Source organism: Oncorhynchus kisutch, linkage group LG25 (assembly GCF_002021735.2).
Source record: "Oncorhynchus kisutch isolate 150728-3 linkage group LG25, Okis_V2, whole genome shotgun sequence".
Lineage (NCBI taxonomy): Eukaryota > Metazoa > Chordata > Actinopteri > Salmoniformes > Salmonidae > Oncorhynchus > Oncorhynchus kisutch.
The window spans coordinates 42082531-42154619 of NC_034198.2; the positions used below are offsets into that span (position 1 = coordinate 42082531).

General features: G+C 44.5%; 2 protein-coding genes across 8 annotated transcripts in view; one reads left to right on the forward strand and one right to left on the reverse strand.

Annotated features, from left to right (window-relative positions):
- The window catches only part of LOC109881541 (kinesin-like protein KIF20B), a 79993-nt gene extending 61893 nt beyond the window's left edge, over nt 1-18100 (reverse strand). For 4 of the 7 annotated variants that reach the window (XM_031804871.1, XM_031804870.1, XM_031804869.1 and 1 more), the window contains exons 1-19: nt 17971-18100; nt 17410-17602; nt 17144-17263; nt 16756-16894; nt 16317-16501; nt 16154-16205; nt 15753-15962; nt 15465-15576; nt 15230-15301; nt 14962-15108; nt 14320-14752; nt 12234-12373; nt 11871-12015; nt 11474-11633; nt 11066-11127; nt 10770-10889; nt 7699-7852; nt 5315-7058; nt 4841-4979 (exon numbers count right to left, since the gene is read on the reverse strand). In XM_031804871.1, the coding sequence (XP_031660731.1) occupies nt 4841-4979; nt 5315-7058; nt 7699-7852; nt 10770-10889; nt 11066-11127; nt 11474-11633; nt 11871-12015; nt 12234-12373; nt 14320-14752; nt 14962-15108; nt 15230-15301; nt 15465-15576; nt 15753-15962; nt 16154-16205; nt 16317-16501; nt 16756-16894; nt 17144-17263; nt 17410-17601 (4326 nt within the window). In that variant the 5' untranslated portion in view covers nt 17602; nt 17971-18100. The remainder of the gene's footprint in view (nt 1-4840; nt 4980-5314; nt 7059-7698; nt 7853-10769; nt 10890-11065; nt 11128-11473; nt 11634-11870; nt 12016-12233; nt 12374-14319; nt 14753-14961; nt 15109-15229; nt 15302-15464; nt 15577-15752; nt 15963-16153; nt 16206-16316; nt 16502-16755; nt 16895-17143; nt 17264-17409; nt 17603-17970) is intronic. The other 3 variants (XM_031804872.1, XM_031804868.1, XM_031804867.1) reach the window with 3 other exon arrangements.
- An 11039-nt stretch (nt 18101-29139) lies between these two features.
- Nucleotides 29140-56023, forward strand: sft2d1 (SFT2 domain containing 1). The gene is made up of 8 exons (XM_020473665.2): nt 29140-29434; nt 30263-30349; nt 33545-33627; nt 44383-44464; nt 45046-45081; nt 45535-45593; nt 50927-50956; nt 55043-56023. The coding sequence occupies exons 1-8, from the start codon at nt 29369-29371 to the stop codon at nt 55080-55082; spliced, it is 483 nt and encodes a 160-aa protein (XP_020329254.2). The 5' UTR covers nt 29140-29368; the 3' UTR covers nt 55083-56023.
- Nucleotides 56024-72089: the final 16066 nt, after the last annotated feature.

A 72089-nucleotide genomic window follows, 5' to 3' on the forward strand; every position in this document is an offset into this window, starting at 1 on the left:
CCACCTCCCCACTCTAACCACTAGCCTACCCTGCACCTCCCCACTCTAACCACTAGGCTACCCTGCCACCTCCCCACTCTAACCACTAGGCTACCCTGCCACCTCCCCACTCTAACCACTAGGCTACCTGCCACCTCCCCACTCTAACCACTAGGCTACCCTGCCACCTCCCCACTCTACCACTAGGGCTACCCTTGCCACCTCCCACTCTAAACACTGGCACCTGCACTCCCACTCTAACCACAGGCTACCCTGCCACCTCCCACTCTAACCACTAGGCTACCCTGCCACCTCCCCACTCTAACCACTAGGCTACCCTGCCACTCCCCCTCTAACCACTAGGCTACCCTGCCACCTCCCCACTCTAACCACTAGGCTACCCTGCCACCTCCCCACTCTAACCACTAGGCTACTCTGCCCACCTCCCCACTCTAAACCACTAGGCTACCCTGCCACCTCCCCACTCTAACCACTAGGCTACCCTGCACCTCCCCACTCTAACCACTAGGCTACCCTGCACTCCCCACTCTAACCACTAGGCTACCCTGCCACCTCCCCACTCTAACCACTAGGCTACCCTGCCACCTCCCCACTCTAACCACTAGGCTACCCTGCACCTCCCCACTCTAACCACTAGGCTACCCTGCCACCTCCCCACTCTAACCACTAGGCTACCCTGCCACCTCCCCACTCTAACCACTAGGCTACCCTGCCACCTCCCCACTCTAACCACTAGGCTACCCTGCCACCTCCCCACTCTAACCACTAGGCTACCCTGCCACCTCCCCACTCTAACCACTAGGCTACCCTGCCACCTCCCCACTCTAACCACTAGGCTACCCTGCCACCTCCCCACTCTAACCACTAGGCTACCTGCCACCTCCCCACTCTAACCACTAGGCTACCCTGCCACCTCCCCACTCTAACCACTAGGGCTACCCTGCCACCTCCCCACTCTAACCACTAGGCTACCCTGCCACCTCCCCACTCTAACCACTAGGCTACCCTGCCACCTCCCCACTCTAACCACTAGGCTACCCTGCCACCTCCCCACTCTAACCACTAGGCTACCCTGCCACCTCCCCACTCTAACCACTAGGCTACCCTGCCACCTCCCCACTCTAACCACTAGGCTACCCTGCCACCTCCCCACTCTAACCACTAGGCTACCCTGCCACCTCCCCACTCTAACCACTAGGCTACCCTGCCACCTCCCCACTCTAACCACTAGGCTACCCTGCCACCTCCCCACTCTAACCACTAGGCTACCTGCCACCTCCCCACTCTAACCACTAGGCTACCCTGCCACCTCCCCACTCTAACCACTAGGCTACCCTGCCACCTCCCCACTCTAACCACTAGGCTACCCTGCCACCTCCCCACTCTAACCACTAGGCTACCCTGCCACCTCCCCACTCTAACCACTAGGCTACCCTGCCACCTCCCCACTCTAACCACTAGGCTACCCTGCCACCTCCCCACTCTAACCACTAGGCTACCCTGCACCTCCCCACTCTAACCACTAGGGCTACCCTGCCACTCCCCACTCTAACCACTAGGCTACCTGCCACTCCCCACTCTAACCACTAGGCTACCCTGCCACCTCCCCACTCTAACCACTAGGCTACCCTGCCACCTCCCACTCTAACCACTAGGCTACCCTGCCACCTCCCCACTCTAACCACTAGGCTACCCTGCCACCTCCCCACTCTAACCACTAGGCTACCCTGCCACCTCCCCACTCTAACCACTAGGCTACCCTGCCACCTCCCCACTCCTAACCACTAGGCTACCCTGCCACCTCCCACACTCTAACCACTAGGCTACCCTGCCACCTCCCCACTCTAACCACTAGGCTACCCTGCCACCTCCCCACTCTAACCACTAGGCTACCCTGCCACCTCCCCACTCTAACCACTAGGCTACCCTGCCACCTCCCCACTCTAACCACTAGGCTACCCTGCCACCTCCCCACTCTAACCACTAGGCTACCCTGCCACCTCCCCACTCTAACCACTAGGCTACCCTGCCACCTCCCCACTCTAACCACTAGGCTACCCTGCCACCTCCCCACTCTAACCACTAGGCTACCCTGCCACCTCCCCACTCTAACCACTAGGCTACCCTGCCACCTCCCCACTCTAACCACTAGGCTACCCTGCCACCTCCCCACTCTAACCACTAGGCTACCCTGCCACCTCCCCACTCTAACCACTAGGCTACCCTGCCACCTCCCCACTCTAACCACTAGGCTACCCTGCCACCTCCCCACTCTAACCACTAGGCTACCCCCTGCCACCTCCCCACTCTAACCACTAGGCTACCCTGCCACCTCCCCACTCTAACCACTAGGCTACCCTGCCACCTCCCCACTCTAACCACTAGGCTACCCTGCCACCTCCCCACTCTAACCACTAGGCTACCCTGCCACCTCCCCACTCTAACCACTAGGCTACCCTGCCACCTCCCCACTCTAACCACTAGGCTACCCTGCCACCTCCCCACTCTAACCACTAGGCTACCCTGCCACCTCCCCACTCTAACCACTAGGCTACCCTGCCACCTCCCACTCTAACCACTAGGCTACCCTGCCACCTCCCCACTAACCACTAGGCTACCCTGCCACCTCCCCACTCTAACCACTAGGCTACCCTGCCACCTCCCCCACTCTAACCACTAGGCTACCCTGCCACCTCCCCACTCTAACCACTAGGCTACCCTGCCACCTCCCCACTCTAACCACTAGGCTACCCTGCCACCTCCCCCACTCTAACCACTAGGCTACGCTGCCACCTCCCCACTCTAACCACTAGGCTACGCTGCCACCTCCCCACTCTAACCACTAGGCTACCCTGCCACCTCCCCACTCTAACCACTAGGCTACGCTGCCACCTCCCCACTCTAACCACTAGGCTACCCTGCCACCTCCCCACTCTAACCACTAGGCTACCCTGCCACCTCCCCACTCTAACCACTAGGCTACGCTGCCACCTCCCCACTCTAACCACTAGGCTACGCTGCCACCTCCCCACTCTAACCACTAGGCTACGCTGCCACCTCCCCACTCTAACCACTAGGCTACGCTGCCACCTCTACACTCTAACCACTAGGCTACGCTGCCACCTCCACACTCTAACCACTAGGCTACCCTGCCACCTCCCCACTCTAACCACTAGGCTACGCTGCCACCTCCACACTCTAACCACTAGGCTACGCTGCCACCTCCCCACTCTAACCACTAGGCTACCCTGCCACCTCCCCACTCTAACCACTAGGCTACGCTGCCACCTCCCCACTCTAACCACTAGGCTACGCTGCCACCTCCCCACTCTAACCACTAGGCTACGCTGCCACCTCCCCACTCTAACCACTAGGCTACCCTGCCACCTCCCCACTCTAACCACTAGGCTACCCTGCCACCTCCCAACTCTAACCACTAGGCTACGCTGCCACCTCCCCACTCTAACCACTAGGCTACGCTGCCACCTCCCCACTCTAACCACTAGGCTACCCTGCCACCTCCCCACTCTAACCACTAGGCTACGCTGCCACCTCCCCACTCTAACCACTAGGCTACCCTGCCACCTCCCCACTCTAACCACTAGGCTACGCTGCCGCCTCTACACTCTAACCACTAGGCTACGCTGCCGCCTCCCCACTCTAACCACTAGGCTACCCTGCCACCTCCCCACTCTAACCACTAGGCTACGCTGCCACCTCTACACTCTAACCACTAGGCTACCCTGCCACCTCCCCACTCTAACCACTAGGCTACGCTGCCACCTCCACACTCTAACCACTAGGCTACGCTGCCGCCTCCCCACTCTAACCACTAGGCTACCCTGCCACCTCTACACTCTAACCACTAGGCTACGCTGCCACCTCCCCACTCTAACCACTAGGCTACCCTGCCACCTCCCCACTCTAACCACTAGGCTACGCTGCCACCTCTACACTCTAACCACTAGGCTACGCTGCCGCCTCCCCACTCTAACCACTAGGCTACCCTGCCACCTCTACACTCTAACCACTAGGCTACGCTGCCACCTCCCCACTCTAACCACTAGGCTACGCTGCCACCTCTACACTCTAACCACTAGGCTACGCTGCCACCTCTACACTCTAACCACTAGGCTACGCTGCCACCTCCCCACTCTAACCACTAGGCTACCCTGCCACCTCCCCACTCTAACCACTAGGCTACCCTGCCACCTCCCCACTCTAACCACTAGGCTACCCTGCCACCTCCCCACTCTAACCACTAGGCTACCCTGCCACCTCCCCACTCTAACCACTAGGCTACCCTGCCACCTCCCCGCTCTAACCACTAGGCTACCCTGCCACCTCCCCGCTCTAACCACTAGGCTACGCTGCCACCTCCCCGCTCTAACCACTAGGCTACGCTGCCACCTCCCCGCTCTAACCACTAGGCTACGCTGCCGCCTCCCCGCTCTAACCACTAGGCTACGCTGCCGCCTCCCCGCTCTAACCACTAGGCTACGCTGCCGCCTCCCCGCTCTAACCACTAGGCTACGCTGCCGCCTCCCCGCTCTAACCACTAGGCTACGCTGCCACCTCCACACTCTAACCACTAGGCTACGCTGCCACCTCTACACTCTAACCACTAGGCTACGCTGCCACCTCTACACTCTAACCACTAGGCTACCCTGCCACCTCTACACTCTAACCACTAGGCTACGCTGCCACCTCTACACTCTAACCACTAGGCTACCCTGCCACCTCTACACTCTAACCACTAGGCTACCCTGCCACCTCTACACTCTAACCACTAGGCTACCCTGCCGCCACAATGAAAAATATAACTCTTTTCAGCCTTTACCTCCTTTTGAACTTGCAGTATCTGTTTTTTAGAGTCGGACAGCTTTTCTTTGAGATCAGAAACTTCATCGTCTTTCCTCTCAAGGTCCAGGCTCAAACTCTTCACTTTGTCCGAGTCAAGTTTAATGGTCTCCTTCAATCTGTGGTCACAAACACATGGGATTCATTTAAAAACACCGCTATATTAGAGAGAGAGGTTTAGCAGTCGGGATGAGCAGGGAAAATAAAGAAATCAAAACGACCCCTAAACCCGGTGCCCTGTACACCTTGTAGAGATCTGAGAAGACACGTGTAATCAATCTTGTAATAGCTGCACCTTGCCCTCTGATAGGCAGTACGGTGACAGTTCCACCTAGTCTACACCAATCATATCCTCTCAGATCTCCACACGTGCATAGGGTTTAGAGGATGATTTGGGATTGGCCCGTAGGCCTCCCCACTATTCAGAGTGAATGACGCCAGCAAGCCCACTAACCTGGTGATGTCCTGGGCTCTCTTCTTCAGCTCAGAGTCCTTCTGAGCGATGGCCTCTTCAGCCACGGCCAGCAGCTCCCTCCTCCTCTCCACCTCCCTCCTACGAGCCTCCTGCACCGCAGCGGTCTCCTCATCCTCCCACCTCTCCTGCGCCTCCCTCAGGCTCCTCTGCAGGCCCGACACCTCCGCCTCCTTGTTGAACAGTATCTTCTCCAACTCTGTCACTCTCTCCGTTTGGGACACGGTTACAGCCACCTCCCTCTCTGTTTGGCGGGTGCGCTCCTCTTCCTCCAGATAGGCCATCTTTCCCTTCAAGGTCGCAACCTCAACCTCCAGTTCAGAGTTTAGTTTCCTCAGCCCCTCTGCTACAGAGTTCTTGCTGTCAACGTGGGCCTCTTCTTTAGCCTCCATTTCCACCTTAAGCTGCTCCAAGGTCAGTTCCTGTTGGGCCAGTTTCTCCTTCAGCTCCCCCAACTCCTGTTCTATGATCTGCTGTTGGGCCAGTTTCTCCTTCAGCTCCCCCAACTCCTGTTCTGAGATCTGCTGTTGGGCCAGTTTCTCTTTCAGCTCCTGTTCTATGATCTGCTGTTGGGCCAGTTTCTCTTTCAGCTCCCCCAACTCCTGTTCTATGATCTGCTGTTGGGCCAGTTTCTCCTTCAGCTCCCCCAACTCCTGTTCTATGTTCTGCTGTTGCGCCAGTTTCTCCTTCAGCTCCCCCAACTCCTGTTCTATGATCTGCTGTTGGGCCAGTTTCTCCTTCAGCTCCCCCAACTCCTGTTCTGAGATCTGCTGTTGGGCCAGTTCCTCTTTCAGCTCCCCCAACTCCTGTTCTGAGATCTGCTGTTGGGCCAGTTTCTCTTTCAGCTCCTGTTCTATGATCTGCCGTTGGGCCAGTTTCTCTTTCAGCTCCTGTTCTATGATCTGCTGTTGGGCCAGTTTCTCCTTCAGCTCCCCCAACTCCTGTTCTATGATCTGCTGTTGGGCCAGTTTCTCTTTCAGCTCCTGTTCTATGATCTGCTGTTGGGCCAGTTTCTCTTTCAGCTCCTGTTCAATGATCTGCTGTTGGGCCAGTTTCTCTTTCAGCTCCTGTTCTATGATCTGCTGTTGGGCCAGTTTCTCTTTCAGCTCCTGTTCTATGATCTGCTGTTGGGCCAGTTTCTCTTTCAGCAAGAGCCTCTCCTCCAGGGCCTCTGAGCATTCCCTCTTCAGTTCCGCCATCTTGTCTCTGAGAAGCCTGCTGTCCCTTTGTACTCCCGACGCAGCTTGAGAGGCCACAACTTCCTGCCCTAGGCGTGCCACTTCCTGTTTCAGGGAGTCAATAAGGGCAGTTTTCTCTCTGAGCTCGTGGTCATGCGTGGCCTGTCGGTCCTCGGCAGCTTTTTCTGCTCTGGCCGTCTGCAGACTGACCTCCCTCTCCAGGGCCTGCAGCTTCCCAGTTAGATCCTGGGATTCCCCTCGGAGTGTGCTCATCTCCCACTGCAAGTCTCCCTGTTCCTGGAGTAGCCTGGCATTCTCCACCACCGCGGACAGGGCCTCCTCGTGAGCACGCGTCTGCGCCTCCAGCTCAGCTTTCAGCTCATGTTCCTCCATACAGGAGATATTGTTCTCCGGCACATTCCAGTCACCCTCTCCGTGTGCTACCTGATCAAGCTGCAGTGTGTCTACTAGTCGCGCCACTTCTGAGGATTTCACTTCCTGCTCCCAGCGCAATCTGTCCATCTCTTCCTCTTCCTCCCCATGGAATCCTAACAAAAGAACAGGACATTGATGAGTCATCTCTAAAAAAAATATATATACAAAAAAAAAGGCATTGCAAACCAAGTATATTATAATAGAATCGTCGGCAGTATGGTGGGATGTTAGTTTAGGTTAATGGGATGCTTAACAGTATATAACTGAATGAATCTGGTGTTCTGTCATTAAGCTTTAGCCAGTGGAATGGGATTAGGGCTAGAGGTTTGCTAAAACAGCAAAACAACAACTAGACACATTGCAATTTTGGTCAGCAATTGATAAATGAAAAATAAACATTTCTAAGCCCATCTTAGTGAAGATCATTTCTCAGAACATGGTGTCTCTAATGATGTGACACCTCAATAATACCTTCCATAGCTGGTACATATATATATATATATATATTATTTTAAATGTCTGAGTACAGAAAACCAAATAAAATCATGAATACGACAACCACTTTAAAAAAGTAGAAGCATTTATAATAGAAAACATAAGGAAGTCTGAGGCAGCATTATTTATTGAGCGCAGACAGCCGCCTTTTCGAGCGGATGTTTTTGCGACCTCCGGCATTACTCTCCCCCCCCCCTGCTCTCCCCCCAACAAACGGTGGGAGGGACATCCCGGCAGTGCTCGGAGCCGAACCCATACCTTTCTTGCTAGGGGGCTGTTCCTCCAGGTCCGGATGGAGGTCCACCAGCCGTTTACGGCTCTCTGTGCGAGAGCTGCTCTTCTCCCCTCCGGAACAAGTGCAGCTGCTCTTCAGACGCCGGAGCTCATCCTTGATGCTGTCGAATGTAGTCTTCTGACAAGGGAAACCCCCCCAACAGTGTTAAAACATCTAGCATGGCCTACTCAAGCTGGAATAAAAAAAATTAAAAGTCACGTTCTGGATATGAGCATTCATTTAAAAAAAAGGTGACATTTGGATGGGAAATTGGCACCAGTGAGCTATAAAAATGGGAGAGGTATTGCCAAATACAGAGTGTGACAGGGGTACTCAAAGTGGGGTCGGCTAGGTACCCGCAGGTGGTCAGATGTCAAAATATAATACATTGTTAAATGAATACTACTAAGAGATTAAACACAGTTTTGGACAACACATCCGTGGAATAAGTTAAGAGGTTATAATACAATATCATTCATTTACAATATATATTCTTAACCCTGAGTGACACAGGCCTGGGCAGCTCACAGGGATATTGGTATCCACAGTACATTTTTTAAACTCTGCCCCATGACAAAATGTGTCGTATTGCAATATTCTCTCAGATGCCAAGACATGGGCTTTTAAAATGTTGCTTCCCAGGGTCAGACTTGGTTCGTCCAGCCATGATGCACTGCAAAAAGTCATAGCAGAACTCATTTGCAATTATGTTCATCACTAACACAGAGAGGCTGCTGCCTACATACAAACTTGAAATCATTGGCCACTTCAATAAAATGGATCACTAGTCACTTTAATGTTTACATATCTTGCATTACTCATCTCACATGTACAGTTGAAGTCAGAATGTTGACATACACTTTGGTTGGAGTCATTCAATTGTTTTCAAACCACTCCACAAATTTCTTGTTAACAAACTATAGTTTTGGCAAGTCAGTTAGGACATCTACTCTGTGCATGACACGTAATTTTTCCAACAAATGTTTACAGACAGATTATTTCACTGTATCACAATTCCAGTAGGTCAGAAGTTTACATACACTAAGTTGACTGTGCCTTTAAACAGCTTGGAAAACTCCAGAAATGATGTCATGGCTTCAGAAGCTTCTGATAAATGATGTCAATTAGCCTGAGTCAATTGGAGGTGTACCTGTGGATGTATTTCAAGACCTACCTTCAAACTCAGTGCCTCTTTGCTTGACATCATGGGAAAATCAAAATAAATGGTAGACCTCCACAAGTCTGGTTCATCCTTGGGAGCAATTTCCAAATACCTGAAGGTACCACGTTCATCTGTACAAACAATAGTACGCAAGTATAAACACCATGGGACCACACAGCCGTCATACCGCTCAGGAAGGAGACGCGTTCTGTCTCCTAGAGATGAATGTACTTTTGTGTGAAAAGTGCAAATCAATCCCAGAACAACAGCAAAGGATCTTGTGAAGATGCTGGAGGAAACAGGTACAAAAGTATCTATATCCACAGTAAAACGAGTCCTTTTTCGGCATAACCTGAAAGGCCGCTCAGCAAGGAAGAAGAAACTGCTCCAAAACCGCCATTAAAAATCCAGACTACGGTTTGCAACTGTACATGGGGTCAAAGATCGTACATTTTGTACAAATGTCCTCTGGTCTGATGAAGCAAAAATAGAACTGTTTTCCATAATGACCATCGTTATGTTTGGAGGAAAAAGGGGGAGGCTTGCAAGCCGAAGAACACCATCCCAACTGTGAGGCACGGGGGTGGCAGCATCATGTTGTGGGGGTGCTTTGCTGCAGGAGAGACCGGTGCACTTCACAAAATAGATGGCATCATGAGGAAAGAAAATTATGTAGATATATTCAAGCAACATCTCAAGACATAAGTCAGGAAGTTATAGCTTGGTCGCAAATGGGTCTTCCAAATGGACAATGACCCCAAGCATACTTCCAAAGTTGTGGCAAAATGGCTTAAGGACAACAAAGTCAAGGTATTGGAGTGGCCATCACAAAGCCCTGACCTCAATCCCATAGATAATGTGTGGGCAGAACTGAAAGATTGTGTGCGAGCAAGGAGGTCTACAAGCCTGACTCAGTTACACCAGCTCTGTCAGGAGGAATGGGCCAAAGTTCACCCATATTATTGTGGGAAGCTTGTGGAAGGCTACCCGAAATGTTTGACCCAAGTTCAACAATTTAAAGGCAATGTTACCAAATACTAATTGAGTGTATGTAAACTTCTGACTCACTGGGAATGTGATGAAAGAAATAGAAGCTGAAATAAATCATTCTCCCTACTATTATTCAGACATTTCACATTCTTAAAATAAAGTGGTGATCCTAACTGACCTAAAACAGGGAATATTTACTAGGATTAAATGTCAGGAATGGTGAAAAACAGAGGTTTAAATGTATTTGGCTAAGGTGTATGTAAACTTCCAACTTCAACTGTACATTACATACCATCTATTGCATCTTGCCTCTGTCGCTCTGCATTACTCATCCATATATGTATATATTCTTACTCCATCCCTTTACTTAGATGTGTGTATTAGGTAGTTGTGGTGGAATTGTTAGATATTACTGCATTGTCGAAACTAGAAGCACAAGAATTGCGCCACACTCACAATAACATCTGCTAACCCTGTGACCAATAACATCTGCTAACCCTGTGACCAATAACATCTGCTAACCCTGTGACCAATAACATCTGCTAACCCTGTGACCAATAACATCTGCTAACCCTGTGACCAATAACATCTGCTAACCCTGTGACCAATAACATCTGCTAACCCTGTGACCAATAACATCTGCTAACCCTGTGACCAATAACATCTGCTAACCCTGTGACCAATAACATCTGCTAACCCTGTGACCAATAACATCTGCTAACCCTGTGACCAATAACATCTGCTAACCATGTGACCAATAACATCTGCTAACCATGTGCATGTGACCAATAACATTTGATGTGATGAATTTTCTATCACAAAAGCCCCCCCCCCCCAAAAAAAAGACTTGAGAATCACTGGACTATGAACAGGCTGATAGCTTGTCATTTAAAATGAACTTACATCCTTGATAGTGTCTTTGACCTGCTGGTCCACGGTGTTCCGAAGCGAGGAGATCATCTCATCCTTCTCATGACACACCTCCACGAGGTCGGAGAACTTCAGCTCCTGAGACTTTAGAGTCTACAAGAGAAAACACAAAAAAAGGTTTGTCAGTACGACTCTCAGTTAACACAGAACTAAACTGCAGCATCATGTGGTATACGTAGTCTGTCCACGATTGACTAGTTAGAATAAAAAAAATAAGTCACATTGCTGCCAAATACCCCCATCCAAAATAAGAATGCATTTGACAGTACCTTCCTAGCCTCGTCAAGCTGTTCGTTTGATTGCGGTGCTCGTCTGCAATCATTTTCCAGTTCTGAAAATCAACGGAAGACAACGGACTAATCAACCAGAAGGAAACCTAGCACGTTCCATCACAAAAACTGGAAAAAAATATAATAAAATCATGTAAACCGGTCTGCTTCTGTCATTGATGGATAAGTGAAAACTGCTGATTAACAGGTTATTGCTGACAGAGTTCTACTGAAAGGTGAATGTGACAGAGTGCATCAGTGGTTCATAATCCTGGTCCCGAGGACCCAAAAAGGGGTGCAACATCTTGGTTTTTAACATTACACACCCCTTTCAAAATCATCGTCAAGCCTCCGCTTAGTGGACTCCATTGTGTTGTGTTAAAATAAAACGACCGGCCAGTTGGTTACCATTGGTTTTGACAGGCAGCTGCTCTGAGAGGTTGGAGACGGTGTCACTACTTAGGTGGGCGACCACCAGACATGTCTTGCACGTCTCAGCCGCCATCTTTATGCCAGCCAGGTCACTGCACATGGAGTCAAACATGCCTCCCAACGACGAGCTGTCCTTCTACACGAGACAATACACATTTTTTAGTAATTCAGCAGAAGCTCTTATCCAGAGCGACTTACAGTACGTACATTCATCTTAAGATAGCTAGGTGAGACCACATGTCATAGTCGGTACGTGATTCCTCAATAGAGTAGTTATCAGCAAAGTCAGTGTCAGGTGGAGGAAGAGACAAGGCTATATACGATGGAGGTTGACACTGCTCGACGGCCAACGTGTCTAGTTTGGCCGTATTACCGTGGCTCGCTCTGCTCTGTCCAGTTCTTCATCGGTTCTTTCCAGCTCCTCTTGACTGGTGTTCTTGTTCACTAGATTCTTCAGGATCTCTAGACGCCTCTCCGCTCTCTCCTCGACAATCTCCTTCTCTTTGGCCAGACGTTCCCTTTAAAAAAGACAAAGAAATCAAGTTACTATAGCTACAGCTTGCTCAGTTTTATGCATGTAAAAACATTTACCTTTAAATCCCCCTTACTAATGTAAAGCTTTGAGTACCTCAGTTGATAAAAAAAGCAATATATCAATCAATCCAATCTATTATTATTTAAAAAACAGCCCTACAAAAATGACTACTTAAAACAAAATAGGCAGAGCAGAGCTCACTTGTAGTCGGTCTGCATTTCAGAGAAGAGCTCCGAGAAGTCCTTTGTGACCTCGTCACGGATCCGGGATTCCAGAGCCAGGTTTTCAGACCTCTCTTTCTGGAGCTGTTTCCGGAGCTCCTTCAACTGGAGGAGTTGGCTCTGAAAGGGTTAACAGACATTAAAATACTTACTTCACATTTCTCTCTTGTGGACAGACTTATATTTTTTTTACATTTTATTTGAAATAAAGCATCTGACCAAATTACACAAGAATTTAGTTCTGGGTGAACTTTACATTAAAAGGGACCAGAGTTTTGACAATGTGACCTGATCAGGCAAAACTCTGGTCCCTTTACGAGACTATTAGGCCTGAATCTTCCTCAAATTTCAGAACAATCAAATCAGGGCCTGGTAATGTAGGTGAATACTAAACAGAGTTTTGTAGTGATGGGGGAACAAATCAAATCTGGTTACATAATCGGATATTATTTTTGACAATATATTGTGTCTTTTTGACAATCTCGCTATTATTTTTGCGCTAGTTGGCTGTCCCTGCACAAAAACAATTTTTTTCCTTCATAGCTTGTGCTCCACTTTTTAAAAATAGGGAGCCAATTTGTTTTCAGCACTTATTTCCACAACGGATCAAAACTAGTCATCATGACTCGTCCCTCTGCAGCAGACATGTGGTGAGCAATATGTTCGGAACGCAAGAGAACAACAGTACCAAATCGCAATACATATTGAAATGGCACCTCAGTATGGTGACATTATGGTACGGTGAGGTCCCTCGGTATGGTGTAATGAGGCCCCTCAGTATGGTGTAATGAGGTGTGCTGTAATGAGGTCCCTCAGTATGGTGTAATGAGGCCCCTCAGTATGGTGTAATGAGGTGTGGTGTAATGAGGACCCCCCGTGTGGTGACAATATGGCACGGTGAGGTCCCTCGGTATGGTGCAATGAGGCCCCTCAGTATGGTGTAATGAGGCCCCTCAGTATGGTGTAATGAGGTGTGGTGTAATGAGGCCCCTCAGTATGGTGTAATGAGGTGTGGTGTAATGAGGCCCCCCCGTGTGGTGACAATATGGCACGGTGAGGTCCCTCAGTATGGTGTAATGAGGTCCCTCAGTATGGTGTAATGAGGTCCCTCAGTATGGTGTAATGAGGTCCCTCAGTATGGTGTAATGAGGTCCCTCAGTATGGTGTAATGAGGTCCCTCAGTATGGTGTAATGAGGCCCCTCAGTATGGTGTAATGAGGCCCCTCAGTATGGTGTAATGAGGCCCCTCAGTATGGTGTAATGAGGCCCCTCAGTATGGTGTAATGAGGCCCCTCAGTATGGTGTAATGAGGCCCCTCAGTATGGTGTAATGAGGCCCCTCAGTATGGTGTAATGAGGCCCCTCAGTATGGTGTAATGAGGCCCCTCAGTATGGTGTAATGAGGCCCCTCAGTATGGTGTAATGAGGCCCCTCAGTATGGTGTAATGAGGCCCCTCAGTATGGTGTAATGAGGCCCCTCAGTATGGTGTAATGAGGCCCCTCAGTATGGTGTAATGAGGCCCCTCAGTATGGTGTAATGAGGCCCCTCAGTATGGTGTAATGAGGTGTGGTGTAATGAGGCCCCTCAGTATGGTGTAATGAGGTGTGGTGTAATGAGGCCCCCCCGTGTGGTGACAATATGGCACGGTGAGGTCCCTCGGTATGGCGTAATGAGGCCCCTCCGTGTGGTGACAATATGGTACGGTGAGGTCCCTCGGTCTGGCGTAATGAGGCCCCTCCGTGTGGTGACAATATGGTACGGTGAGGTCCCTCGGTATGGTGCAATGAGGCCTGTTGTAATGAGATCCCTCAATATGGTGTAATGAGGTGTGGTGTAATGAGGTCCCTCAGTATGGTGTAATGAGGCCCCCCCGTGTGGTGACAATATGGTACGGTGAGGTCCCTCGGTCTGGCGTAATGAGGCCCCTCCGTGTGGTGACAATATGGTACGGTGAGGTCCCTCGGTATGGTGCAATGAGGCCTGTTGTAATGAGATCCCTCAATATGGTGTAATGGTGCCTGGGGTAATGAGGTCCCTGGCACTCCCTGACCTAGTAGCTGCCTTACCTCATAAGCATCTTTATCGATGAGAAACTTGTCATCGTCCACTTCTTTCATGGTCTCCTCAATCACGCTGTCCTCTGCCGTGTTCTCCTCTTCCATGCCATCAACATCCTCCTGTACATCCTCCAGACTGGTCTCCCAGCCAACCAGGGAGCTCCTTCTCCGCCGACCCAACAGATTCTTCCTGTCTGCTTGGTCGACGATCATGGACAGTTCCCGGGCCGACGTCTTGGTGGCGAGATGGGGGACGGTCTTGGATGTCAGCACCACCACCTTCTGAGCCACGGCGGAGAACTTGAGCACGTTGATCGTCTCGTCGTACATGGAGGCACACTGGTTGATGTTGACTACCATGCAGGCTTTGCCCCACCCACAGAAGAAGCCCTGCAGGTAGTGGGTGAGCTTGCTCTCCCTGAAAGGGATGTGCTGTGGCAGCCTAGCAAACAAGAGGCAGGTCAGAAAATAAATTGTATTTATTATGTTTGGACAGGGACGATGTACAACAAAAACAGTTCTCAGAGCACTGGGAAATGAGTTGAAGATTCAGCTAAAAGATTACATATAAACCCCCCCCCCCCCCCCCATTAGGCGTTCCTAATGTTTTGTAGACTCTATTACATATGTCAAATAGCAGACAAGGCTCACTTGGATTGCTGGCTTTGACGTAAGGCGTTGATACACTTGCCCAGCGTCATCAGCGATGTGTTGATGTTCCCTGCCTCTTTCAAACGCTCCCCTTTATTCTGCGTTTTAGCACACCGCTCAGACCCAGCCAGGTCACACAGGGACAACCTGAACAGAAAGACAAGAACAGCCTTGCCTTTAGACACCCACAAGTACTGCACGGGGCTCATATAAGATTTTTTTACTGTGCGCAAAAAAAAAAATGAATTGAAATATGCATTTCACTTACTCGCTGACAGAGTTAACGCGAGGAATCCGAGCATCTTCAATCCGCAGGATACGAACAGAAAATATGCTGTGGCTGAGCATAGGAACAGAACAAATTTATATATATTTTTTTATAAGAGCTCAGAGGTCAATCTACTCTACTGTGTGAACTTGGCTCACGCAAGTGAGTAACAGCCCAAAGAAACATTCAAATGAATAATTGAAAAAGGAAATGGACGTGCTTTAAATGCTCATACCTCCTGCTTGAGAGGAGGTTGAGCTTTGTGCTGGCAAAGCTCTGGTTCTTCTTTCCTAGCTTCATCACCTTGTAGGCTTCCTCCGCATTGTTCACTTGTACCCACTTCAGATCTGAAAAAAAAAAATCACACGCAGGAACATTTGGTCCTTTGCAGCTCAGTTGGTAGAGCATGGTGCTTCTCTAACAGGATTGTGGGTCCGATTCCCGGGATAGATATATAAAGAACTTGTTATACAGATATATATATATATATACATGTGTTTTACACCTCCAATGCATCTGTTACCTTTTACAAAGGAGTTGCCTTTGACATCCTGTGATAGCCGCAGCGTGGATCTCTTCAGGGCCCCGATCGGTACGGGCTCCAGCAAGTCGTGAATATTCTCGTTGTAGATTTCACAGAAGGACACCCAGACTGAGAACTTGGTGTGTGCGTCAACAACCAGACTGAAAGAGTCTTCAGTCACAGTCCTCTCAATGTCACTTAGTGTGGACCCTGTCAGAGAAACAAGTGGCGGGGTTAGCCTGTTTTACAAACCCTCTTGTTGGATAGAGGTCTATTGTGATGACAAACAACACACCAAACTACCAGAGAGAGAGAGAGAGAGCAACGTGACAATCATGTATAAATGCAGAACATGAACATGCATGGGGATGTAAGACCACATAAATGATGAATCTCCTTGCCTTGCAGGGTTGTCTTGCTTGTCTGGCTGGTGGAGCTTTTCGGGTTATCACTCTATGCGGGAAGAGCAATGATAGAATATAAATTATTAAACCCAAAGAAAAACTTGTTAAGTAATGCAATGGCTTAAATTTTTTTGGGGGGGTTAATAAATCAACCCTGTACCTCCTTGAGGAGCCTGAAGAGATTTCTCTTGTTAGTGGCCTCTTCACTCTGCTGGTCTTTAGTGAGCCTGATGAACTCTCTGCATCGCTGTGGCTTGATAGTTATCTGGTTGTAAACACGGCCCTCAATGCTGTTGAAGATGACATTCAAAGACCTTGGCAGGATCCCTGCGTTGGTCTCTGTACCTAAAAAAACAACAGGTGTTTAAGATTTGTTAATTTGTGAATCATGTCGTCTTCGTGTGTTTTTATGAGAGTTGGCCATAAAGAGCAAGGGGTTGAAGGGTCAACATATGATTTGACTTTAAAAAAGGTTTTGCGTTTCAGTGTTATTCAAACAGTGAATCTGTGCAACAGCTTAACTCAGGACAGCCCTTGTGTACAAGTAGGATGTTTAGGACAAAACAGCTGCAAGGCAAGAAAAGGCAAGAAAATCAAACCTAGAAATGTGAATGTCTTTCCAGCATTTGTGACTCCATATGTGAACACCAGAGAATTTCCACCTTCCAAAACATCCTTGACCAGACTTCTCACTGTGCCATCAAACATCTCCTTCTGAGAGGTTTCTGGCCCCAGCACCTGAGGACCAAAATAAATGAACAGTGTTGTTAGAAGATCCATCTTCTGTTCCTTATAAGGATTGTGGTTATTTATTTATTTTCAAGTGTGTTTTTGTTCTACTTTGTTAAAATGTGTTTTATACAGGGACAGTACACATTAAAATCAACATTACTGAAAATGTGTCAGATTTAGTTGGCAGGCAAAACACATATATATATATATATATATATAGTCCCTGGATGGCACTGACAGGCCCTGCTGAATGACCTGTGAGAACTGGAACCGTTGAGCTGTCTGAGGGACTGATTTGTCACTAAGCCTTGCTGAGAGGGAAGTCCTTGGAGCCTTGAGGAGCACCTTGTCCGGGGGCTCAATGGAAACGCAGTCCTTGAATTTGTATAGCAAAGGTCAACAAGTTAATGGTCAATTTAAAAACTTTTGGTCAACAGTTTTGGTCCAAGGCTCTTGTTACCTGGCGTGTGTGCTTCTTGTGAAAAAAACTATTTCAAGCCAGAACAGTGTGTTCAAATTACCTGCGATTCGCCATTTTCTCTTTCAATTGATGCGAACGGTCGAATGCGGAGGTACACCTGCAAGTGCTCGTTCTCTCCTAGGCACGACTCCTGTGAGTGAAACTCTGAGAAAAGATCTTTCCTCAGGTCGTCGACGTTAATTTCTCTCTCCTCTGCGTTTTCCAATGTGCTGTGACAACCTGATTCTATCATCCTGGTGTCATATGTGGTGGAGACAAAGAAACAGGGTGTTGAGCAAAAACACTGGCTATAGTTAGTTACCAACGGACATTAGCAACTCGCTAGCTAACAAATCACCTTCGACATTAATAAACCGTAAGCAGATCACAGCACTAAAACAGGCGGAGTAGAACGTGTTTTTTGTCGGCTTGAACGAAACAAATCGGTAACTACACTGACAGCTAGTTAACGTTGGCTAAATCACTATTGCCACGGCAACACAGCTAACTTAATCTTTTTTTTTTTTTACATAATGAAGAGACATGCAAACCACTAACTTACCCACATATATTCTAATCATTAGGGGTAAAAATGATATTAGCGTTTTTAATGTCTACTTACGTGACAGATCTTTTTTTTTGTTTCGCAACGAAATTCCGTCTTCTGTTGTCGTCCAAAACTGTCCCGGTCTCATTTTTAAATTCGACCAATCGGGAGACTGATCTCACTGATTTGTTTTTAACCGGAAGTGCTCATAGAAAACGCTGTCAAATATTGATTCTGTTTTTAACAAACCTTTGCATCTAGTGATTTTGTGTGATAGCTATGTATTTCTGAATATTATATTATCCATACGCCCACATTCCTATGATTGACTTCAATCTCTGCATGAACACGATATTTTTTAAATATAATTTTTTCATTTTAAGTCAATCTTGAATTGAGATCTAGGAAAGGGAAGGAGAAGAGAAAAAACAGTTAGGGAAGGGAGCAAGTGAAGAAGGAAAGGAAACTAGAATAGGAGGAAAGGAAAGGGTGTTAGAAAAAATTAGAGCTAGGAGCAAAGGGTAGGGTGGGGGGGAGGGATAAAAGAAAGGAGGCTAGATATTAAGATAAGAACAGGAGCTAGGAAGGCCAAGTGTAACAGATGTGAAATGGCTAGCTAAATAGCTTTTCAATCGGTGACGTCACTTGCTCTGAGACCTTGAAGTAGTAGTTCCCCTTGCTCTGCAAGAGCCGTGGCTTTTGTGGAGCGATGGGTAACGATGCTTTGTGGGTGACTGTTGTTGATGTGTGCAGAGGGTCCCTGGTTTGCACCCGGGTATGGGCGAGGGGACGGTCTAAAGTTATACTGTTACACAAGGATATGAGGAAATGGTTCTAGGAAAGCTAAGGAGAGGAGGAAAGGGAGCTAGGATTATGCAAAGCGAGATTACATGTATGTGGTAGTGATTCACCAAAGGTAGTGCTTTATGGAATCCTTGGGACGTCGCTAACTAACCCCTAAACCAGCTGGGCTCCAACCCTGTTCTTTGAAACCTACAGGACAGTAGCTCTTCACTCCAACACTCTACTACACCTGATTCTAATAATTAGCTGGTTGATAAGCTGAATCAGGTTAGTTACAACTGGGGTTGGAGTGAAAACATGCACGGTAGCACTCCAGGAACAGGGTTGGAGAGCCCTACCCTAGAGCAGGGGAATTCAACTCTTACCCTACGAGGCCCGGAGCCTGCTGGTTTTCTGTTTTACCTGATAATTCATTGCACCCACCTGGTGTCCCAGGTCTAAATCAGTCCCTAATTAGAGGGGAATCACCCACCTGGTGTCCCAGGTCTAAATCAGTCCCTAATTAGAGGGGAATCACCCACCTGGTGTCTCAGGTCTAAATCAGTCCCTAATTAGAGGGGAATCACCCACCTGGTGTCCCAGGTCAAAATCAGTCCCTGATTAGAGGGGAATCACCCACCTGGTGTCTCAGGTCTAAATCAGTCCCTGATTAGAGGGGAATCACCCACCTGGTGTCCCAGGTCAAAATCAGTCCCTGATTAGAGGGGAATCACCCACCTGGTGTCCCAGGTGAGCTTTGAGGTCCAGAGTTAAGTTTGAGGACCCTGGAGCGACTACCCCTAAAAAGCAACTTTTCATTTAGAAAATGGGCTATATGGAATCGATATGAGCGAGAAACATTTATTTTAGTGTTAAAATTTACTATAAAGTGTAAGTATTGTAATTTGTCAAATCAGTCTCGTCCTAAACGGACATTGGTGAGATGATAGGAAAAAATTATACATCACAGAATGAAGGGAAACATACACTAACTGTTTACCTTGGGTTTAATCCTGACCACATGCCCCCACAGCTGGCAGAACCCAAGAAATCATAAATTCAGTGCACAGCTGCATGCAACCAGATCATAATGCCCATCGGACAAACCCCAAAGCTCTCAGTATCGTGATGCAGACCTTTAGATGTTGTACCAATTGTCTCATTCAAAACTTTATCTGCAATGTTATATATTCCCCTTTGCGCGACTCAAGCGGTTTCCCCTATACAGCTGTTCCATTCTCTGTGTAGCCTGCTGCTGCAGGTAACAGCCAAAATAAAGGAAACACCAAGTGAAAGTGTCTTAGAGAGGAGGTCAGAGACCTGGCCGTGTGGTACCAGGACAACAACCTCTCCCTCAACGTGATCATGACCAAGGAGATGATTGTGGACTACAGGAAAAGGAGGACCGAGCACGCCCCCATTCTCATCGATGGGGCTGCTGTGGAGCAGGTTGAGAGCTTCAAGTTCCTTGGTGTGCACATCAACAACAAACTATCATGGTCCAAAAACACCAAGACAGTTGTGAAGAGGGCACGACAAAGCCTATTCCCCCTCAGGAGACTGAAAAGATTTGGCATGGGTCCTCAGATCCTCAAAAGGTTCTACAGCTGCACCATCGAGAGCATCCTGACTGGTTGTATCACTGCCTGGTATGGCAACTGCTCGGCCTCTGACCGCAAGGCACTACAGAGGGTAGTGCGAACGACCCAGTACATCACTAGGGCCAGGCTTCCTGCCATCCAGGACCTCTATACCAGGCGGTGTCAGAGGAAGGCCCTAAAAATGATCAAGACTCAATCCACCCTACTCATAGACTGTTCTCTTTGCAACCGCAAGGCAAGCGGTACCATAACGCCAAGTCTAGGTCCAAGAGGCTTCTAAACAGCTTCTACCCCCAAGCCATAAGACTCCTGAACACCTAATCAAATGGCTACCTAGACTATTTGCATTGCCCCCCCCCCCCCATTTTTACACCACTGCTACCCTCTGTTGTTATCATCATAGTTACTTTAATAACTCTACCTGCATGTACATATTACCTCAAATAACCGGTGCCCCCGCACATCGACTCTGTACCGGTACACCCCTTGTATATAGTCTCGCTATGGTTATTTTTACTGCTCTTTAATTACTTGTTTAACTTTTATTTCTTATTTTTACCATAATTGTTTTTTTAAACTGCATTGTTGGTTAAGTGTTTGTAAGTAAGCATTTCACTGTGAGGTCTACACCTGTTGTTTTCGGCGCATGTGACCAATACAATTTGATTGGATCTTAATTGAGGTGCCAGAAAAGTTTCAATGCGCTTTAGCATAGATTCTACAAGTGTCTGCAACTTCCTGTGTAGAAGCACGTCATGCTTTCAATATTGTATCACTCAGTTACCTACGTGCCCGTCATCCTGACCAGGGTCTTGACCTGACTGCAGTTCGGTGTCGTAACTGACTTCAGTGGGTAAATGCTCACCTTCGATGGCCACTGGCACACTGGAGAAGTGTGCTCTTCACGGATGAATCCCGGTTTTAACTGTACCGGCCTGATGGCAGACCATGTATATGTCGTTGTGTGGGTGAGCAGGTTTGCTGATGTCAACGTTGTGAACAGAGTGCCCCATGGTGGGGCTAGGGTATGGGCAGGCATAAGCTACGAACAACGAACACAATTGCATTTTATAGTTGGAAATTTGAGTACACAGAGATACTGTGATGTGATCCTGAGGTCCATTGTCGTGCCATTCATCCACCACCATCACCTCATGTTTCAGCATGATAATGCACGGCCCCATGTCGCAAGGATCTGTTCACAATTCCTGGAAGCTGAACATGTCCCAGTTCTTCCATGGCCTGCATACTCACCAGACATGTCACCCATTGAAAAAATATATATATTCTGGATCAACGTGTACGACATGGTGTTCCAGTTTCCCCCAAAGTCCAGCAACTTCACACAACCATTGAAAAGGAGTGGGACAACATTCCACAGTTAACAGCCTGTTCAACTTTATGCAATGGAGAAGTCGCGCTGCATGAGGCAACATTTTTAACATTTATTTTACCAGGTAAGTTGACTGAGAACACATTCTCATTTACAGCAACAACCTGGGGAATAGTTACAGGGGAGAGGAGGGGGAATGAATGAGCCAATTGTAAACTGGGGATTATTAGGTGACCGTGATGGTTTGAGGGCCAGATTGGGAATTTAGCCAGGACACCAGGGTTAACACCCCTACTCTTATGATAAGTGCCATGGGATCTTTAAAGACCTCAGAGAGTCAGGACACCCATTTAATGTCCCATCTGAAAGATGGCACCCTACACAGGGTAGTGTCCCCAATCACTACCTTGGGGTATTGGTATATTTTCTAGACCAGAGGAAAGAGTGCCTCCTACTGGCCCTCCAACACCACTCCCAGCAGCATCTGGTCTCCCATCCAGGAACTGACCAGGACCAACCCTGCTTAGCTTCAGAAGCAAGCCAGCAGTGGTATGCAGGGTGGTATACTGCTGGTATGCAGGGTGGTATGTTGCTGGTATGCAGGGTGGTATGTTGCTGGTATGCAGGGTGGTATGTTGCTGGTATGCAGGGTGGTATGTTGCTGGTATGCAGGGTGGTATGTTGCTGGTATGCAGGGTGGTATGTTGCTGGTATGCAGGGTGGTATGTTGCTGGTATGCAGGGTGGTATACTGCTGGTATGCAGGGTGGTATACTGCTGGTATGCAGGGTGGTATGTTGCTGGTATGCAGGGTGGTATGTTGATGGTATGCAGTGTGGTATGTTGCTGGTATGCAGGGTGGTATGTTGCTGGTATGCAGGGTGGTATGTTGCTGGTATGCAGGGTGGTATGTTGCTGGTATGCAGGGTGGTATGTTGCTGGTATGCAGGGTGGTATGCTGCTGGTTGCAGGGTGGTATGTTGCTGGTATGCAGGGTGGTATGTTGCTGGTATGCAGGGTGGTATGTTGCTGGTATGCAGGGTGGTATGTTGCTGGTATGCAGGGTGGTATGCTGCTGGTTGCAGGGTGGTATGCAGGGTGGTATGCTGCTGGCTAAATGGTGGTCACGCCCGACACTGATTGGTTTTCTGACGGCACGCACCTACCATTTTTTTATGTTGGTATCTCAATCAAATCAAATGTATTTATAAAGCCCCTTTATACATCAGCTGATGTCTCAAAGTGCTGCACAGAAACCCAGCCCCAAAAAAACAAAGAGCAAGCAATGCAGGTGTAGAAGCACGGTGGCTAGGAAAAACTCCCTAGAAAGGCCAATACCTAGGAAGCAGTGGTGGAACTCGTTTTCTACATGGGGTGGCCAGGGCTACTTCAGGGGCTCCATAGACCATGACAGAAAATGTGTGTGTAACCCTAACCTGGCATCTAAGGAGCATGAATGAATCCTTTGATTGCTGAACAGAGGTAGACGTGATAATTCACTGAACCTGGAGTTCTTCAACGTGCCAGATCGTGAGGTCCATAAGGGTTACTACACTAGAATTCAATGTGCCAGATAGTGAGGTCCATAAGGGTTACTACACTAGAATTCAATGTGAGGTCCATAAGGGTTACTACACTAGAATTCAATGTGCCAGATAGTGAGGTCCATTAGGGTTACTTCACTAGAATTCAATGTGACAGATAGTGAGGTCCATAAGGGTTACTCCACTATAATTCAATGTGAGGTCCATAAGGGTTACTACACTAGAATTCAATGTGCCAGATAGTGAGGTTTATAAGGGTTACTACACTAGAATTCAATGTGCCAGATAGTGAGATCCATAAGGGTTACTACACTAGAATTCAATGTGACAGATAGTGTGGTCCATAAGGGTTACTACACTAGAATTCAATGTGACAGATAGTGAGGTCCATAAGGGTTACTACACTAGAATTCAATGTGACAGATAGTGAGGTCCATAAGGGTTACTACACTAGAATTCAATGTGACAGATAGTGAGGTCCATAAGGGTTACTACACTAGAATTCAATGTGACAGATAGTGAGGTCCATAAGGGTTACTACACTAGAATTCAATGTGAGGTCCATAAGGGTTACTACACTAGAATTCAATGTGCCAGATAGTGAGACTTCTAACATTGATGAGTTGTTGTCAATAGCCCTTTTATGCTGATTCCAAGCATACATCGTGTCGTGTCTCTGACTTATTTAATGTGATGACAAGCTATTTTGTCAAATCGATTTGCCTAATATTTGATTGATTACATGATTGGAACGAAACCATTCAACAATTAACTCGTTAATAACCTGGGGCACCACGGAAGAGTTAGTTTATATAGAGCGGCTATCTCCCGAATCCACTCTTAAAATCTGAAGATCTTTTATATCAATAGCAGTCAATCAGTCATTCATTATTTTTTACCTTAATATCAGTTTCATCTGAAGGTCATAAAATTCTTGGTTATCTGCACGAACCCAGCCTTTACTATGAATCACCCATACACCAATTGGCTCAATTATTTATTTACTAACTAATTAAACAATTACAGAATATAAAATGCATAACATTATACAGTAAATACGGTCCCTAGTGGACTAAACAAAAACAGTTTGGTTATAACATGATAGATTTAGAGGGGGGGGGTTTGGAAGGAAGACTAAGGAATGGGTCTCTATCGGGCAGGGGAAGCTATTCTCACATAAATACATATGCCACTAACGATCACTCATTCTGAGAAAGGTAATGCATTGTATTTACGTGAAGCTTAGCGTCGATAGTTGAGCTGGTGGTGTGAGGCTCTGGTTTGCCCAGTCAAGGTTGCCATTGTCCTTTGTAGATTCTTCTGGGTCGTTGTGGCAGTGAGATGTACAGTTTTCTGCGTCGGTCAATGTTCTTACTAGGACTCACTTCTTTTTGAGTGATCAATAGTTCAGATTTCATACCATTTTACGCGTGGTGCAAGCTCTCACATTTTCTGGCCTGTACAGTTGAAATTAGAATTAGCCCTTTTTAAACGTGACTCCTCACTGTATTTGGAACTAAGGCTTTTATTCGAGAGTGGAAAAGGGGTTGGCTCATCATTTCCAACCAATGTCTATTCACTTGGGCGTGGCTATTGACTGGGCACTAGTTACCATAAAATGAAGCCATCATTATGTTTGGAGGAAAAATAGGGAGGCTTGCAAGCCGAAGAACACCATCCCAACCGTGAAGCACGGGGGTGGGCAGCATCCTGTTGTGGGGGTGCTTTGCTGCAGGAAGGACTGGTGCGCTTCACAAAATAGATGTGAGGAACCAAAAGCCCTATGATGCACGGAAAATTATGTGGATATATTGAAGCAACATCACAAGACATCAGTCAGTCAGGAAGTTAAAGCTTGGTTGCAAATGGGTCTTCCAAATGGACAATGACCCCAAGCATACTTCCAAAGTTGTGGCAAAATGGCTTAAGGACTGTCAGGACCCGGTTACCAACTCGGGTCTCCGGTGTGAGAAACAGTCACTTAGTAAACTGAGCCACTAATAGTGGGCAGAACCCAGAAGATGAGGCAGACAGAGCAGTACTACAGACGGTGATTTAATAAAGAGCAGTACGAGGTACGACCCACAGAGACGGTGATTTAATAAAGAGCAGTACGAGGTACGACCCACAGAGACGGTGATTTAATAAAGAGCAGTACGAGGTACGACCCACAGAGACGGTGATTTAATAAAGAGCAGTACGAGGTACGACCCACAGAGACGGTGATTTAATAAAGAGCAGTACGAGGTACGACCCACAGAGACGGTGATTTAATAAAGAGCAGTACGAGGTACGACCCACAGAGACGGTCATTTAATAAAGAGCAGTACGAGGTACGACCCACAGAGACGGTGATTTAATAAAGAGCAGTACGAGGTACGACCCACAGAGACGGTGATTTAATAAAGAGCAGTACGAGGTACGACCCACAGAGACGGTGATTTAATAAAGAGCAGTACGAGGTACGACCCACAGAGACGGTGATTTAATAAAGAGCAGTATGAGGTACGACCCACAGAGACGGTGATTTAATAAAGAGCAGTACGAGGTACGACCCACAGAGACTGTGATTTAATAAAGAAAAAAGGAAAAGATCTTCAGGCAAAAATATAAACCCACAACGTCACAAGTAAGAGAAAAAATGTATATCCTCCAAGACACAAGGAAAGAACAGCAGGAAAAAAACAAACCTCAAAAGAATAAGCAAATATAAACAAGAACAAAACCACCTCAAGAAAATCCAACTAGCGAAACTAAAGTTCACAGCATGGCTGGGTGCTAAAATACAAACACCGAGCAAAGAACTGAGGAACACTAAGGGTTTAAATACAATCAAGGGAAATGAGGCACAGGTGCAACTAATAACTAGAACAAGGGAAAAACAAAAGGGTCAAAAAAGCACAATGGGGGCATCTAGTGACCAAAACCTGAACAATCCTGGCCAAATCCTGACAAGGACAACAAAGTCAAGGTATTGGAATGGCCATCAGAAAACTCTGACCTCAATCCCATAGAAAATGTGTGGGCAAAACTGAAAAGGCTTGAGTGAGGCCTACAAACCTGACTCAGTTACACCAGCTCTGTCAGGAGGAATGGGCCAAAATTCACCCAACTTATTTTGGGAAGCTTGTGAAAGGCTACCTGAAACATTTGACCCAAGTTAAACAATTTAAAGGCAATGCTACCAAATACTAATTGAGTGTATGTAAACTTCTGACCCACTGGGAATGTGATGAAAGAAATAAAAGCTGAAATAAATCATTGTCTCTACTATTATGCTGACATTTCACATTCTTAAAATAAAGTGGTGATCTTAACTGACCTAAAACAGGGAATATTTACCAGGATTAAATGTCAGGAAAAACTGAGTTGTGAAAAACTGAAAATAAGCCACTACACAACAATAAACAACACATTAACTGCACTATATCGGTGACAAACGGTGCCCACAAACTGTTAGGGCCTACATAAAGCTGTCTCAACACCAGAGTCCTAAAAGCAGAGTCCCAACACTTTACCACTGCTACACCTGGCTATCAGCGGAGCTTGTGTGGCAACGAGAAAGTTAATTCAGCCTTTAAAAAAAAAACATAGCTGATATGGCTGACTTGCTTAAACGTGTGGTTTCTACTGACAATTGAGATGTACTAACTATGGCATAAGGGGACGACAAGCAGATAAGAGGCTATCCGTAATTTTGGTTAAGACATTAATGAGCGAGCTAGGATGGACGTAGTCAATAATACTATTTGTTCTGCACTTTTGTACAGAGACAGAATTTAGAACATGGGTCGTTCTTACAGTGTTCTGCCTGTACACCAAGTCAGAACTGTAGGATAACTAAAGGGGGCATATAAGCAGACAATGAAAGCTCTTACAATATTCAATGACTACATGTCTCTAAAACCAGGTTATAGACAACATGTGCACGACCGAGTCAGAACAGTAGGCAAAATTAATAGGTGAAAATAGACACATGGGCTATTAACATCTTACTACACAACATACACTTAGTATAACTTTCTTAGCTACAGTATACATATCTCCCTGGCATATTACATAATTTATGCAGCAGCCTACAATACATTTTCGGACTCACCTTGTGCTAAACTCGCTTGAACAGGAAGGAGGTGCGGCGGTCCCACATTGCCAAATTTTGTCATCAAAGTCTGGCATTCTCTGGATTTATGGTGCTTTCAAGACAACTGGGAACTCTTAGTAAATGGCCCTCAAGCTGTGGGTTTAATGACTTCAACACTTAGTAAATGGCCCTCAAGCTGCGGGTTTAATGACTTCAACACTTTGTAAATGGCCCTCAAGCTGTGGGTTTAATGATTTCAACACTTAGTAAATGACCCTCGTGCTGTGGGTTTAATGACTTCAACACTTAATAATGGCTCTTGTGCTGCTCCATATGGATAAAGCAGTGCTTCTCAAACTCAGTCCAAGGGGTGCATGTTTTGGTGTTTGTACTAAGTGGCGAGTGGCGCAGTGGTCTAAGGCACTGCGGCTCAGTCCAAGAGCTATCACTGCATCCACTGGTTCGAATCCAGGTTGCATTGGGAGTCCCATAGGGTGTCAGACAATTGGCCCAGTGTCGTCTGGTTTTGGCAGTCATTGTAAATAAGAAGTTGTTCTTAACCGATTTGCCTAGTTAAATTACATAAAACTACACAGTTGATAAATGATCAAAGCTTGATTATTTGAATCAGCTTTGTAGTGCTAGGGCAAAAACCAAGATGTGCAGCCCTAGGGGTCCAGAGGACTGAGTTTGGGAAACACTGGATTTGAGGCACATTTTGTGTGAATTCAAGGCTTTTGGATCTCAAGTCTAAACCTCCTGCACCTACTCATTGGGCTGGTGAGTGTTGAGCCAATATCTTCTCTATCTCCAGATGCATCTGGCAGTCGGTCCTCTTTTCTTGGTCAAATTAATTGTGGTAGAAAATTCCCATGACATTCTGATTCATAATGTAGCTTGATTGTGGCCATGGAACCTTTGGGCTGGCCAGCATAGTGCTCACCAAAATTATAATGACAAACACCAAAGCCCTACTTTCAGAGTTATACATTTTTGTAACTACTATATCCTATGGGAGCAGCCAGAACATTTTGGATACTGAAGTTGGAAAGGTGTTAACAAAAAAATAACAAAAAATATGACCTGTTTCCAATCTCATAAATTAGTGAGATTTACTACAAAAAAATACAAAATATACCACATTAGTACCCATTGTTGAAATTAGGACAGGGATTGGTGTGTTTTACTGAGCCCAACCCAACTGGAAATGGGCTTTAAGCTTCAAGTTCCAAAATCAAGTAATATCAGACTTTCTCTGCATCATTGATCATCAGCTCCCCTGAAAGGTGGTAGGTATACATTAAGAAAAGTAGGCCATTTGTCATGTCAATTCATGTAGTATCCTCGCCATTATGCCTTTTCTACATTTGCCTTTCAGTAAGCAGGAAAGGAGGTTTTTGTGAATTATGCCCACACCAATGAAAAGGCCTATTTTGTTTTATTGTATTGGCTGATGTAACCGGATTAAGTTAATGATGATCTGCTCAGATGCCATATTGTGTCCTCCAGCGGGAAAATTCTGAACCAGTGTCCTCCTCCAGCATTGACAAGATGAAAGGAAATTGGAATGATCAATAAGCACCTAAATGCTTCCATACACCTCTTCCTCTCTGCCTTAACCATAAATGGAAAACACTCTTTTTCGTAGCAAGTTAGGAGAATTTACGCCGAAGGATAGTACAGTTAATGTAGCAGGTTAGGAGACTGAGGTTAGGGTTAGCGAAAATTCTCTAATAACGTACTACGAAAATCACTATTCATCAAAGTGGCGTGAAAAAAAAAATATGTCCCGGTCCCGTAACTCTTTCCCTACGGATTTAAACGTCAACTTAAACAGGCAGACGTCAGAATTGGACGTCGCAACGATGCCACTTTCACGTTTCCGATTCACCACTGCCAGTCTTGGATCAGTGTAAAATGCAGAGGCCACTTTTCGTGACAGCATATAGACAATAAAACCAAGACTGGTAAGGCTCACTGCGGTAAAATAAGAACCGGTCTGTTTTGCTGGACGCGCTTCCTGTCAGGTGGTAACACATAGACACGCCCAATCGGGAAGTCTCCGGAAGTTAGTTAGCTATCTCATTTAGCTCCAAACAATATAATACACTTATACATATTTATTGTCAACGATGGACAAGCTTCGTAGTATGATAGGGGGACGAGAAGACAACGAGGAAGCAGGGCTCACGGCGCAGGTAACACAGCATGTTGTTGTACTTTATCTAGGTTTACATTAGCTTGCTAGCTAGCTAACTTGCTAAATGCGAAACATTGGCTTTGACATATGAGTCGAGCGGTGTATTTCCGTGGACGATATCAAATGCATAATTTTCTTGTTCTTAGTCGCCACGAGTATTTAAACGAACACTATACCTTGTTATAATTGATACACATTATGTTGAGTGTATGTCGACTGTGCTGAAATAGTTTGGTGACTAGGTAGTAGGAGTAAAGCCGCGCATGCGCCGATGCTGCTCAGGTGAAAACTAGAGTTTTGACCTTAGAGCTCTTAATGAATTGTGTGACTTTGACAACTAATAATGTCTTATCGTTAATCCTGTGTATTTGTATGCATCCCTGCTCATTTACATGCTTTCATAAGGAGATGGTGGATCAGATGAGGTAAGGTTTGTGTTGAACACTGGTTTTCGTCCACAAGAAGACCGGCTGTATCTAATTCATTCACTTAGTGATACACTTAGTTGAAGACGTGCAGACATTGCGTTTATTTCCCCTTACTAGTAATGCACACTTAAAAAACAATGCTACTCCGCTGATTTATATTAAAACCATGGCTTTCCTTTTCCTGTCTTGTGTTATCCGATGTCTTGAAACAAATATTGATTAGCGCTGGTGTCATAGAAGTTAACCTACGACCCTTGTTTTTTTTTTAACTATGTTGTGTCTCCTTTGCCAGTGGTCAGCGTGGTAGAACCATCAGTAGGAAGAGAGAGACCTTGTATCTGTGCTTTGGGTCGTTGCCCGTCTTGTCTTGTGACATCCTGCCATTGTTCTCTCCTCAGGTTCTGGATGCCTCGACGCTCAGCTACAGCACCCGGGTGAAGTGGTTCGTCATATGCTTCGCGTCAGGCATCCTGTGCTCCATACTGGTGAGATTTCACCCTATTTCAGTGTTATTGTGAGTCTGTAACGGTGCCCTTTTCCCCTAATATAGTGCACTATTTTTGACCTGGCGTGTATAGACCTATAGATGGGTTGGTTGTTTAGCAACAAAACTGATGCGTGTGCAACTATGGGACAAAAGAGACCGGGTTTGGCTTAGATTATTGATGGTATATATTTTTTAATTTGTTTAACTAAGCAAATCAGTCAATGATGGCCTAGGAACAGTGGGTTAACTGCCTTGTTCAGGGGCAGAACGACAGATCTTTAACCTTGTCAGCTCGGGGATTCGATCCATCAACCTTCCGTTTACTAGTCCAACGCTCTAACCACCACCTGCCGCCCCCAATTTAAACTATTTAATTTCTAATGTTTTTATTGAAAACAAAGTTAGACAATGACTACTTGTCTTTAACAAATACATTGTTACAGTAGTTGACTAGCTAGCTAATTTTAGCCTTATTAGCTTAGACGTGACATCATTCAAAACAAGACATGGTATCAGTAACAAGACTAGCTGGAAGGAGATCACTTACCATTCCCAACATGACAGCGTCATTGTTGCTAGCTATCTGGCCATCCGGAACCATAACAACACACACGGCCTTCTGCCGCTTTGGCACGCATCGTTTTGGTGACTACGTCAGCTAACCAGCCAAAATGAGCCAGCCCCTACAGGAGGGTACCTCTCCAGTCTCCTCTCCAATCGCATAAATTCTAATCTAAAAGGCCAAACTGATAAAAAATCAATACTACTCTGAGACAGTTTTACAGGCCCTCCTCGTCTGTCTGAACCACACCGGTAGTTTCGTGAGTTTGTGTGTTGTTGACATTTTTTTTTTAGTAGAGCAACTTTGTTCTAGAAAATACTTATTATTGTTTCACTCTCTGTTGTAATGTTTGGTTGCACATTCCCCCCCCTTCCCTTCCAATGCCCACGGCTGTTTCCGTCCACAAAGCACTTTCTTATCAGATTTTCTTCCTCGTGCACACTACAGTATTCTCCTTCTGTCATCCACCTCAACAAACAAGTATCTGTCCACAGCATGATACCAGTGATGACTGTACTCTACAGTAAACCACAGCATGATACCAGTGATGACTGTACTCTACAGTAAACCACAGCATGATACCAGTGATGACTGTACTCTACAGTAAACCACAGCATGATACCAGTGATGACTGTACTCTACAGTAAACCACATCATGATACCAGTGATGACTGTACTCTACAGTAAACCACATCATGATACCAGTGATGACTGTACTCTACAGTAAACCACATCATGATACCAGTGATGACTGTACTCTACAGTAAACCACATCATGATACCAGTGATGACTGTACTATACAGTAAACCACATCATGATACCAGTGATGACTGTACTCTACAGTAAACCACATCATGATACCAGTGATGACTGTACTCTACAGTAAACCACATCATGATACCAGTGATGACTGTACTCTACAGTAAACCACAACAGTGTCCTCTATCAAGCCATAAGGTTATGGGCTGGCCTACCTACAGAACAGTTGTCTCCTCTGTTAGTGTGGTTATGGGCTGGCCTACCTACAGAACAGTTGTCTCCTCTGTTAGTGTGGTTATGGGCTGGCCTACCTACAGAACAGTTGTCTCCTCTGTTAGTGTGGTTATGGGCTGGCCTGCCTACAGAACAGTTGTCCCCTCTGTTAGTGTGGTTATGGGCTGGCCTGCCTACAGAACAGTTGTCCCCTCTGTTAGTGTGGTTATGGGCTGGCCTACCTACAGAACAGTTGTCCCCTCTGTTAGTGTGGTTATGGGCTGGCCTGCCTACAGAACAGTTGTCCCCTCTGTTAGTGTGGTTATGGGCTGGCCTGCCTACAGAACAGTTGTCCCCTCTGTTAGTGTGGTTGTGGGCTGGCCTGCCTACAGAACAGTTGTCTCCTCTGTTAGTGTGGTTATGGGCTGGCCTGCCTACAGAACAGTTGTCCCCTCTGTTAGTGTGGTTATGGGCCTGCCTACAGAACAGTTGTCCCCTCTGTTAGTGTGGTTATGGGCCTGCCTACAGAACAGTTGTCCCCTCTGTTAGTGTGGTTATGGGCTGGCCTACCTACAGAACAGTTGTCCCCTCTGTTAGTGTGGTTATGGGCCTGCCTACAGAACAGTTGTCTCCTCTGTTATTGTGGTTATGGGCTGGCCTACCTACAGAACAGTTGTCCCCTCTGTTAGTGTGATTGTGGGCTGGCCTACAGAAGGAGTGTACTGATAACAACTCTGGAGACTGATTATTGGTAACTGGTAACAGCCATATATATATATATTTCCCTCTCGTTCATCATCGGTTCTACTAGTTCAGGAATGTGTCTAACATGAATCATGCATTAGTCTTTCATTAGGAGATGGATCAGGTCAGGTTGGTGTTAAACACCATGAGTTTATTCCACAAGAACAGAGCCTTTATCTAATAGCCTGCAGCAGGGCTCTCCAACCCTGTTCCTGGAGAGGTACCCTCCTGTAGGTTTATATCAGGGCTCTCCAACCCTGTTCCTGGAGAGGTACCCTCCTGTAGGTTTATATCAGGGCTCTCCAACCCTGTTCCTGGAGAGTTACCCTCCTGTAGGTTTATATCAGGGCTCTCCAACCCTGTTCCTGGAGAGGTACCCTCCTGTAGGTTTATATCAGGGCTCTCCAACCCTGTTCCTGGAGAGTTACCCTCCTGTAGGTTTATATCAGGGCTCTCCAACCCTGTTACTGGAGAGGTACCCAGGAGGTTCCTACAGGAGGGTAACTCTCCAGAAACAGAGTTGGAGAGCCCTGGATTATATGATCAACTTTAAAAAAAAAGAATTGCTAAATGAGTCAAAGATCCTGTTTTTGTGAACCGGCATGTCCATGTGTAGAAAGTGATATGGTGTTTCACCACTAGGTGGCGATCATGTAACATTGTACATTTCAGGGAACCATTTTCCTTAGGCCCACAGATCGTTCTTGTTCATAATAAACTACAAAAACAATACAAATATTATCATTTTAAATGATTAGACTTACCTGATATTTACCAAATAGCCTAATTCCAGGTAACATTGATCTAGCGTACCTCTTCTTCTTTATAGCCGATCAGACTGCTCATACAAACTGATGGTAGGATGATGCCTAGGTGGACATAGTAATAATTTCATTTTTGTGTGTTTTAACAAGGGCACTGCACTGCTGTTCTTACCCAACGGCACCAAGCTGTTTGCTGTGTTCTACACACTAGGTAACCTTGCTGCACTCTCCAGGTGAGTCTAGTCACTCATTTTGTTTATGGTCTGCTACCAATACCGTTGTTACTGCCAGAGCTAGCGACAAAGCTATTTCCAGTACAAGAAATTCAGGAATTAAGCTATACTAAATGCATACTTATTTCATACTTTTTACATTTTTAAAATGACGTTATACTTCAACTCTAATTTGTTGTGAGGTTATTTCACTCCTATCCATTTAACTGGACTTGGACCCAGACACATGGAGTTGTTGGTGTTTTCTAACACCTGTCTGTCGATGTGAATGGTAAATACCACTCCGCTAACGTGATTGATGGGGAGCCTAACCTTTTTTTTGTCCACACTTTACAAAATGACCTATCAATTATTGATCTCCTGTCCCCGTCACTCAGCTTGGAGTGTACTCAGAAGCAGTCCGTAAAGTAGCTGCCAAAGTCTCATTTCAGTTCATTGTTGAGGGCTGTTCCAAGTCACGGAATTTAGAATTAGAATTCTGTCCCTGTTCTAGAATTAGAATTCTGTACCTGTTCTAGAATTAGACTTCTGTCCCTGTTCTAGCAGTTCTATTTCTATGTTTCAGGTGTCAGTAAGACCACTTGGTTTGTCTGTCATACTATGCAGTAGTTGTTTTAAATGTTGAGACAGAACAGACGCATGGTGGACGGGTTCCCCATTGAGCTTGGTGTAGTAGTCCTGTGTGGTTCAGTAGGTAAGACACTAACAAACACCAAGGTCATAGGTTCGTTTCCCGCAGGGATCACACACACACCATTTTCTTTTTGTCCCTATGCACTCACTGTACTGTAAGTAAGTTGCTTTAGACACTATACAGCTGTCTAGGATTCATTGTGGTATAGGGTTTCTATGGGGTTTCTATGGGGTTTCCACAGTTCAGTATAGGTATAGGGTTTCTATGGGGTTTCCACAGTTCAGTATAGGTATAGGGTTTCTATGGGGTTTCCACAGTTCAGTATAGGTATAGGGTTTCTATGGGGTTTCCACAGTTCAGTATAGGTATAGGGTTTCTATGGGGTTTCCACAGTTCAGTATAGGTATAGGGTTTCTATGGGGTTTCTACAGTTCAGTATAGGTATAGGGTTTCTATGGGGTTTCCACAGTTCAGTATAGGTATAGGTATAGGGTTTCTATGGGGTTTCTACAGTTCAGTATAGGTATAGGTATAGGGTTTCTATGGGGTTTCTATGGGGTTTCCACAGTTCAGTATAGGTATAGGGTTTCTATGGGGTTTCTATGGGGTTTCTATGGGGTTTCTATGGGGTTTCTATGGGGTTTCTATAGGGTTTCTATGGGGTTTCTATGGGGTTTCTATGGGGTTTCTATGGGGTTTCTATAGGGTTTCTATGGGGTTTCCACAGTTCAGTATAGGTATGGGGTTTCTATGGGGTTTCCACAGTTCAGTATAGGTATGGGGTTTCTATGGGGTTTCTACAGTTCAGTATAGGTATGGGGTTTCTATAGGGTTTCTATGGGGTTTCCACAGTTCAGTATAGGTATAGGGTTTCTATGGGGTTTCCACAGTTCAGTATAGGTATAGGGTTTCTATGGGGTTTCCACAGTTCAGTAATGTCTTTTGATTGAATTCCTGATGATGGAACAGGTCTGTTGGGTTTAGTTCTCTATCTAAGAATCAACAGGGTTTAGTTCTCTATCTAAGAATCAACAGGGTTTAGTTCTCTATCTAAGAATCAACAGGGTTTAGTTCTCTATCTAAGAATCAACAGGGTTTAGTTCTCTATCTAAGAATCAACAGGGTTTAGTTCTCTAAGAATCAACAGGGTTTAGTTCTCTATCTAAGAATCAACAGGGTTTAGTTCTCTATGAATCAACAGGGTTTAGTTCTCTAAGAATCAACAGGGTTTAGTTCTCTATCTAAGAATCAACAGGGTTTAGTTCTCTATCTAAGAATCAACAGGGTTTAGTTCTCTATCTAAGAATCAACAGGGTTTAGTTCTCTATCTAAGAATCAACAGGGTTTAGTTCTCTATCTAAGAATCAACAGGGTTTAGTTCTCTATCTAAGAATCAACAGGGTTTAGTTCTCTATCTAAGAATCAACAGGGTTTAGTTCTCTATCTAAGAATCAACAGGGTTTAGTTCTCTATCTAAGAATCAACAGGGTTTAGTTCTCTATCTAAGAATCAACAGGGTTTAGTTCTCTATCTAAGAATCAACAGGGTTTAGTTCTCTATCTAAGAATCAACAGGGTTTAGTTCTCTATCTAAGAATCAACAGGGTTTAGTTCTCTATCTAAGAATCAACAGGGTTTAGTTCTCTATCTAAGAATCAACAGGGTTTAGTTCTCTATCTAAGAATCAACAGGGTTTAGTTCTCTATCTAAGAATCAACAGGGTTTAGTTCTCTATCTAAGAATCAACAGGGTTTAGTTCTCTATCTAAGAATCAACAGGGTTTAGTTCTCTATCTAAGAATCAACAGGGTTTAGTTCTCTATCTAAGAATCAACAGGGTTTAGTTCTCTATCTAAGAATCAACAGGGTTTAGTTCTCTATCTAAGAATCAACAGGGTTTAGTTCTCTATCTAAGAATCAACAGGGTTTAGTTCTCTATCTAAGAATCAACAGGGTTTAGTTCTCTATCTAAGAATCAACAGGGTTTAGTTCTCTATCTAAGAATCAACAGGGTTTAGTTCTCTATCTAAGAATCAACAGGGTTTAGTTCTCTATCTAAGAATCAACAGGGTTTAGTTCTCTATCTAAGAATCAACAGGGTTTAGTTCTCTATCTAAGAATCAACAGGGTTTAGTTCTCTATCTAAGAATCAACAGGGTTTAGTTCTCTATCTAAGAATCAACAGGGTTTAGTTCTCTATCTAAGAATCAACAGGGTTTAGTTCTCTATCTAAGAATCAACAGGGTTTAGTTCTCTATCTAAGAATCAACAGGGTTTAGTTCTCTATCTAAGAATCAACAGGGTTTAGTTCTCTATCTAAGAATCAACAGGGTTTAGTTCTCTATCTAAGAATCAACAGGGTTTAGTTCTCTATCTAAGAATCAACAGGGTTTAGTTCTCTATCTAAGAATCAACAGGGTTTAGTTCTCTATCTAAGAATCAACAGGGTTTAGTTCTCTATCTAAGAATCAACAGGGTTTAGTTCTCTATCTAAGAATCAACAGGGTTTAGTTCTCTATCTAAGAATCAACAGGGTTTAGTTCTCTATCTAAGAATCAACAGGGTTTAGTTCTCTATCTAAGAATCAACAGGGTTTAGTTCTCTAAGAATCAACAGGGTTTAGTTCTCTAAGAATCAACAGGGTTTAGTTCTCTAAGAATCAACAGGGTTTAGTTCTCTAAGAATCAACAGGGTTTAGTTCTCTAAGAATCAACAGGGTTTAGTTCTCTAAGAATCAACAGGGTTTAGTTCTCTAAGAATCAACAGGGTTTAGTTCTCTAAGAATCAACAGGGTTTAGTTCTCTAAGAATCAACAGGGTTTAGTTCTCTAAGAATCAACAGGGTTTAGTTCTCTAAGAATCAACAGGGTTTAGTTCTCTAAGAATCAACAGGGTTTAGTTCTCTAAGAATCAACAGGGTTTAGTTCTCTATCTAAGAATCAAGAGAGGGTTGAGCTGTCAGATAAATGTATTACACGTGACTCTCTCCAAGATGTGTGTGTGTGTGTGTGTGTGTGTGTGTGTGTGTGTGTGTGATAGACTCTAAAAATGGGACCCAATGCCTTGCTTGGCACTCAGCATAAAGGAGATTGATTGGGGATAAGGCCCTACGACAGACTAGCGTCATGTCCAGGGGGTGTAATTGTACATCAGGAGATGGGCTCCTGCCCCCTATGGGCCGTTCTGGCTCAGACAACTTGTCGAACACTGACATACTATAATACTGAACAAACATATAAACTCAACATGCAACAATTTCAAACATTTTACTGAGTTAGTTCACTGGTAAGGAAATCAGTCCATTTTTAAACAAATTCATTAAATCAAATCCAATTTTGTCACATGCACCAAAGACAGCATAAAGGAGATTGATTGGGGATAAGGCCCTACTGTATTAGACCTTACTGTGAAATGCTTACTTTCAAGCTCTTAAACCAACAATGCAGAATTAAGAAAAGATTGACTAAATAAAGTAAAAAATGAATGAACAGTTACCCCCTCTGGGCAGCTCCCTTGTGGCGCAGTGGTCTAAGACACTGCATCTCAATGCAAGAGGAGTCACTGCAGTCCCTGGTTCGAATCCAGGCTGCATCGCATTCGGCCGTGATTGGTAGTCCCAGCGATTGGCCCAGGGTCATCCGGGTTTGGCCGGGGTAGGCCGTCATTGTAAATAAGAATTTGTTTTTGATTGACTTGCAGTCTATGACTTGGGTGACTGGATGCTCTGACAATTGATTTGGGCCTCAAAAGGACACCGCCTGGTTCTGGATGTCAGGAAGCTAGGTCCCAGTGATGTACTGGGCCGAACGCAGTACAGGCCTTACAGTTGGATGCCGAGCAGTTGCCATACCAGGCGGCGATGCAACCGGTCAGGATGCTCTCGATGGTGCAGCTGTAGAACTTTTTTGAAGATCTGTCAGTCTCCTGAGGGGGGGGGGGTGTTGTCATGCCTTCTTCACAACTGTCTTTGTGTGTTTGAACCATAATAGTTTGTTGGTGATGTGGACACCAAGGAACTTGAAGCTCTCAACCTGCTCTACTCAAGCCCCGTCGATGAGAATGGGGCCTGTTCGGTCCTCCTTTTCCTGTAGTCTGCGATCAGCTCCTTTGTCTTGATCACGTTGAGGGTGAGGTTGTTGTCCTGGCACCACACGGCCAGGTCTCTGACCACCTCCTTATTGGCTGTCTCATCGTTGTCGATGATCAGGCCTTACCACCATTGTGTTGTCAAACTTAATGATGGTGTTGGGAGTCGTGTTTGGCCACGCAGTCGTGGGTGAACAGGGCGTACAGGAAGAGACTAAGCATGTACCCCTGAGGGGCCCCCATGTTGAGGATTAGCGTGATAGATGTGTTGTTGCCTACCCTTAACACCTGGGGGCCGGCCCATCATAAAGTCCAGGATCCAGTTGCAGGGGGAGGTGTTTAGTCCCAGAGTCATTAGCTTAGTGATGAGCTTTGAGGGCACTATAGTGTTGATCGCTGAGCTGTAGTCAATGAACAGCTTTGAGATTGCGTCATCTGTGGATCTGTTGGGGTGATATGCAAATTGGAGTGGGTCTAGAGTTTCCAGGATGATGCTGTTGATGTGTGCCATGACCAGCCTTTCAAAGCACTAAATGGCTACCGACATGAGTGCTACAGGGCGGTAGTCATTTAGGCAGGTTACATTTGCTTCCGTGGGCACAGGGACTATGGTGGTCTGCTTGAAACATTTAGGTATTACAGACTCGGTCAGGGAGAGGTTGAAAATGTCAGCTGCATGCTTGCCTCGAAGTGAGCATAAAAAGCATTTAGCCTGTCTGGTTGGATCGCTTCACTGGGCAGCTCACGGCTGGGTTTCCTTTTGTAGTCCGTAATCATTTTCAAGCCCTGCCACATTCGATGAGCGTCAGCCGGTGTAGGATTCCATCTTAGTCCTGTATTGATGATTTTCTTGTTTGATGGTTTGTCTGAGGGCATAGCGTGATTTCTTATAAGCATCCGGATTAGTGTCCCACTCATTAAAAGCGGCAGCTCTAGCCTTTAGCTCGGTGTTGATGTTGCCTATAATCAATGGCTTCTGGTTGGGATATGTACGTACGGTCACTGTGGGGACGACGTCGTCAGCGCACTTATTGATGAAGCTGATGACTGAAGTGGTGTACTCCTCAATGCCATTTGATGAATCATGGAACATATTCCAGTCTGTGCTAGCAAAACACTCCTGTAGCGTAGCATCCGCGTCATCTGACCACTTCCGTATTGAGCGAGTCACTGGTACTTCCTGCTTTAGTTTTGGCTTGTAATCAGGAATTAGTAGGTTAGAATTATGGTCAGATTTGCCAAATGGAAGGAGAGCTTTGTACGTGTCTCTGTGTCTGGAGTAAAGGTGGTCTAGAGTTGTTTTTCCTCTGGTTGCACATTTAACATTCTGGTAGAAATTAGGTCAAACGGATTTAAGTTTGCCTGCATTAAAGTCCCTGGCCACTACGAGCGCCACCTCTGGATGAGCATTTTATTGTTTGCTTATGGCCTTATACAGCTCATTGAGTTTGGTCTTAGTGCCAGCATGGGTTTGTGATGGTAACTAGACCTCCACGAATAATATTGATAGTCTTGGTAGATAGTGGTAGATCGTGTGGTCTACATCTTATCATGAGGTACCCTCTCTCTTTAAGTTTTTAGGCCCTAATCTATGGATTTTACATGACTGGCAGGGGTGTAGCCATGGGTGGGCCTTAGATGGCATAGGACCACCCACTTGGCAGCCAGGCACACCCACTGGGGAGCCAGGCCCAGCCAATCAGAATGAGTTGTTCCTCACAAAAGGGCTCTACAGACAGGCTCTACAGACAGAAATATTCGTCAGGACATTCCTGCAGTCAGCATGCCAATTGCATGCTCCCTCAACTTGAGACATCTGTGGTATTGTGTTGTTGTGACCAAACTGCACATTTTAGAGTGCCTTTTTTCTTGTCCCCAGCACGAGGTGCACCTGTATAATGTTCATGCTGGTTAATCAGCTTATTGATGTGCCACACTTGTCAGGTGGATGGATTGTCTTGGCAAAGGAGAAATGCTCACAAAACAGGGATGTAAACATATTTGTGTTCAAAAGTTGAGAGAAATAAGCTTTTTGTGATTCAACTCATGAAACATGGGACCAACACTTCTTGCCTGGTTCCTCCCCTCTCTCTTTAGTTTTTTCTCTCCTTATTTGGGAGTGTTTCCATGACAGTGTGTTTCTACTTGCTGAAATTAATTTGATTGGTTATCACAGACAGGCGTCGTCACAACCTGGCTGTCTTTTGACACGCTATCCTTTTCCTACCGGACGGTGAACTGTGACATCTCTTTGTGTTGTCCTGTGTTCCCACAGCGAAAGAAAGAAACTGGTTCAGTGTGTCCTAACTCCTGGTTACTGTTCTGAACCACAAACAGTAGTGTCATGTTTACACTGGGCCTTTTCCCCCAAATGGTACCTTATTCCCTATGTAGTGCACTACTTTTGACTAGGGCCTATTGTACACGACGTAGGGAATAGTGTGCCATTTGTAATGCAGACGAGGGCTTTTGTCCACACTGTAACTTGAAGTGCTCAGACCATCATATTTTAATTTGAGGTCATATATTCAGGTAGGCAGGTGTATAAGTAACCATGCGTTTCATCTTGCATAATCTATACCAAGGCCCACCAGCCGGTCCCTATAAAACCATTATACAAATACATGTGTCGTGTCTTTGGCATCATTAAACTGAAGACCTATTTTTCAAATAAATTCTCTGTAATGATTATTATGGGATTTAAACAAACTGAATCATGCAACTGTAATTAACTAGGAAGTCGGGGCACCAAGGAAAATATTCAGATTACAAAGTTATAATTTTCCAAATATAACTTTCAGATATTTTAATATCTTATCAATTAGTCTTCAAATGAATGATTTATTTACTTTACCTCACGTTAGTCTCATTCCAAACGTCGTAAATTGTTGGTTATCTGCACGAACCCAGTCTTCACTATGAGTCATCCATACATCAATTGTCTTAAATCATTTATTTACTAACTAAGTAATTCACAGTGCATATGCATAAATGCATAAACAAACAGTAGATAGTTACAAGGAAATGATAAGGGAGTTTCCCTAGTGGTATAAACCAGCATCGCGGCTTGGTGGACACAAGGGAAGTGGGGGTCGACTGAGATGAGACAACACACAGTTGATAATTATAACAATTGAAATGCTAATCCTTTACACATGAATGCTCACTCATTCGGTAATAATTGCGATCAATATATATATTTACGCTCAGTGTGTCGTCGTGATCTCTGGAAAGTTTACCTCTCTCTCTCTGCGGTGGTTAGAATGGATAGTTCAGAGTAACATTCAGTGATGTTGTTATAGAATAGGTGTTTCGGCAGTTGTCGGTCTTCGCGTTCAATGGTACCGAATTCCTAGCTGCAGACTAGTAATTAATATCAAAGATTTGTTCTTATTCTGTCGGTTCGATAATCTGAGAGTTTAACCACGTGGTATGGTTAAGAATTCAGCAATGGGCTCAAACCTTAGCCCTCTCGTAATTGAGGTAAGCTTGGTCTCTACTCAAACCTTAGCCCGCTCATAATTGAGAGAAGCATGGTCTGAAGATAAATTCCTATGGTGGGAATATTTGGAAGAGCAGAAAGGGGCTGTCCCACGACGCCAGATCAATGTCTGCTCATGGGTCGGGCCTATGATTTAGTTCAACTCCAAAGGGAATTGGAGTTTCCTTCATTAAACAGTTTAAAATCACATTAAATAATTTTGCATAGTTTTATCTTTACTCATTCATTTTATACAACAATTAGATGCAAGCCTCAACTGAGACTCTTGTATAAACAGGGTTATGGTAATGTGGCTGTATTGTGTCTCATGAGTTTCACATCATTGTACCAAACGGACCAGTTCATAGCTGGCTACTTCACCGACCGTGTATACATTCTCCAGAACATTAATATTGTTCAGTTCTCAAGTTCTGTGAGGTTTCTTCCTCTATGAAAACTCACTCTCTCTCTCTCTCTATACTGTCTGGCCATGAGGAAGAATCTCCTCCAGGAATGTATGACCTGCCTAACAGAGCCTGGTGTTGGGGGAAGAGAGAGAGGGAGATGGTGCAGAGAGAGGGGGAGGGTGCTCGCTGTACCCAAAGAGAGCAACGTCATGACACGTATACAGTTGAAGTCAGAAGTTCACATACACCTTAGCCAAATACATTTAAACTCAGTTTTACACAATTCCTGATATTTAATCCTAGTAAAAATTCCCTCTCTTAGGTCAGTTAGGATCACCACTTTATTTTAAGTAATTTAAATATCAGAATAATAGTAGAGAGAACAATTTATTTATTTTGTCACATTCCCAGTGGGTCAGACGTTTACATACACTCAATTAGTATGTGGTAGGATTGCCTTTAAATTGTTTAACTTGGGTCAAAATAAGTTGAGTGAATTTTGGCCCATTCTTCCTGACAGAGCTAGTGAAACTGAGTCAGGTTTGTAGGCCTCCTTGCTCGCACACAACTTTTCATTTCTGCCCACAAATTTTCTATGGGATTGAGGTCAGGGCTTTATGATGGCCACTCCAATACCTTGACTTTGTTGTCCTTAAGCCATTTTGCCACAACTTTGGAAGTATGCTTGGAGTCATTGTCCATTTGGAAGACCCATTTGCGTCCAAGCTTTAACTTCCTGTCTTGAGATGTTGCTTCAATATATCCACATCATTTTCTTTCCTCATGATGCCATCTATTTTGTGAAGTGCACCAGTCCCTCCTGCAGCAAAGCACCCCCACAACATGATGCTGCCACCCCCATGCTTCACAATTGGGATGGTGTTCTTCGGCTTGCAAGCCTCCCCCTTTTTCCTCCAAACATAACGATGGTCATTATGGTCAAACAGTTCTATTTCTGTTTCATCAGACCAGATGACATTTTTCCAAAAAGTATGATCTTAGTCCCCATGTGCATTTGCAAACCGTAGTCTGGATTTTTAATGGCGGTTTTGGAGCAGTGGCTTCTTCCTTGCTGAGCGGCCTTTCATGTTATGTCGATATAGGACTCGTTTTACAGTCGATATAGATACTTTTGTGAAGATGCTGGAGGAAACAGGTACAAGGTATTTTACTGTTGTTCTGGGATTGATTTGCACTTTTCGCACAAAAGTACGTTCAACTCTAGGAGACAGAATGCGTCTCCTTCCTGAGCGTTATGACGGCTGCGTGGTGATGATGTAGCATTATGAGATGGATGTTAGTCTCCTGACCTCGAAAAGAGACAGTGTGACGGTGGCCAGTGTATAAACTGATCCCAGTACAGAGAAAGCCCAGTCTCCACCACCGGCTTCTTTACCTGCGGGATCGTCTGAGACCAGATACCCAGACAGCTGATGAAACTGAGGACTATTTTTGTGGGGGAAAAACTCATTCTAATTGGCTGGGCCTGGCTCCCCAGTGGCTGGGCCTGGCTCCCCAGTGGCTGGGCCTGGCTCCCCAGTGGCTGGGCCTGGCTCCCCAGTGGCTGGGCCTGGCTCCCCAGTGGCTGGGCCTGGCTCCCCAGTGGCTGGGCCTGGCTCCCCAGTGGCTGGGCCTGGCTCCCCAGTGGCTGGGCCTGGCTCCCCAGTGGCTGGGCCTGGCTCCCCAGTGGCTGGGCCTGGCTCCCCAGTGGCTGGGCCACCCATGTCTACTCCCCTACCCAGTCATGTGAAATCCATAGATTAGGGCCTAATGAATGTATTTAAATTGACTAATTTCCTCCTATGATCTGTAACTCAGTATCATTTGAAATTGTTGCATGTTTGTGTTTTTTATATTTATTTATTTATTATTATATATATAATTTATTTATTATTATATAATGTCGGCCACAGAAAATTTGTTCACATTTGAAATGAGAAGGCGTTATTTGTGCTGGTCCGTTTTGTCTTTGTCGAGGTCTCTCATCAATTTTAATCTCTGTAACAACAAAATGTTTTAATTTCCCCGATCAGTATTTAGTCCGTCTTTTTCCAACTTTATAAATGATAGAAATTCAAATCCATGTGACATTATTTCTACGATTAAAAAATTTAAAAAACTCGGTGTGTTTTCCCTTCGTGTGTCTACAGCACCTGTTTCCTGATGGGACCTCTGAAGCAGCTGAAGAGAATGTTTGAGCCCACCAGACTGATAGCCACCTGTGTTATGCTGGTAACTACTTACTGTACTCTAATGTCCTAGATAACTAATGTAAATTAAACAACCAAGAGAATTAAAAACATTATAATAATAATATTAAATATTAATAACTACTGTACTCTATGTATCGTAAACGATTAGACTTTATTTCCAATGGTAAAAATACATAATACACACACACACACACACACAAATGTAATGTCCTAGTCAACTAATGTAAGTTAAACAACCACACATATCACAATCATTGCAAGTAATCCCATAACTGAGGGATGTGGCTGGATCAATGTTGCTAAGCACTAGGCATTTCTTAAGTCTATATTTGTCTATATTTGTCAAAAATGAATTGATAAACATTATTTTAAATGACACAACAAAAATGTGTTTGTTAAATACTACATTGCATTGTTTTTTTGGGGCGGCGTTTTCACTAAAGCGGATTCGACCTTTTAAAGTTAATCTGTCTTTAAGGCACAAAGCTGAGTGGTAATCTGAAGTAAATCCCTCCACAGAAGATTAATCAGATAATTCATTAATTGAATCAATATTTTTAAAAGTTGTTTTAATTGAGTTGTTCCTCTTTCTGCCTCCAGCTCTGTCTCATTTTGACGCTTTGTGCAGTTTTCTGGGTAAGTATCTGAAAGCCTCTGAAACAGTAGCCTACATCGTGACCTTATGGCAGTGTTTCCCAAACTCATTTTTAGGGTCCCCACTAGGGGGCAGAAATGTGTATATGTGTATATATATAATATATATATATATATTAGTTGTTGCCGTACGACTACACAGCTGATCCAAATCAAATTGTATTTGTCACATACACGTGGTTAACAAATGTTAATGCAGTGTAGTGTAGAGTAGCGGAATGCTTGTAAATTAAAGCTTGACGATGAATTGATTTATTTAAATCATCTGTGTAGTACTACCCCCCCATCCCCCCCCCCCCCTCCCAAAATGTGCACTCCTTGGGAACCCCAGGACTGAGTTGGGGGGGGGGGGGACACACTGGCCTAATGCGCTGCGAACAAATTTACCACACCGCTGTCTGAGAATAGACGTGACGTTCTCTCTGTTCTCTGTAGTGGGGAAAGAAGGGGTTGGCCATCATCTTCTGCATTCTACAGTTCTTGGCTATGACATGGTAAGTAAACACTCCACTTACAGGGCATTCAATTTAGGCCTAGATTCAATCCGTGTATGTCGTCTCAATCGGACGTTACGAATTGCGGATGTATATCTGTTGCTCGTATTACTATCCTTCTACCGTCCTAAAATACCTCATATTTTGTGACGACTGATGAGTCCTCTCCTTCAGTGTCAAACTAGGCTTGAAACAGTGTTGACAGTCATTGATCTACAAGTCATTTTGCATGGCCGAACAGCCCCGGGGAATATCAGTCATTTTGCATGGCCGAACAGCCCCAGGGAATATCAGTCATGTTGCATGCCTAACTAACAGCCCCAGGGAGTATCAGTCATGTTGCATGCCTAACTAACAGCCCCAGGGAGTATCAGTCATTTTGCATGGCCGAACAGCCCCAGGGAATATCAGTCATTTTGCCTAACTAACAGCCCCAGGGAATATCAGTCATTTTGCCTAACTAACAGCCCCAGGGAGTATCAGTCATTTTGCAGGCCTAACAGCCCCAGGGAATATCAGTCATTTTGCCTAACTAACAGCCCCAGGGAATATCAGTCATTCTGCCTAACTAACAGCCCCAGGGAATATCAGTCATTTTGCATGCCTAACTAACAGCCCCAGGGAATATCAGTCATTTTGCATGCCTAACTAACAGCCCCAGGGAGTATCAGTCATGTTGCATGCCTAACTAACAGCCCCAGGGAATATCAGTCATTTTGCCTAACTAACAGCCCCAGGGAATATCAGTCATTTTGCCTAACTAACAGCCCCAGGGAGTATCAGTCATTTTGCAGGCCTAACAGCCCCAGGGAATATCAGTCATTTTGCCTAACTAACAGCCCCAGGGAATATCAGTCATTCTGCCTAACTAACAGCCCCAGGGAATATCAGTCATTTTGCATGCCTAACTAACAGCCCCAGGGAATATCAGTCATTTTGCATGCCTAACTAACAGCCCCAGGGAGTATCAGTCATGTTGCATGCCTAACTAACAGCCCCAGGGAATATCAGTCATTTTGCATGCCTAACTAACAGCCCCAGGGAGTATCAGTCATTTTGCATGCCTAACAGCCCCAGGGAGTATCAGTCATTTTGCCTAACTAACAGCCCCAGGGAGTATCAGTCATTTTGCATGCCTAACAGCCCCAGGGAGTATCAGTCATTTTGCATGCCTAACAGCCCCAGGGAGTATCAGTCATTTTGCATGCCTAACAGCCCCAGGGAGTATCAGTCATTTTGCATGCCTAACAGCCCCAGGGAGTATCAGTCATTTTGCATGCCTAACAGCCCCAGGGAATATCAGTCATTTTGCATGCCTAACAGCCCCAGGGAGTATCAGTCATTTTGCATGCCTAACAGCCCCAGGGAGTATCAGTCATTTTGCATGCCTAACAGCCCCAGGGAGTATCAGTCATTTTGCATGCCTAACAGCCCCAGGGAGTATCAGTCATTTTGCATGCCTAACAGCCCCAGGGAATATCAGTCATTTTGCATGCCTAACAGCCCCAGGGAGTATGTCATTTTGCATGCCTAACTAACAGCCCCAGGGAATATCAGTCATTTTGCATGCCTAACAGCCCCAGGGAGTATCAGTCATTTTGCATGCCTAACAGCCCCAGGGAGTATCAGTCATTTTGCATGCCTAACAGCCCCAGGGAATATCAGTCATTTTGCATGCCTAACAGCCCCAGGGAGTATCAGTCATGTTGCCTAACTAACAGCCCCAGGGAATATCAGTCATTTTGCATGCCTAACAGCCCCAGGGAGTATCAGTCATGTTGCCTAACTAACAGCCCTAGGGAGTATCAGTCATGTTGCCTAACTAACAGCCCCAGGGAATATCAGTCATGTTGCCTAACTAACAGCCCCAGGGAGTATCAGTCATGTTGCCTAACTAACAGCCCCAGGGAATATCAGTCATGTTGTCTAACTAACAGCCCCAGGGAATATTAGTCATGTTGCCTAACAGCCCCAGGGAATATCAGTCATGTTGCCTAACTAACAGCCCCAGGGAATATCAGTCATGTTGCCTAACTAACAGCCCCAGGGAGTATCAGTCATGTTGCATGCCTAACTAACAGCCCCAGGGAATATCAGTCATGTTGCATGCCTAACTAACAGCCCCAGGGAATATCAGTCATGTTGCATGCCTAACTAACAGCCCCAGGGAATATCAGTCATGTTGCATGCCTAACTAACAGCCCCAGGGAATATCAGTCATGTTGCATGCCTAACTAACAGCCCCAGGGAATATCAGTCATGTTGCATGCCTAACTAACAGCCCCAGGGAATATCAGTCATGTTGCATGCCTAACTAACAGCCCCAGGGAATATCAGTCATGTTGCATGCCTAACTAACAGCCCCAGGGAATATCAGTCATGTTGCATGCCTAACTAACAGCCCCAGGGAATATCAGTCATGTTGCATGCCTAACTAACAGCCCCAGGGAATATCAGTCATGTTGCATGCCTAACTAACAGCCCCAGGGAATATCAGTCATGTTGCATGCCTAACTAACAGCCCCAGGGAATATCAGTCATGTTGCATGCCTAACTAACAGCCCCAGGGAGTATCAGTCATGTTGCATGCCTAACTAACAGCCCCAGGGAATATCAGTCATGTTGCATGCCTAACTAACAGCCCCAGGGAATATCAGTCATGTTGCATGCCTAACAGCCCCAGGGAATATCAGTCATGTTGCATGCCTAACAGCCCCAGGGAATATCAGTCATGTTGCATGCCTAACTAACAGCCCCAGGGAGTATCAGTCATGTTGCATGCCTAACAGCCCCAGGGAATATCAGTCATGTTGCATGCCTAACTAACAGCCCCAGGGAATATCAGTCATGTTGCATGCCTAACTAACAGCCCCAGGGAATATCAGTCATGTTGCATGCCTAACTAACAGCCCCAGGGAATATCAGTCATGTTGCATGCCTAACTAACAGCCCCAGGGAATATCAGTCATGTTGCATGCCTAACAGCCCCAGGGAATATCAGTCATGTTGCATGCCTAACAGCCCCAGGGAATATCAGTCATGTTGCATGCCTAACTAACAGCCCCAGGGAGTATCAGTCATGTTGCATGCCTAACAGCCCCAGGGAATATCAGTCATGTTGCATGCCTAACAGCCCCAGGGAATATCAGTCATGTTGCATGCCTAACAGCCCCAGGGAATATCAGTCATGTTGTCTAACTAACAGCCCCAGGGAATATCAGTCATGTTGCATGCCTAACTAACAGCCCCAGGGAATATCAGTCATGTTGCATGCCTAACTAACAGCCCCAGGGAATCTGTATAATACTGATCACACCTCTGGATAAATGTAGCGATGACGTTAACATGGATTATTACAGACTAACTCAATCGGTCTCCAGATCACCTCTGGATAAATGTAGCGATGACGTTAACATGGATTATTACAGACTAACTCAATCGGTCTCCAGATTGACTTGCTGGTCTCTGGAGCAGCAGCACGTTGTTAAATCTTTGTTATCCTACCTCAGGTATCCTCACTCGCACTCCATGAGCCTAGGCCTATAATATAGGTTACCTGTATAGGTTACCTGATACTATACCTGTATATTATAATATAGGCTACCTGATACTATACCTGTATATTATAATATAGGCTACCTAATACTATACCTGTATATTATAATATAGGCTACCTGATACTATACCTGTATATTATAATATAGCCTACCTGATACTATACCTGTATATTATACTCTACCTGATACTATACCTGTATATTATAATATAGGTTACCTGATACTATACCTGTATATTATAATATAGGCTACCTGATACTATACCTGTATATTATAATATAGGCTACCTGATACTATACCTGTATATTATACTCTACCTGATACTATACCTGTATATTATAATATAGGTTACCTGATACTATACCTGTATATTATAATATAGGTTACCTGATACTATACCTGTATATTATAATATAGGCTACCTGATACTATACCTGTATATTATAATATAGGCTACCTGATACTATACCTGTATATTATAATATAGGCTACCTGATACTATACCTGTATATTATAATATAGGCTACCTGATACTATACCTGTATATTATAATATAGGTTACCTGATACTATACCTGTATATTATAATATAGGTTACCTGTTACTATACCTGTATATTATAATATAGGTTACCTGATACTATACCTGTATATTATAATATAGGTTACCTGATACTATACCTGTATATTATAATATACGCTACCTGATACTATACCTGTATATTATAATATAGGTTACCTGATACTATACCTGTATATTATACTCTACCTGATACTATACCTGTATATTATAATATAGGCTACCTGATACTATACCTGTATATTATACTCTACCTGATACTATACCTGTATATTATAATATAGGCTACCTGATACTATACCTGTATATTATAATATACGCTACCTGATACTATACCTGTATATTATAATATAGGTTACCTGATACTATACCTGTATATTATACTCTACCTGATACTATACCTGTACATTATAATATAAGCTACCTGATACTATACCTGTATATTATAATATAGGTTACCTGATACTATACCTGTATATTATAATATAGGTGACCTGATACTATACCTGTATATTATAATATACGCTACCTGATACTATACTATACTTGGATGGTTCACCTGTATGGCGGTTATTAGACTGTATGGCGGTTAGACTGTATGGCGGTTAGACTGTATGGCGGTTAGACTGTATGGCGGTCACCTGATACTATACCTGTATATTATAATATAGGTAACCTGATAGTATACCTGTATATTATAATATAGGTTACCTGATAGTATACCTGTATATTATAATATAGGTTACCTGATACTATACCTGTATATTATAATATACGCTACCTGATACTATACCTGTATATTATAATATACGCTACCTGATACTATACCTGTATATTATAATATACGCTACCTGATACTATACCTGTATATTATAATATACGCTACCTGATACTATACCTGTATATTATAATATACGCTACCTGATACTATACCTGTATATTATAATATACGCTACCTGATACTATACCTGTATATTATAATATACGCTACCTGATACTGTACTATACTTGGATGGTTCACCTGTATGGCGGTTATTAGACTGTATGGTGGTTATTAGACTGTGTGGCGGTTATTAGACTGTGTGGCGGTTATTAGACTGTGTGGCGGTTATTAGACTGTGTGGCGGTTATTAGACTGTGTGGCGGTTATTAGACTGTATGGCGTTTAATGCTCTGTTTTTCTTGTTTTCTCTTTCAGGTACAGCATCTCTTACATTCCATTTGCCAGGTAAGAGGATTATGTTTCAAACTACAGTACATTAACCCTTTTGTGGATCCAGTTAGTCTAACTAACTTAACCTAATGAGTCTAACCAACTTAACCTAATGAGTAACGCCATGACATCGCCTACAAGTGTGATCGGAGATTTCTATTGGAGAAGCAGTTTTAGCCCATCTTCAAAATGAGGAAGTGCAGTCGCCCTTTTAAGGAATAATGACAATCTCAGAGACACACACAGATTTATTTATTTGAGAGCAGCAGTCATCCATCGACAAATGGCAGAGTGCCAACTGAACTAAGTACACACACACACACACACACACACTGGTCCCTGAATGAAAACATGTTTTTATTTACTTCTAAACAGCCCGCTGTTTGGTTCCACCATATGTTGCTTAATCCCCTCTAGGAGGTGTCCCAAATGGAAGTATATTCTCTACATCGTGCACTACTTTAGACCAGTAACCCCATGGGCCTGCTTATGGGCCCTGGTCAAAAGTAGTGCACTATATAGGGAATAGTGTGCCATTTGGAACAAAGCCCTAACCCCTATGGAGCTCACCATACAGAGCCATGCAAATGACAGCTCACCCACCCCGGCCTCTACAAATCAAATGTTATTTGTCAGGTGTAGACCTTACTGTGAAATGACTTACTTACAAGCCTTTAATTAACCAACAATGCAATTCAAGAAATAGAGTTTGCAAAATATTTAATAAATAAACTAAAGTAATCAAAATACAAATGTAATCAGAAAGTGACACAAGAAAATGACATAATAATAATAATAATAATAATAAGACTATATATACAGGGGGTACCGGTACCGAGTCATTGTGCAGGTTAGGGGTACAGGTTAGTCGAGGTACCTGGGGTACAGGTTAGTCGAGGTACCTGGGGTACAGGTTAGTCGAGGTACCTGGGGTACAGGTTAGTCTGGGTACCTGGGGTACAGGTTAGTCTGGGTACCTGGGGTACAGGTTAGTCTGGGTACCTGGGGTACAGGTTAGTCTGGGTACCCGGGGTTAGTCGGGGTACCCGGGGTACAGGTTAGTCGAGGTACCTGGGGTACAGGTTAGTCGAGGTCATTTGTAAAGTGACTCTGCGTAGATGATAAACAACGAGCAGTGTAAAAACAAAAGAAGGGGGTCAATGTAAATAGCCAAGGTGGCCAGCTATTGGTTTGTTCTCACCCACCCTTCCCTGCTCCAGGCTTCCAGTTTTTGAAAACTTGCTAATATGTCGTTTTTGTTGTTGTGTAGTATTCATGTTATTATCAGTGATAACCTCTGATTGACCACCCTGCAAGTTGGCTTTTGGGGGATTGTTGTGGTGATTTCTGTCTTGGATTCCCTCTCTGAAGTTCTGTGAGGATTAAACACATGCAATCTGAGCCCCCCCCCCCCCCCTCCCAATCCTCAGCCCTAAAGGCTTGGCTTGCTCAGCCCAGCTGTGACTGATTCAGGGATTGTTTTTCACTTTAGTGGGATTTCTCTCCCTCTAAAAATGGGTCATAAAATCAGCTCAAATGGGTCTCCTCCTGCATTCATCTCTGTACGACACAAAGGTGATGTGAAATATTCCCATATGGAAGAGTAGCAGCGTCTACATCTGATCTGCCTGTAGACCCCCCCCCCCCTCCCCCACCCCATACCTCGACCCCGCTGACCCCTACGGGTGTAAACGTTTTAAACGACATTTGGAATTGTTAACGTTTCGAGGAAGAAAGAAAAAATTAAAACCCGAAGAAGGTTTAAATAAATATAAAATTTTTACTAAATTTGAATCACAGTGTAGTTATCACAAAATGACCACCAATCGGTTCCAATCAACGTAAAGTGAAAGATACAAACTGAACAAATGCTTTAAAGTTAGTAGAAGGAGATATGCATCTTTTGAAATCATTCGTCATGGCTACAAAACGCTCCTCGCGTCATCGTTGTCATGGCTAGAAAGCGCTCCTCGCGTCATCGTTGTCATGGCTAGAAAGCGCTCTTCGCGTCGTCGTCGTCATGGCTAGAAAGCGCTCCTCACGTCGTCGTTGTCATGGCTAGAAAGCGCTCCTCGCGTCATCGTTGTCATGGCTAGAAAGCGCTCTTCGCGTCGTCGTCGTCATGGCTAGAAAGCGCTCCTCACGTCGTCGTTGTCATGGCTAGAAATCGCTCTTCGCGTCGTCGTCGTCATGGCTAGAAAGCGCTCCTCACGTCGTCGTTGTCATGGCTAGAAAGCGCTCCTCACGTCGTCGTCGTCATGGCTAGAAAGCGCTCCTCACGTCGTCGTCGTCGTCATGGCTAGAAAGCGCTCCTCACGTCGTCGTCGTCATGGCTAGAAAGCGCTCCTCACGTCGTCGTTGTCATGGCTAGAAAGCGCTCCTCACGTCGTCGTCGTCATGGCTAGAAAGCGCTCCTCACGTCGTCGTCGTCATGGCTAGAAAGAGCTCCTCACGTCGTCGTCGTCATGGCTAGAAAGAGCTCCTCACGTCTTCGTCATTGAAAGGAAACTAAAAGCTGATTTACCTAACTCAGTAGCGACCAAAGGGATTTCCAGAGTTATCCATCCCTGAGACCGGGTGTGGTAACTCCTATATCTAAAGTTTAGTAATGATGTTAGGCACAGTGGAGATATTTGTAAAAGGGCGTAATAAATGAAAACACTGTATCTGCTCTCCCCCAGTCCCTGGTTGAACCTGTATCTGCTCTCCCCCAGTCCCTTGTTGAACCTGTATCTGCTCTCCCCCAGTCCCTTGTTTAACCTGTACCTGCTCTCCCCCAGTCCCTGGTTGAACCTGTATCTGCTCTCCCCAGTCCCTGGTTTAACCTGCCGCTCTCCCCCAGTCCCTGGTTTAACCTGCCGCTCTCCCCCAGTCCCTGGTTGAACCTGTACCTGCTCTCCCCAGTCCCTGGTTGAACCTGTATCTGCTCTCCCCAGTCCCTGGTTGAACCTGTATCTGCTCTCCCCAGTCCCTGGTTGAACCTGCCGCTCTCCCCCAGTCCCTGGTTTAACCTGCCGCTCTCCCCCAGTCCCTGGTTGAACCTGTACCTGCTCTCCCCCAGTCCCTGGTTGAACCTGTATCTGCTCTTTCTAAATGACAGCTCAGGGAACTATTTCTGTGTCCTAAACGGCCCATAGGGCTCTGGTCAAAGTTAGTGCACTTTATAGGGAATAGGGTGCCCTTTGAGACGTACCTTATCTGGGGTTTCCTAGAATAGACTTGCACCGGGGTGTCATTTCAATTATAATTTATTTATGTGGTGTGTTTTAGGAAGCCGGTTGTTAAAATAGCAGTCTGTTGCCTCCAGTGTAGAGCCAATAAGGATAGAGGAAAGGTGTGTGTGTGTGTGTGAGAGTGTGTGCGCGCGCGTGCACGCCTTTATGTGAAGTGGGTGAGCTCACTGCAAGTCAGAGAAGCAGGAGAGTCACCAGTCTTTTCCACCAACCCCCCTCGTACTTCCTCTCTCTCTGTCTCCTCCCTCCATCCCGCCCTCTTTAACCCTTTACTGGTTCAGCTTCACAGCTCCATCAGTAGGTGTTGAGGGTGGCAGCCAAGGAAAGTCTGCCTAGCAACACATGGATAGAGAGAGAGAGCGGTTGATGGAGAGAGAGAAAGAATGAGGGGGATGCGGAAGAGAGAGAATTAAGATGGAAGAGTGACCTTGTTTTGCTGTTGCTGTGGTAACTTCTGGTTGTGATGCATCATTCCAATACCTGGAGTGTGGAAGGGGGAGGGGCATCACTGAACATGTGCTGCTTTCCCGCCAAAACATAATTAAATATGCGTGAGCCACACCTATAACAAAACAAAAAAATGCAATCACAATGCTGTAAAGTACCTTTCGGGTGATATACTGTAATTGTTATCAAGAAAAGGTCAAATGTCTGTGGTGGGTACCAAAAAAATTGTTAAAATACTAGATCGAACGAGAAAGAAATCACTGTTATCCACTATTGCTTTCCTCATTCTTTTTTTAGTCTTTGTTCTTCTGCTTTTCAGATAAATAAAGCCTACTGGATTGTTCATGTAAACACCCTTCATGAAGTCTGTTGTCATTTATCACCGATTCTCCTAACACTTCTGTTGTCCCTTCTTCTCCAGGGACGCCGTGATGAAGGTCTTCACCAGCTGTCTGAGTTAAGAGAACCGACGTGGGTTCAAACACTATTTGAGATCAGTTTAGCTGGGCTTGATTGAGCATGCCTGGCGTGACGGAACCAATAGAAAATTGCATAACTGCAAACCCCACCCACTTAACACTCCAGGAAAGCTAGAGCAATTTGTCTAGGTATTTGAAAGATTTCGAATTGTATTTAAACCCAGGTCTAATGTTTCCAGACTGCATACTTGTCTTCACATGAAAAAGTGGACAGTGGATATGTCAAATATTTTGTTTTTGGAATAGGTTTTCCTTTTTATTTTCTAATATATATATTTTCATTGCTGTTTCATACTATGAATCATTAATATTTCCAATAATTTTATAACGGGTATCTGAAACTAAAGTGTATTCATATTATGCTTACCAGGTTTGGGGTCAATTCCATTTGAAATGTATTTAATTCAGGAAGTTGACTAAAATTCTAATTCTATTGTTCTCATTGAGAAGCATTGACGAAGTTTCAGTTTACTTCCTGAATTGACTTGAGTTGAAATGGAATTGAACCTGCTTGATGCTTGTCTGCAAAATCTCATATTTTTTACACTCAAATTCTGTCTGTCGTTTTTTTAAGTGCTTCCGGTGAAAGTGAGAGATGAAATTAAAATATCCATGAAGACAGGGTTGAGGTCAATTAGAATTGAAGGCAGTCTGTTCCAGAAGTTATTTAAATTTAAAATAAAAATGTAACAACTGGAAATAAATAGCTTTTATGGTTGTTAATGGAAAAGTCATTCAAATAGATTTACATTTGTTCAATTATTGAATTGGAATTTCAGTTTTTTCTGCTTTTAAATTTGAATTGACACCAACCCTGCAAAAAAATATAAAATGTCCTATCTTGTTCTTTCAGAGCAGGTTAAAGCTTATGGACATTTACAATGTGATGCCTGTAAATCTGAAAATACAACTCAATAACTTACCCTTTTCTGCTTTTGGATTTTGTCCAATCAGACTCGCTGAGACTTTACAAGAATGGGAAGACTATTTTTGATGAATGACATCATTAACTGTTTTCATTTCATTTTAAAACTGCGCTCCTTTCAGTAAACTAACTTAGTTCACCCTCAAATGTTGGCGACATGCTTGCTAGGAGCAGAGGTGTGTGTGTGTGTGTGTGTGTGATGGAGAGAATTTCCTAAAATGCAGAAGCAGACACATATCTCTGTGCATGTGCGAGCATGCTTATGTAAGGGATTCCTTGAAACATAATCTCCTTACCCCACTTGTCTAAGTCAGTGATGTGGAAGTAATATGGCTGATAGCCAGTCACAGTGAGTTATGTTACTAAATTAATAAACTACAGTACCCCACCGTGCACTGCCTGGGGAGACAGACAGACATCACACCACATTAAACCCAGATCCTTGCCTAGGGAGACAGACATCACACCACATTAAACCCAGATCCCTGCCTAGGGAGACAGACGATCACACCACATTAAACCCAGATCCCTGCCTGGGGAGACAGACAGACGATCACACCACATTAAACCCAGATCCCTGCCTGGGGAGACAGACATCACACCACATTAAACCCAGATCCCTGCCTGGGGAGACAGACAGACATCACACCACATTAAACTCAGATCCCTGCCTGGGGGAGACAGACAGACATCACACCACATTAAACCCAGATCCCTGCCTGGGGGAGACAGACAGACATCACACCACATTAAACACAGATCCCTGCCTGGGGGAGACAGACAGACGATCACACCACATTAAACCCAGATCCTTGCCTAGGGAGACAGACGATCACGCCACATTAAACCCAGATCCCTGCCTGGGGAGACAGACAGACGATCACACCACATTAAACCCAGATCCCTGCCTGGGGGAGACAGACAGACATCACACCACATTAAACACAGATCCCTGCCTGGGGGAGACAGACGATCACACCACATTAAACCCAGATCCCTGCCTGGGGAGACAGACAGACATCACACCACATTAAACTCAGATCCCTGCCTGGGGGAGACAGACAGACATCACACCACATTAAACCCAGATCCCTGCCTGGGGAGACAGACAGACGATCACACCACATTAAACCCAGATCCCTGCCTGGGGAGACAGACAGACATCACACCACATTAAACCCAGATCCCTGCCTGGGGGAGACAGACAGACATCACACCACATTAAACACAGATCCCTGCCTGGGGGAGACAGACAGACGATCACACCACATTAAACCCAGATCCTTGCCTAGGGAGACATACGATCACACCACATTAAACCCAGATGCCTGCCTGGGGAGACAGACAGACATCACACCACATTAAACCCAGATCCCTGCCTGGGGAGACAGACAGACATCACACCACATTAAACCCAGATCCCTGCCTGGGGGAGACAGACAGACAATCACACCACATTAAACCCAGATCCCTGCCTGGGGGAGACAGACAGACATCACACCACATTAAACACAGATCCCTGCCTGGGGTAGACAGACAGACATCACACCACATTAAACCCAGATCCTTGCCTAGGGAGACAGACGATCACACCAAATTAAACCCAGATCCCTGCCTGGGGAGACAGACGATCACACCACATTAAACCCAGATCCCTGCCTGGGGAGACAGACAGACATCACACCACATTAAACCCAGATCCCTGCCTGGGGAGACAGACAGACGATCACACCACATTAAACCCAGATCCCTGCCTGGGGGAGACAGACAGACATCACACCACATTAAACACAGATCCCTGCCTGGGGGAGACAGACAGACGATCACACCACATTAAACCCAGATCCTTGCCTAGGGAGACAGACGATCACACCACATTAAACCCAGATCTCTGCCTGGGGGAGACAGACAGACGATCACACCACATTAAACCCAGATCCCTGCCTGGGGAGACAGACAGACGATCGCACCACATTAAACCCAGATCCCTGCCTGGGGGAGACAGACAGACGATCACACCACATTAAACCCAGATCCCTGCCTGGGGGAGACAGACAGATGATCACACCACATTAAACCCAGATTACTGCCTGGGGGAGACAGACGATCACACCACATTAAACCCAGATCCCTGCCTGGGGGAGACAGACAGATGATCACACCACATTAAACCCAGATCCCTGCCTGGGGGAGACAGACAGATGATCACACCACATTAAACCCAGATCCCTGCCTGGGGGAGACAGACGATCACACCACATTAAACCCAGATCTCTGCCTGGGGGAGACAGACAGACGATCACACCACATTAAACCCAGATCCCTGCCTGTGGGAGACAGACAGACGATCACACCACATGAAACCCAGATCCCTGCCTGGGGGAGACAGACAGACGATCACACCACATTAAACCCAGATCCCTGTCTGGGGGAGACAGACAGACGATCACACCACATTAAACCCATATCCCTGCCTGGGGGAGACAGACAGATGATCACACCACATTAAACCCAGATCCCTGCCTGGGGGAGACAGACGATCACTCTTCCCTTTTCTCAGCCAAAGACAACGAAAAGAAAGGAGCTACTGTACCAGTAGTTTGTGTTCATCAGGGCACACTATAGCAAAAAAAAACGTTTTAAAATGTGTTGCAATGAGGAAAAATCTACAGTTCTTATTGGACATAACCCTGTAATCCCTCTCTATTTCAGTCCGTTTTCTTATATCTGGTGCTCACTGAACATGACTCAGATCCGCATGTGTGCAGTTAGTGACATACAAAATGTCCCCTCTTACCCCTTAAGCTCAAAGCCCAATTGCCTGTAAATGAGCTCTCTTTGTTTCTCTAATTGAGATGCAGTTGAGTCCTTCTGGCTCATTCTGCTTCTTGTAATCTAGACATTACCTACTAACATACTATACTACAGCATGACATTTTTAATATTAGCCTGGTCCCAGATCTGTTTGTGTTGTCTTCACAACGTCTATGGTCATTGTCACAATAAGCATATTTAACTAATGAAATCAAATAAAATTGTATTGGTCAGAATACACATATTTAGCAGATGTTATTGCGGGTGTAGTGAAATGCTTGTGTTCCTAGTTCCAACAGTTCAGTAATATCTTACAATACACACATCTAAAAAGTAAAGTCGTGGAATTGAGAAATATAAATGTGTGTGGGTGGGATGGGATGTATAGACTAAACTCAGTTTTAAAAACGGCCCTTTTTCAGGACCCTGTCTTTCAAAGATAATTCGTAAAAATCCAAATAACTTCACAGATCTTCATTGTAAAGGGTTTAAACACTGTTTCCAATGCTTGTTCAATGAGCCCATAAACAATTAATGAACATGAACCTGTTGAACGGTCGTTAAGACACGAACAGCTTACAGACGGTAGGCAATTAAGGTCACAGTTATGAAAACGTAGGACACTAAAGAGGCCTTTCTACTGATCATCCTTGCAGTGGCAGACCACGTGTAACAACACCTGCACAGGATTGGTACATCCGAACATCACACCTGCGGGACAGGTTCAGGATGGCAACAACAACTACCTGATTTACACCAGGAACGCACAATCCCTCCATCAGTGCTCAGACTGTCCGCAATAGGCTGAGAGAGACTGGACTGAGGGCTTGTAGGCCTGTTGTAAGGCAGGCCCTCACCAGACATCACCGGCAACAACGTTGCTTATGGGCACAAACCCACCGTCGCTGGACCAGACAGGACTGGCAGAAAGTGCTCTTCGCTGACGAGTCACGGTTTTGTCTCACCAGGGGTGATGGTTGGATTCACGTTTATGGTCGATGGAGTGAGCGTTACACCGAGGCCTGTACTCTGGAGCAGGATCGATTTGGAGGTGGAGGGTCCGTCATGGTCTGGGGTGGTGTGTCACATTATCATCGGAGTGAGCTTGTTGTCATTGCAGGCAATCTCAATGCTGTGCGTTACAGAGAAGACATCCTCCTCCCTCATGTGGTACCCTTCCTGCAAGCTCATCCTGACATGACCCTCTAGCACGACAATGTCACCAGCCATACTGCTCGTTCTGTGCGTGATTTCCTGCAAGACAGGACTGTCAGTATTCTGCCATGGCCAGCGAAAAGCCCGGATCTCAATCCCATTGAGCATGTCTGGGACCTGTTGGATCGGAGTGTGAGGGCTAGGGCCATTCCCCACAGAAATAACTGGGAACTTTCAGGTGCCTTTGTGGAAGAGTGGTGTAACATCTCACGGCAAGAACTGGCAAATCTGGTGCAGTCCATGAGGAGGAGATGCACTGCAGTACTTAATGCAGCTGGTGGCCACACCAGATACTGACTGTTACTTTTGATTTTGACCCCTCCCCTTTGTTCAGGGACACATGATTCAATTTATGTTAGTCACATGTCTGTGGAACTTGTTCAGTTTGTCTGTTGTTGTTGAGTTTACTGAAAATAAATGCAGTTGACAGTGAGAGGATGTTTCTTTTTTTTGCTGAGTTTATATGGATATAATATTTAGTATATCTGAAGAATAGTATATGTACAGCAATAGTTGAATAGGATGACCTTGACTAGAATACAGTATATACATATGAAATGAGTAAAACAGTATGTAAACATTATTAGTGACCAGTGTTCCATTATTAAAATGACCAGTGTTACATGTCTATATAGGGCAGCAGCCTCTAAGGTGCAGGGTAGAGTAACCTGGTGGTTGCTGGCTAGTGACAGTAACTAAAGTTAAGGGCAGGGTACCGGCTAGTGGTGACTATTTAACAGTCTTGACGGCCTTGAGATAGAAGCTGTTTTTCGGTCTCTGTCCTAGCATTTATGCACCTCTACTGACCTTTTTTTCTGGATGATAGCGGAGTGAACAGGCAGTGGCTCGGGTGGTTGTTGTCCTTGATGATCTTCTTGGCCTTCCTGTGACACCGGGAGCTGTAGATGTGCTGGTTTGCCCCCAGTGACGCGTTGTGCAGACCGTACCACCCTCTTGACGAGCTCTGCAATTGTGGACGGTGCATTTGCCGTACCAGGCGGTGATACAGCCTGACAGGATGCTCTCAATGGTGTATCTGTACAAGTTTGTGAGGATCTTAGGGGCCAAGCTGAACTTCTTCAGCGTCTTTGAGGTTGAAGAGACGCTGTGTGGGTGGACCATTTCAGATTGTCAATGATGTGTTCTTTACTATGACCCTGTCAATGTGATAGGGGCGTGCTCCCTCTTGTTGTCTCTGGAAGTCCACGATCAGCTCATTTGTTTTGTTGACGTTGAGGGAGGGGGTATTTTCCTGGCAACCACTCCACCAGGGCTGTCACCTCCTCCCTGTAGGCTGTCTCGTCATTGATGGTAATCAAGCCCACTACTGTTGTGTTGTCTGCAAACTTGATGATTGAGTTGGAGACATGCGTGGCCGCGCAGTCATGGGTGAACAGGAAGTACAGGAGGGGGCTGAGCATGCACCCTTGTGGGGCCCCTGTGTTAAGGATCAGCGAAGTGGAGGTGTTGTTTCCTACCTTCACCACCTGGGGGCGGCCTGTCAGGAAGTCCAGGACCCAGTTGCGGGGTTCAGACCCAGGTCCCTGAGCTTAATCATAAAGCTATTTTGTTGAAGGCTGAGCTGTAGTCAATGGACAGCATTCTTACATAGGTATTCCTCTTGTCCAGATGGGATGGGGCAGTGTGCAGTGCGATGGCGATTGCGTCAATCGTGGACCTATTGGGGCGGTATACAAATTGCAGTGGGTTGGGTAAGGTGGCGGTGATATGATCCTTAAGTAACAGAAGTGAAGCTATAATCATTTAGTTCAGTTACACTGCATTACCAAACGTATGTGGACACCTGCTCGTCGAACATCTCATTCTAAAATCATGGGTATTAATATGGAGTTGGTCCCACCTTTGCTGCTATAACAGCCTCCACTCTTCTGGGAAGGCTTTCCACTAGATGTTGGAACATTGTTGCGGGGATTTGCTTCCATTCAGTCACGAGCATTAGAGATTGGGCACTGATGTTGGCCGATTAGGCCTGGCTCACAGTCGGCGTCCAATTCATCCCAAAGGTGTTAGATGGGGTTAAGGTCAGGGCTCTGTGCCGTCCAGTCAAGTTCTTCCACACCAAGCTTAATAAACCATTTCTGTATTGACCTCGCTTTGTGTACGGAGGCATTGTCATGCTGAAACAGGAAAGGGCCTTCCCCAAACTGTTGCCACAAAGTTGGAAGCACAGAATCGTCTAGAATGTTATTGTATTCAGTAGCATTAAGATTTACCTTCACTGGAACTAAGGGTTAATAAACCATTTCTGTATTGACCTCGCTTTGTGTACGGAGGCATTGTCATGCTGAAACAGGAAAGGGCCTTCCCCAAACTGTTGCCACAAAGTTGGAAGCACAGAATCGTCTAGAATGTTATTGTATTCAGTAGCATTAAGATTTCCCTTCACTGGAACTAAGGGACCAGGTCTGAACCATGAAAAACAGCCCCAGACCATTATTCCTCATCCACCAAACTTTACAGTTGGCACTACAAATTTGTAGTGTAGTATGCATTCGGGCATGTAGTGTTCTTCTGTCATCCACCAAACCCAGATTCATCCGTCGGACTGCCAGATGCTGCGCATGGTGATCTTAGGCTTGTGTGCGTCTGCTCGGCCATGGAAACCCATTTCATGAAGCTTCTTGTTGCTGACATTGCTTCCAGAGGCAGTTTGGAACTCGGTAGTGAGGGTTGCAACCGAGGACAGACGATTTTTTACTCGTTACGCACATCAGCACTCGGCGGTCCCGTTCTTTGAGCTTGTGTGGTCTACCACTTCAAGTGCGGATCCGTTGTTGCTCCTAGACGTTTCCACTTCACAATAACGTCACTAACAGTTGACCGGGGGCAGCTCTAGCAGGGAAGAAAGTCACTGAGCTCTTCAGTACGGGCCATTCCACTGCCAATGTTTGTCTACGGAGATTGCATGGCTGTGTGCTCGATATTTATACACCTGTCAGCAACGGGGGTGGCTGAAATTGCCGAATCCACGGATTTGAAGGGGTGTCCACATACTTGTGTGTGTGTGTGTGTGTGTGTGTGTGTGTGTGTGTGTGTGTGTGTGTGTGTGTGTGTGTGTGTGTGTGTGTGTGTGTGTGTGTATGTATATATATATATAGTGTGTATATATATATATAGGGAGACTGTTTTAGTGCCAAAAATAAGAAGTTAAATAAAAAAAAAATTAAATGATATATATATATATATATGTGTCTTATATCTCTCAGATCAATGATAGCCACTTCAGAACACACTTCCTTTTGATTTCTTTAAGGGGGGACTATCTGTTGTCATATGCATTTATATGGGCATTTATATGGGCATTTATATGGGCATTTATATGGGCATTTATATGGGCATTTATATGGGCATTTATATGGGCATTTATATGGGCATTTATATGGGCATTTATATGGGCTAATAGCATCCAATACTGTTTTAATGTATTTGGTATACTCTTCTTAAAATTCTAAATGAAATAGCTAAATGATATATGATATGACCATCTTAAAACAATCCCATATAGCTTAGTAGACAGGGCTTAGACTTTTATGGGTTATTAAATATAGGGGATACAATACATAGTTTAGATACATGTTGTGTCTAAGATGGTGCAGAGAGACATGACCGCCTTGTTTCAGGCTCCTAAGCAACTTTGCACAAGCATTTCGCTACAACCGCAATAACATCTGCTAAACATGTGTATGCGACCAATACAATTTTATTGTACTTAAATACAATGTTTATAGAGACGCTTGACATAACAATGTCTATGGAGCATTGAAAAAAGAAACGTGCTATTTCATATGACCTCTAAATGTCTTTCATTCTTTTTATTTTGTTTGTGGATGAACTGAATTTCCTGTTCAAGAATGAACAAAAACGTGACCATTCTTCCACTGGAATTCCAATTAGGGGTGACCTCGTCCCTATTTTAACAGTCCCCCATAAACAAAACTACTATAGCCCTATAAATACGTCTACGTTAGGTGTAAGCCTAACATGTCATTGGTCCGTTTTTCTCTTTATACATTGAATGGGAACAGGCTACCGTTACATCTGAAGGACTGTATCGATGACATCACTATCATAGATGCAGCCGCAGGAGCTGTTTTTATACGGTCTTTGTTTAGCCGCGTGCTGCTGCTCCCCGGTCTCACCACCGCCACGCCTCCCACCGACGAGCTGTATAAATTCCAGACAACAGGCAGCTTTTCGCCTTCACGCCAGTTGAATTACAGAACGGACCACAGCAAAGGTGCTCCTAATGATCTAGAGACATATCATATTTTTGGGGGAATCAGATAATGCAATTAGAATACAGTATATTTATTCACAGTCTACGAGTTTATTCTTATTTTGTCTATTAAAAGGCGACGTTGCTGTTGTCTTTGGATCACTTAAATCCCAATAATGCCTTTTCCACCGATAAATCTCCAACGAATCTCTTCTCCTGGCAGAGAGCTGTTCAGGAAAAAGAAACAGACGGAGGAAAAAGACTCGGAGAAGGAAAAGATGTCGAGGTCTTGGACTACAGCCAATCTGAGGAATTTGGGGCGAAAACCCCAGCAACAGAAATGCAAACTCCCGATTCAGGAGACAGCCAGGAGTTCTTTAGACCTTCTAACTTTACCCAAACAATCTCAGGACTCGTGCAAGAGCGTTCCGCGTTCCATTTCGGTGGAAGCCACCACGCACCCGGACAGGAGTAAGCAGTCCTCGCGGAGTTCCGTTGGAAAGGACGAGGCAGGAGAAGAAAGAGAGATTAAATTCTCTCTGAGCCTCACACCGGAGGCCATTCTCGTTATTCAAAAGCGCAGTTTAGAAAAACAGATACTAGCCAAACAGCAGAAGTGTTGTGCGTCCGTGGACTTTCGGCACAGGCGAGTCTTTCCATCCAAACGGACTCAAGGTGGTTCCAAAAGCTCGACCATCCCCGTCGCCAATCTGCAACACGCAAAGGACATTACATCCATAGTAAAAATCTCTTTACTAAACGATCAATATAAATACGATGACGTGGAATATGAAGAAGAAGATGGAAATGTGGATGAGACGGTGGTGAGGAAATGCAAAGAATGGCTGAAAGGAGTTGAAAGCGCCTCTGCTTTTGTGAAAGTGGACAAAATATCTGCCCTTCCGCACCTAAAAAGCTGCTGACTACCGCTTGTGATATTATAGAACTTGTAATATGATGTGATATGGAAAGCTATGAACATTACACATTATCGCCTACACAAAGGACATGGATCAATTTGTAGCCTGTCCACCGACACTGATCACCGTTACGCACGGCGAACACTTTCCACACCAATAGGAATGCTGTTTTTTACGAGTCTATTTCTAATGGCAGAATTGAATACCCTTTTAATGTTGACACGGGCAGAATCCTGTGTTCTCTTCTTTCGCACGAGTTTTTTATTTTATTTTATTGAGGCGTTTTTATTCGTTGGTTGGGTGGTTAGGGGATCTGACGGAATGGAATGAGGACCCGGTATGAGCAGCCTGCGATCCATGGACCCAGTTCCTTTGTGTCCAAGAACAATAGCTGTCAACTGCGACGACAGGGTTACTTTGTGCATTTTCTTTTTGGGGGGAATAAATGACAGTTTTTTATTATATTTTACCCTCTCAGAATAAGCAAATGTTGTTTTTGTTGTTGCATTGTCTGGAAAAGTAAAGTAAAACATGTTTTAATGGTGGATCAGATTTGTACGGTATTTATTATGAGGGACAGGGGTTATGTTTGTATCCACTCAAATGTTTCCTTCTACTTGGATATTTCTTATGCAATCTACATTCACTACGAATAAACATTTGATTTATTTCATTAGTATAGAAATGACCTCTGACAGTTATGTGATTAAGAAACACAATACAAAATCAAAATAAATCAAGTTGTGTTTTATATGTCACATGCTTGGAATACAACAGGTGTAGGTAGACCTTACAGTGAAAATGCTTCCTTACAAGCCCTTAACCAACAGTGCAGTTTTAAGAAAAATAAGTGTTAAAGTATTTACTAAAATAAACTGAAGTTTAAAAAAATAAGATGCAAATAAAATAGAATAATAACAAATAATTAAAGAGCAACAATAAAATAACAATAATGTGGCTATATACAGGGGGTACTAGTACAGAGTCAATGTGGAGGCTATATACAGGGGGTACCGGTACAGAGTCAATGTGGAGGCTATATACAGGGGGTACCAGTACAGAGTCAATGTGGAGGCTATATACAGGGGGTACTAGTACAGAGTCAATGTGGAGGCTATATACAGGGGGTACTAGTACAGAGTCAATGTGGAGGCTATATACAGGGGGTACTAGTACAGAGTCAATGTGGAGGCTATATACAGGGGGTACCGGTACAGAGTCAATGTGGAGGCTATATACAGGGGGTACCGGTACAGAGTCAATGTGGAGGCTATATACAGGGGGTACCAGTACAGAGTCAATGTGGAGGCTATATACAGGGGGTACTAGTACAGAGTCAATTTGGAGGCTATATACAGGGGGTACCGGTACAGAGTCAATGTGGAGGCTATATACAGGGGGTACCAGTACAGAGTCAATGTGGAGGCTATATACAGGGGGTACTAGTACAGAGTCAATGTGGAGGCTATATACAGGGTGTTACGGTACAGAGTCAATGTGGAGGCTATATACAGGGGGTACTGGTACAGAGTCAATGTGGAGGCTATATACAGGGGGTACCGGTACAGAGTCAATGTGGAGACTATATACAGGGGATACCGGTACAGAGTCAATGTGGAGGCTATATACAGGGGGTACCGGTACAGAGTCAATGTGGATGCTATATACAGGGGGTACCGGTACAGAGTCAATGTGGAGGCTATATACAGGGTATTACGGTACAGAGTCAATGTGGAGGCCATATACAGGGTGTTACAGTACAGCGTAAATGTGGAGACTATATACAGGGGGTACCGGTACAGAGTCAATGTGGAGGCCATATACAGGGTGTTACGGTACAGAGTCAATGTGGAGACTATATACAGGGGGTACCGGTACAGAGTCAATGTGGAGGCCATATACAGGGTGTTACAGTACAGAGTAAATGTGGAGACTATATACAGGGGGTACCGGTACAGAGTCAATGTGGAGGCTATATACAGGGGGTACCGGTACAGAGTCAATGTGGAGACTATATACAGGGGATACCGGTACAGAGTCAATGTGGAGGCCATATACAGGGGGTACCGGTACAGAGTCAATGTGGAGGCTATATACAGGGGGTACCGGTACAGAGTCAATGTGGAGGCCATATACAGGGGGTATCAGATACAGAGTAAATGTGGAGACTATATACAGGGGGTACTGGTACAGAGTCAATGTGCAGGGGCACAGGTTAGTCGAGGTAATATGTACATGTAGATGGTTAAAGTGACTATGCATAGATAATAAACAGAGAGTAGAAGCAGATAATAAACAGAGAGTAAAAGCAGCGTAAAATGTGTGTGGGGGGGGGGCAATACAAATCGTCTGGGTAACCATTTGATTAGCTGTTCAGGAGTTTTTATGGCTTGGGGGAAGAAGCTTTTTTAGAAGCCTTTTGAACCTAGACCTGGCCCTCCGGTACCACTTGCCGTGCGGTAGCAGAGAGAACAGTCTATGACTGGGGTGACTGGAGTCTTAGTCTGTAGTGCCTTGCGGTAGCAGAGAGAACAGTCTATGACTGGGGTGACTGGAGTCTTAGTCTGTAGTGCCTTGCCGTGCGGTAGCAGAGAGAACAGTCTATGACTGGGGTGGCTGGAGTCTTAGTCTGTAGTGCCTTGCCGTGCAGTAGCAGAGGGAACAGTCTATGACTAGGGTGACTGGAGTCTTAGTCTGTAGTGCCTTGCCGTGCGGTAGCAGAGAGAACAGTCTATGACTGGGGTGGCTGGAGTCCTAGTCTGTAGTGCCTTGCCGTGCGGTAGCAGAGAGAACAGTCTATGACTAGGATGACTGGAGTCCTAGTCTGTAGTGCAGTGCGGTAGCAGAGAGAACAGTCTATGACTGGGGTGACTGGAGTCCTAGTCTGTAGTGCAGTGCGGTAGCAGAGAGAACAGTCTATGACTAGGATGACTGGAGTCCTAGTCTGTAGTGCAGTGCGATAGCAGAGAGAACAGTCTATGACTGGGGTGACTGGAGTCCTAGTCTGTAGTGCAGTGCGGTAGCTGGGGTGACTGGAGTCTCTGACCCCCAAACCATGTGCGCCTTCCGCTGGCGCCGCCTGGTATGGAGGTCCTGTATGGCAGGAATTAGACATGAATGCAGTGTCTAGTACACCATCTACAGGCTTATCCAAATGATAGCCATATCCTCCTGTATACAATTACTTGAATGAAGGTCTGTTGCTATGACAACTGTAACCAATTGATTCTGCTCCATCAACAAGTCTCTGTTTTGTTTATTAGGATCCCCATTAGCTTTTTATTTTTGGAAGCAGCACCTACTTGTTGTCTAATCTGTATATTTAAAGGTCATTTTGCTGTTTGCTTCAGTAATAGGAGATGGAATTGAGTTCTATGCGATCATGTACCTTACATATTAACATGTTACCGTACATATTAACATGTTAACTTACATATTAACATGTTAGTGTACATATTAACATGTTACCGTACATATTAACATGTTACCTAACATATTAACATGTTACCTTACATATTAACATGTTACCGTACATATTAACATGTTAACTTACATATTAACATGTTAACTTACATATTAACATGTTACCGTACATATTAACATGTTACCGTACATATTAACATGTTACCTTACATATTAACATGCTACCTTACATATTGACATGTTACCTTACATATTAACATGTTAACTTACATATTAACATGTTACTGTACATATTAACATGTTACCTTACATATTAACATGTTACCGTACATACTAACATGTTACTGTACATATTAACATGTTACCTTACATATGAATATGTTACTGTACATATTAACATGTTACCGTACAAATTAACATGTTACTGTACATATTAACATGTTACCGTACATATTAACATGTTATCGTACATATTAACATGTTATCTTACATATTAACATGTTACCTCACATATTAACATGTTACCGTACATATTAACATGTTACCTTACATATTAACATGTTACCGTACATACTAACATGTTACCTTACATATTAACATGTTACCTTACATACTAACATGGTACCTTACATATTAACATGTTAACTTAAATTTTGACATGTTACTGTACATATTAACATGTTACCTTACATATTAACATGTTACCGTACATATTAACATGTTATCGTACATATTAACATGTTACCTTACATACTAACGTTACCTTACATATTAACATGTTACCGTACATACTAACATGTTACTGTACATATTAACATGTTACCTTACATACTAACGTTACCTTACATATTAACATGTTACCTTACATATTAACAATTTCTGTGTCAAAAACGCAGAACGTCTTTAAAAAAAAAACAGACATACCCCTCCTCATCTTCACAATAACTTTGTCAATATGACTTGAACATTATTATTGACCATCTAATGTTATACCTATGAGCTTAGCTATGAGCTATGAGCTTAGCTTCCTCAACATGCCTACTGGTCACACCCTTTATGTACAACTCTGGTTTAGGTCTTAGAGAATGTTTTGAACCAAATAAAATGTTTTTAGTTGTAGATGTATTTAAGTTTATTATTGATCATCCGTTCTGATACTTCCTTTAGAACGTCAGTGATGTCACTGGCCTCAGGTGCTGACATGTAGAGCGTGCAATCATCTGCATACACGGTCATTGTAGCTTCATGTAAGACCAGTGACCAAATAATTTGTAACAAAATGTTGAAGAGTAACGGCCCGAGGCAACTGCCCAGAGGGACACCGCACTGTACTGTACATATCTGATGTTAGAGAAGCTCCCCATTGAAGAACAGTCTCTGAGTTGTGTTGGATAAGTAACTCTCCAACCATGTGATGGCAGGTGATGTAAAGTCATAGTAAGTGAGTTTTTCCAATAACAATGTATGATCAGTAACATCAAAGGCTGCACTGAAATCTGACAACTCCAACTGTCATCCTGTTATCCATGTATTTGAACCAATCATCAGTCATCTGAGTCAGTGCAGTACAAGTTGAGTGCCCTTCTCAATATGCATACTGAAAGTCAGTAGTTAACTTGTTTTCTGAAAAATAGCATTGTATTTGATCAACAAATTCTCCATCAGTATACTAAGAACAGGCTACAAACTGATTGGGCGGCTGTTAGAACCAACAAAAAGGGTGCTTTACTATGTTTAGGTTGTGGAATTACTTTAGCTTCCTTCCACGCCTGTGGGGACACACACTCCTTTAGGCTTTAGTTAAATACCTGACAAACAAACGGGTGTGGCAATACAGTCTGCTACTATGCTCAATAGTTTTCGAAATATAGGTTGTCTATACCTGGTGGCTTATCATTATTGATGGATAACAATAGTTTTTACACTCTCTTCCCATACTAACTTCACCAAATGCAAAACAGCAAAATCCCTCTCTTTCATGATTAGGTCTTTTATACTGTTCAATGTTGTCATTTCTCTTCTGAGTTTTTCCACTTTACTGGCGAAACAGTCATGGAAATGATTGACTTTATTGAAAGGTTTTGTTATAAATGACCCATTTTCCCCTAACAATCCTGTTTCCATGGACACATCTGAAATCAAGCTGCCTGATGGGACTTTGATAAATGCAGAAAATCACCATTCAAAATAGAGGCTTTAACCACGGCAACCATGTTATTTTTGTGAAAGCTATTTCATTCTGAGTTTAGACATACAGTATAAAGTTTCTATGTGAAAACTATTGTTTAAGATGAATTATTTCAGTTTTTCCCAAATAATTTCACTCTTGCAAAATATGGAAGCTTGCACTATTCGTGCTAGCACATGCGCTGTCACGGTTGTCTTCCTCCTCTTCCTATGAAGAGGTGAAACAGGGATCGGACCAATACGCAGCGTGGTATGTGGCCATGGTTTTAATAGGAAAACTCAAACATGAACACAACTACAAAACAAGAACCGTGAAAACCGAAACAGCCCTGTCGGGTGCAGTAAACACAAAGACAGGAAACAATCACCCACAAAATACCCAAAGAATATGGCTGCCTAAATATGGTTCCCAATCAGAGACAACAATAAACACCTGCCTCTGATTGAGAACCAATCTAGGCAACCATAGACTTACCTAGACACCTAAACTGAACACAACCCCATAAATCTACAAAAAACCCTAGACAAGACTAAACACATAAATCCCCCATGTCACACCCTGACCTAACCAAGATAATAAAGAAAACAAAGATACCTAAGGCCAGGGTGTGACATGCGCAGATGAAATACTGAGTTCTAACTCGTTTACATGTCCTAATAATTAGAAAGATTCCTCAGAAAAGCAGGTGTTTTAAATCGGCCTATGTTTACTTCGATTATGACCTTATTGCCGATTTAAGATAAGCAGAGTAAGGTGTTTACATGTCTAATGCCATCCTATGCCTACTTTTACATTTAAATGGATTTATTTATTTCACCTTTATTTAGCCAGGTAGGCCAGTTGAGAACACCTTTATTTAGCCAGGTAGGCCAGTTGAGAACACCTTTATTTAGCCAGGTAGGCCAGTTGAGAACAAGTTCTCATTTGCAACTGCGACCTGGACAAGATAAAGCACAGCAATTCGACACATACAACAACACAGTTACACATGGAATAAACAAACATACAGTCAATAATACAGTAGAACAAAAGAAAACAATGTCTATATACAGTGAGTGTAAATGAGGTAAGATAAGGGAGTTAAAGGCAATAAATAGGCCATGGTGGCGAAGTAATTACAATATAGCAATTAAACACTGGAATGGTAGATGTGCAGAAGATGAATGTGCAAGTAGAGATACTGGGGTGCAAAGGAGCAAGATAAATAAGTAAATACAGTATGGGGATGAAGTAGTTGGATGGGCTGTTTACAGGTGGGCTATGTACA

Coding starts and splice junctions, on each gene's coding strand:
- sft2d1 (XM_020473665.2), top strand. CDS start 29,369: ATGGACAAGCTTCGTAGTATGATAGGGGGACGAGAAGACAACGAGGAA. Junction 33,628..44,382: donor AACCTTGCTGCACTCTCCAG/GTGAGTCTAGTC, acceptor GTGTGTCTACAG/CACCTGTTTCCTGATGGGAC. Junction 45,594..50,926: donor CAGTTCTTGGCTATGACATG/GTAAGTAAACAC, acceptor TTTCTCTTTCAG/GTACAGCATCTCTTACATTC.